At 39.7% G+C, this 72089-nt stretch overlaps 2 protein-coding genes across 7 annotated transcripts; one reads left to right on the top strand and one right to left on the bottom strand.

The window, feature by feature from the left end:
* Positions 1–19278: 19278 nt before the first annotated feature.
* On the top strand, positions 19279–26373 carry LOC127126040 (U-box domain-containing protein 3). 3 transcript variants are annotated; one of them, XR_007804884.1, is made up of 6 exons: positions 19279–19575; positions 19764–20044; positions 20189–20305; positions 20659–23607; positions 24767–24895; positions 25912–26373. XR_007804884.1 is itself a non-coding variant. In XM_051054899.1 (5 exons), exons 1-5 carry the CDS (start codon positions 19482–19484, stop codon positions 24830–24832), a joined length of 3507 nt encoding a protein of 1168 aa, XP_050910856.1. In that variant the 5' UTR covers positions 19280–19481; the 3' UTR covers positions 24833–25208. The 3 variants fall into 3 exon arrangements, 1 of the variants encoding a protein (XP_050910856.1); XR_007804883.1 differs by having other exon boundaries at positions 25908–26373; XM_051054899.1 differs by lacking the exon at positions 25912–26373 and having other exon boundaries at positions 19280–19575; positions 24767–25208.
* Positions 26374–30056: 3683 nt separating this feature from the next.
* LOC127126039 (uncharacterized) lies at positions 30057–66062 on the bottom strand. 4 transcript variants are annotated; one of them, XR_007804881.1, is made up of 5 exons: positions 64489–66060; positions 45177–45244; positions 31850–31986; positions 31539–31641; positions 30057–30266 (listed from the first exon to the last, which is right to left on the bottom strand). XR_007804881.1 is itself a non-coding variant. In XM_051054898.1 (3 exons), exon 3 carries the CDS (start codon positions 59519–59521, stop codon positions 56222–56224), a length of 3300 nt encoding a protein of 1099 aa, XP_050910855.1. In that variant the 5' UTR covers positions 59522–59580; positions 62599–62666; positions 64489–66062; the 3' UTR covers positions 56114–56221. The 4 variants fall into 4 exon arrangements, 1 of the variants encoding a protein (XP_050910855.1); XR_007804882.1 differs by lacking the exons at positions 45177–45244; positions 64489–66060 and adding exons at positions 33384–37294; positions 42865–43311; XR_007804880.1 differs by lacking the exons at positions 45177–45244; positions 64489–66060 and adding an exon at positions 33384–43311.
* Between the last annotated feature and the right edge of the window lie 6027 nt (positions 66063–72089).

Genomic DNA, 72089 nt, shown 5'->3' with positions numbered 1-72089 from the left:
AAGTTGATATCCAAGTGTCAGACAACTTTTATTCCTCAAAGGCAAATGTTGGATGGCGTGGCGGTGATCAATAAAATTTTGGAATATGGAAAGAGAAAGAAAATGGATTGTATGTTGGTCAAGGTTGAATTTGAAAAAAACTTATGATTGTGCGTCTTAGGAGTATATAAGGTACTCCATCCGTTCCATAATGAGTGACCAAGTTGACCGTTTCACACAGATTAAGAAAAAAGAATAAATGAAAGAGAGAGAATAATATTTTTACTAAAGTACCATTTATTATGTATTGAGAATGATGAAAGTAATATTAATTAGAAGGTAGAATTGAAAAATGTACATTGGAAAATGAAATGGGTCATTTATTTTGGGACACTTAATTAGTCCAAATGGGTCACTCATTGTGGAACGAATGAAGTATTTGTTGAAAGAATGGGCTTTTTACCTAATTGGATGAAGGAAACAATGTTCACTTGCTCAATGTTAGTTTTGATAAACAATAGACATACCCTAAACTTTGAAATTGGTAGAGGATTGCATCAAGGTTATCTAGTGTCACCATTGTTATACCTTTTAGTTGTTAAGGGGTTGGCCAACTTAATTCCAAATGCAGTCACTACGGATGAATTCTAGAGGTTCTATCTCAATGAAGTTATCTAGTTTGAACTACTTTAATTATTGGATGATAACATCCTAGTGTGCGATGGCTCATGGAAAAACTTATGGATCATTGTTGCGCCGTGAAAAATACCTGAGCGCATCGCACGATCAAAGATACAACAGAGTTGCCGCTGAACTTTATTTATTCTAAAAGGAAAGGAAAAATATCGATAAAACCCAAGGGGAAGAGAAAACGGGCAAGGAAGTCGGTTATGCAAGGGAAACATATTAGCACCCCTCACATCTATTGTACTCAACGATAACCATTTTGATTGTTCTTTGCGTGAATGAGTGTTATTATATAAAGGTTACTTGCAAATGATAAAAGGGGGAAAATAAGTTTATTAATTAGTGTGCTCGCCAAGGATTTGAATCCTCATGACTACATATTCTCATAGTGCAATGAGAAAATCAGAGTTCCGTAGTTCATGGTAGAAAATACAGGTGTGTTGGTTGATTTTAGGGAATAACTATAATCATATCCTAGAAGTGTGTAGACGTTAGTGAAATGAGTAAAATGTTGTTTGGATGTTATGGAAGTTTATTTGGATCAAGAATGTGTTGTTTGAACCCAAGAATGTGTCTAAACTAAGAATAAGGTATTTTAACCGATAAACGGTGATCAACCAATGCCGAAGGGTATGTTAACCAAGAAATGGTGATTAACCCATGAATGAGAATATGGCATTTTAATCAATAGACGGTGATTAACCAATGCATAAGGGATATGTTAACCAGTAAGTGGTGGTTAACCCATGAATGAGAATTTGGTATTTTAACCGATAGACGGTGATTAACCAATGCGGAAGGGGTATGTTAACCAAGAAGTGGTGATTAACCTAAAGGAATGTGTTTGGTTCAAGATGAGTACTTTAACCATAATAAGGTGATTAACCCAAAGAGAGGTATTTTAAACAAGAAAAGGTGATAAAGTGTATATGTGTCAAAATGTGCAGTGTTTGGTCCAAAGAGAATTTTATTTTTGATGCTGATTGTTGAAGTGTTGTCTGTGGGGAAGACAACTTGAAATCCATTTTATTTGAATTGCACTAAAGTCTATGAATGAAGGTGAATACTTTGAACAACAAAGTCAGGCATCCCGTATCCAAAGATATTCAAAATAAGGGTAGGCATATTCCCTCTTATTATTTCTCCACTACTTAAGGCTTGTGGTGTACAATTCACATCGTAACTAACAATGGTCTACAGGACTAGAATAGTCTTTTGGGTGTGCTTGAATGATGAAGCTCATCAATGATCAAAGTCTTGATGTCTAAAGTTTGCATGTAGAGTCTTGAACTTGAGCTTGACTTGAGAGATCCTAGTGTAGTGCAAGAACATATGTCGGTTATAAACTGTTATTCTTTACTTTCTCTTTGAAAAAAGGTTACAAGTGTTACATAATAGCAAATAACATATCATATCCTAATTAGGATTTGCATTCTGCAATAATGAGAGACTAGTATGCTATTTATAAGAAAACTAACACACTAAACTAACGGAGTTTTACACACATGCCCATTACACAAGCTAACTTAGAGAACGAGCTAACTTAAACAATTAGGCATAACAAACATGCCCAATTTGACATGCTAACAACCCTAGCATACTTTTACTACAACATGTGAACAAACTTTGATGGCATGCCAATGATCCTGTCAGATTATCGAACCAAGACGTTACCCTTCTACCATACTAGAGTTCGATCCAATATCTCACACATAAAATTTGGAAGTTGCGTTAGCATAACATACAAATTTGTAAATATCATATATTAGGAGAATAATTAGATGTAATGTATATGAATTTATTAATGTAGGCAATTTTTATTTTAGGCCTGAGAGTTTTCTAATGTTAAGGGTGGGTTGGAAACTGTCAAGTATATGAGGTTGAGTTGAAGTAGTTTCAGGTGAATGAGTGTTGATAGAAATTATTTCCATTTCTAGGGGGAAGTCAAATAGAAAGATGTTTTATGGTTGCCATTGTCTATAGAGTTATTTTATATATGAGCAAGAGAATTAGTGATAGTAGGTGTATAGGGAAATTGTGTTCATAAAATATGCAATTCCTAGAGATAAAAATGGATCCAGTATGAAGGCTATAAAAAGAAGCCTTTAGTTCCATGACGGTATTCTGAAGTCTTGGTCGAATCCTCATAAGAATAAGGTCGATGATAGAGCTTATGAATCCTTGAAAAAAGGATAAAGAAATTCCTATCAGAAAGACAAAGAAGAGAAAAAAGGTGTGCAGTGCTATAATTGTGAAAAATGGGGTCACTTGGCCAAGAATTATTGGTACAAGAAAGACAAGGGATCGTCAGAAGGCAAGGATAAAGAAGCTAATGTTGCACGTCAAGATTCAGATGGTTATGATGCTATGTTGGTTATGGCTGCAGTTGCAGATGATCATGTCGAATCCAAGATCTAGCTCCTCGACTCAGGCTGCTCGAATCACATGACCGGTCGAAAAGTATGGTTAGTATATTTCAACGAGTCAAAGAAGTGTAAGGTCAAACTTGCTGATAATAGGTCGTTACAAGCTGAAGGTACTGGCAACATAGTTATTCAAAGGAGTAATGGAGTGAAAGCCTTGATGAAATATGTACTATATGTCCCTGGAATGAAGTGAAGTCTGCTAAGTATTGGACAATTGGTCGAAAAGGGGTTCTCAGTGGTTATGAAAGACGGTGCTTTAGAACTTTTTGACATCCAAAATAACTTGGTCTTGAAATCTCCTCTATCAAAGAATAGAACATTTAAACCCATGATCAGTTCGACTGAGGTACAATGTCTAAAAACTGTTGTCGACCATAAAAGTAGTTGGTTGTGGAATCTGAGGTTTGGCCATCTGAATTTTAGGTCACTCAATCAACTGATAACTCAAGATATGGTAACTGGTATACCAAGTCTTGAGATGCCTGACAAACTCTATGAAGGTTGTCTAGTAGGAAAGCAGTCCAGGAAGTCTTTCGTTTCGACTATGCCAATGATATATTCTTGTATATTCAAAGTTGTACATTCATACGTATGTTCTCCTTTTGAGGAGCATACCATTAGTGGAAACATGTATTTTATTTTGTTTATTGATGAGTTTAGTCGAAAGCTGTGGATCTATGTGATCAAGAGAAAGGACAAAGTATTCAAAATCTTTAAGAGATTCAAGATGCTTATAAAAAACCAAAATGAAAAGAAGATTAAGGTGTTGCGAATAGATGGAGGTGGTGAATACACATCCAACATATTTGAAGCATTATGTGCAGAACATGGTGTTGATTATGATGTAACAGCTCCTTATACTCCTCAACATAATGTAATAGCATAAAGAAGAAACATGACCATATTGGACATGGCGAGATGCATGCTGAAGTAGAAGAATTTGCCAAAATCCTTATGGGGTTAAGTTATTTCAAATACTGTTTATATACTGAACATATGCCCTACCAAGAAGTTGAAGAAAAAGGTTCCTAAAGAAGTGTGGAGTGGAAAACGACCACCAGTGAGTCGTCTGAAAGTGTTTGGCTCTATGTGTTACAAACATGTTCTGATGCAATAAGAAGAAAGCCTGATGACAAGAGTGAACCTATGATTCTTGTAGATATCATAAGTCTGAAGCATAAAGGTTGTTCAATCAACCTAATCAGAAGCTTATGATTATTCGAGATATTGTGAGTGAATACAAATTCTACCTGGGATTGGAATTCTAGTAATGAAATTGACAAGCCATTGATGAGCTATGATTTCGATGAAGCAAGTAGTGATGTTGAAGTCAAAGATATTATCGATAATCCAGTTGAAGTCGAAGTTGTTGCTGACATACCCGACATTGTTGAAGTCAGAGAGGTTATGGCTAGCACAAGTCAGAGACCTAAAAGAACTAGATCTCGTCCAGAAAGACTTCAAGACTATGAAGTGGTTGGTGATGATGAAGTCACAACAGATGGAGAACTGTTTCATTTTTCTTTACCAGTAGGTGCTGATCCAATCAACTATAGCGAGGCTTTAAAGAATATGAAGTGGAAGTCTACTATGGTCGAAGAGTTACAAGCAATCGAAAGAAATAACACATGGGAGTTGGTCAAATTGCCAGCACATACAAAAGCTATCAAAGTGAAATGGGTGTTCAAGTTGAAGCCCAATGTTGATGGTGAAGGTGAGAAAAACAAGAAAGGGGGGTTTGAATTGTTTGAAAAATAAGCTCTTTTGCAAAATGAAATCACACAATGATTTTATACTGGTTCGCTTATAACACAAAGCTACTCCAGTCCACCCGGCCAAGGTGATTTCGCCTTCAACAAGGACTTAATCCACTAATCTTGAAAGATTACAAACAACCCCTAAGAGAGAAGAAAATCTCTTAGTCCTCTCAAGTCTACAGACTACAAAGAGTCACTTGAGGAAATCAAATAAAAATTAGATACAAGATGTGTAATCTAGAGTGCTTCTAAGAAAGCAAATATTACAAACTTAAGAACAAATTTTTCACTTGATAAGCAAAAGCTTAGTGAAATTCTTTGAAGAACAAAGATGTTTTTCTTGAGCGTGATATAATTTCAGTATAGTTGGCTAGTGATTTTTCTTTTTTACTGAATGAGATTTCTTCTCTATTTATAGGAGTTGAAGTAGAGTTGAAGTAGCGTTGAATCTGTTGGATATTGAGATGTAGTTACGCCATTCCATTAATAGCTTCTGCAGTAAACTTTTTCTCTTAGAAGTGACTACTTACCACAAGTAGTATCTTCTCTCTTGGAAGTGGAGATTAACGTCTCTTTCTAATTGAGGAAATCCATTTGCAGAACTTTAACTTGGCTTAAACGTTACTTCATCATGATTAACAATTCTGATTAGAGTCTTCGTGTATCTGGAGAATCTTGCTTCTGATGTTATTTCTTGAGAGTTCAGATAGCGCTGATAAATTCCAGAGTTTACAGAAGGCATTTGTTCAGAGTCAGAGCTTCTAGACTTTACTTCATATTCAGATGTTTCTGATACTTTGCAGTTTTGTCCAGAGTCAGAGCTTCTTGAAACGAGATTCCACTTTAGATGCTTCTGATACTTGATAATTTGTATCTGATCTTATATTGCATCTGATGACATCATCAGATTTGTTTCTTCTTTCTTTAGAACCCTGCACACTTAGAAACTTTTCGTTAGGGTGCCATTTTTGGTTTCATCCTTTGTTATCATCAAAATCATGGAGTCTGTTGTAGAACACTTTTTGTTCTTACAATCTCCCCCTTTTTGATGATGACAAAACAAATAAAATTATCAGATGAAACATGAAAAATATTAGATCAGATAGACAAAAGCTCCCCCTGAGTTAGTACTAGGGAGTTCAGAAGTTCTTACCAGAGCTTTCCAGGCAATGAGATTTCTGAAAACTTTCTGCAATTTCTTAATTTTAATGTTAGAGTTATTTAATCAGAGCTATTATTTAATCAGAGCTATTTATATCAGAACTATTTTTACAATTGTTGCAGAATGCTTAAGGTTTTAGACATAATTTTCATCAGAGCTATTTAATAATTTCTCCCCCTTTTTGGCATAATCAAAAAGGCATAAAAAATAAAAAGAATAATAAGGAGAAAAACACTTCATTAAAAAACACAAAGGCAAACAGCAGTCAAAACATCAGATTCAACAGAATATCAGAGCTAAAAAAAGACAGAAGCAAAAAAGACTAGGCAAGCAAACAAAATAAATCCTAAGTGCCTAAGGGTTTGGAGGTTGAGGAAGTCTCTGAAGCAACATGGCAAACATGTTCTGGATGTTTTCATTCAAAGCATCTTGCTTGTCCATCCTGGCACGTAGCTCATTCTGATCTTTCTTGATCTCTTGCTGATCTTGCTTTATCTCTTTCAGAGTGTTAAGAATCAGAGGGATCGCAGAGGAAGACTCCCCCTGAATCAGAGCCTGCTGAGCTTCAGCTTCAGCAGCAGCTTGGGCTTCTGCATCTGCCTGAGCCTTGGCTTCAGCTTCCTTAATCCTTAGAAGTTCTGCTTCCTTTGCCAGTCGTTCTTCTTCCAACCTCTTTGCTTCTTCTTCAGCTTCCCTAGCCAATCTTTCCTCCTCTAATCTTTTGGCCTCAGCTTCTCTAGCCAGTCTCTCTTGAAGTCTTTCCTCAGAGTCTCTGATGTAGCCATTTCTGACTTGTTCAGAGATACTCTTCAGCCTATAAGACTCAGAGGTCATCCAACTAATGACTCTGTTCCAGTGTGTCCTAACAGATTTAGGATCATCACTAACTTCAGAGTTTCTAGCCAGAGACTTGATCTTCTGGACTGAAGCTTCTGCAACCTGTATAATGGCCTCCTCAAGGGTAGGTATGGTAAGTTCAGGTTCAGGTTCAGGTGAATGAGGTGGAGAGTTTTGAGGGCTGAGATTTAGAGGTTGAGGTTCAGTTTGTGATTCTGGTTGAGGTTCAGATTCTGCTTGAAATTCAGAATCTGGTTCTGGTTGAAGACTGGGGGATGAAGCATAGAGTGGGTTTAGGTCTAATGGGTCAGAGTCTGGTCCAGGTACAGCGGGAATTAATGGTGGAGTGATATTAGAGGTGATGGGATCAGATGGTTGAGTTTCAGAGGGTAAGGTTGTTGTTTGTTGTGGTGGAAGTGAAGTTTGGAGGGGTGAGGTTACTTCAGATTGTCGTGTGGGTTGTGGAGCGAAATTTTTAGCATAAATTTCAGCTATTGTTGGGGAGTTAGGGTCAGAGTGTTCTTGGTCAGAGGACTCTTGATCAGAGAACTCTTGGTCAGAAGAAGGAGAAAGGTAAGGGGGTGATTCATATTCAGAGGATGAAGAAGAAGAAGTTTGTTTGTGAGTTTGTATAGGTTGAGAGGGAGGAATGAAGGTTCTAGCTATGTTTAGAACTGGTGTTGGTTGGGAGGTTCTGGTGATTGAGGGTGGTATTTCAGAGGTGGTATATATTGGTTGAGAGGAGAGAGGGTTAGAGGAAGCCAATATAGATTCAGAAGAGACAGGAGGAATAGACTTACCAGAAGAGACATTCAGAGGTGCTGAAGCTTTGGTGCCAGAGGTTTCTCCAAGTCTGGCTTTCTTTGCTCTCCTTGCCTCAGCAGCTATCTGTTTCTCAGAGACACCTCTCTTGTATCTGACAAGATCTTCTACAGAGTCCAGACAGTCTTCAAGGCGGAAATCAGAAATATCAACGCCTTCATCCAGACAATCCTGAAGGTAGATAGCAATGGCATTCTTGGGTTCATTCTTGAAGAACCTGGCAAGGCCATGAGGCATCTTCCTCTGATCTTTTAGAGATTCCCAGGACACATCCATAGTGGGCTTGACTCTAATGTCTTTGATGATTCCCATACTCTTCAGGTTTCTGGCATTCAGAGGCTTTCCCACATCAATTGCCAGATCATCCATACATCTGGTCTTCTCCAGATCATCTACTAAGCCATGCTCAATGAAGACATCAGAGAGCAATCTTCCCAGAGGAATGTAGGATCTGGGCTTCATATTATTCCTCGTTTCTCTGACTGAATCCCTCAGATACCTGAACAGGAGAGTAGGGAGGTTGATCTTGATACCCTTCTGAATGCAATATAGGATGCATTTCTGATCAGCATTGATATAATCTGAAGAGTTGGAGGCTGGACGATGATGGATTGTTCCCAGAATAATCTTCAGCCAAACTCGGAGGTTCTGATGAAGCTCCTTGTTCTTAGAGGGGTTTCCTTCAACATTAGGTTTGAAGATTGTAGGGTTGATGACTTCAGTGATGCGCTTTGACCTTGGAGGAATGTTGTAAATCCTTTTACCTCCAGCTTTCTCCATGTTTAGCAAGGAAGTAATTGATGCTTCAGTGATGACAATCTTCACACCCAGAACAAACGAGACAATGAACTGGTCATCAGCATCTGCACATCTCCAGAACTCCTTCACCAGAAGAGGATAGATTGGACCATACAATCTTTGGAAATAATTCTCCCATCCTTGTTGACGCAGTTCTCCAGTTAAATCAACGCCATTTCTTCTCAAGTTCTCAAAATCTACCAGCGATTCACACAGTACATCTAAACCTTCAAAGGGAGTTGAAAGGTTTATGTGTTGTTCACGGTCAAGAATGTGAGGTTCTTTGTAAACTGGGGTTGTGGTGACGCTTATAACCGTGGGTGTTTGAGTGTTTGAGGTTTGAGGATTAGAACTGGCTTCCATTTGTTGGGAGAAGTTAAAAACTTCTTGCTCTTGAGGATTCATGAAGAAAATTGATGAAGAAGATGAAGAACTTGCAGAGAACTTTCAGAGAAGGGTTTAGGGTTTTAGAGTGAGTGAGAGTGATAAGTGTGAAAAGTGAGAGAAAGTGTTTATATACTAAGGGTAAAAACACATGCAAAACGACACACATACCAGCGTTAGCACAAAAACCAAAATAGCACGTTTGGGGGAAAAATGATTACAGCTCATTAATGAATGTCTAATCCCAACAGTAAGCACACTGCTCGAGGAGATTTCAAGCGTTCTGACCTTTGATTTCTTTTGACAGCTGTCTAGAAGTTCTAGGGTTAAACGCATGTTCCCCACGTGTTGATGTATCTGATCTTCAGGAATACCAAAGGATTTCTGAAGATTTCTAACTCAGATATCTTCTTAACTTGGTAGAAGTATCAGAGTCAGAGGCAGAAGTGTATTTGTTTTTATCAGAGTCTCATTTTACATGTTCAGAGCCAAATTTTACTCAGGGCAATTTTTAATGTTCAGATTTTCTAAGATAAAAAGAAATCTATCTTCAGCTAGAGGCTTAGTAAAGATATCTGCCTATTGATGTTCTGTATCAATGAACTTCAGCGTTACTATCCCTTTCTGAACATAGTCTCTAATAAAATGATGTTTAATTTCTATGTGTTTGGCTCTGGAATGTAGAATGGGATTCTTACTTAAACAAATAGCAGCAGTATTATCACAAAAGATAGGAATGTTACTCTCAAAAATCTGTAGATCTTCTAGCTGATGTTTCATCCAGAGCATCTGAGTTGTGCACAGTGATGCTGAGATGTATTCTGCTTCTGCAGTTGATAGAGCGATAGTTGACTGTCTTTTGCTAGCCCAGGAGATTAGATTGTTTCCCAGAAGCTGGCAATTTCCAGAAGTACTTTTTCGTTCTATTCTATCTCCTGCATAATCTGCATCACAATAACCAGAAAGCCTATACTCTGATGTTTTCTCATACATCAGGCCCAGGTTAGGAGTTCCTTTCAGATACTTAAGAATTCTCTTAACAGCTGTTAAATGAGATTCTCTAGGATCTGATTGGAATCTGGCACAAAGACAGACACTAAAGAGAATATCAGGACGAGTAGCAGTCAGATAGAGAAGAGAGCCTATCATACCTCGATAGAGCTTCTGACAAACCTTGTTGCTTACCTCTTCCTTTTCCAGAATGCAAGTTGGATGCATGGGAGTCTTTGCAGAGTTGCATTCAGTCATGTCAAACTTCTTCAGAACGTCTTTAATGTACTTGCTTTGATGAATGTACGTGACTTCTGGAGTTTGATTGATTTGAATTCCCAGAAAGAACTTTAGTTCTTGCATTAGACTCATTTCAAATTCTGCCTGCATTAGCTTAGAAAATTCTTGGCAAACAGAGATATTAGCAGAACCAAAAATAATATCATCAACATAAATTTGGCATATCATGAGATCATTATTAAGGTTTTTACAGAAGAGTGTAGAATCAACTTTCCCTCTGATAAAATTTTGTTCCAGAAGAAAATTGCTCAGACGTTCATACCAAGCTCTGGGAGCTTGTTTAAGTCCATATAAAGATTTCTTAAGTTTGAAAACATGTTCTGGAAAATTTGAATTTTCAAAGCCTGGAGGTTGGTTGACATACACTTCTTCTGAAATATAACCATTAAGAAATGCACTCTTGACATCCATTTGGTATAATTTGATAGAATGATTAATAGCAAAAGATACAAGAAGACGAATAGATTCTAACCTCGCGACTGGAGCAAAAGTTTCATTATAATCAATACCTTCTTGTTGACTATAACCTTGAGCTACCAGTCGTGCTTTGTTTCTGACAACTTCTCCTTTCTCGTTCAGTTTGTTTCTGAAAACCCATCTGGTTCCAATGACATGAGTGCCTCTGGGTTTGGAACGAGATCCCAGACATCATTCTTGGAGAATTGATCTAACTCTTCTTGCATAGCTGCCACCCAATCATTATCTTGAAGAGCTTCATCACAGGACGTAGGCTCAATCAGAGACACTAGTCCCAGAGGAATATCTTCAGAAGTTCTGAAGGTAGATCTGGTTCTAACAGGTTCATCTTTGTTTCCCAAAATCAAATCTTCAGATACGTTGCTACGACTCTTGACTTTCCTTGGAATTTCTGGAGATTTAATTTCTTCAGAGTCTGGAGTGACAGTTGCTTCTGGAGTTTTCTCAGATTCTACCAGAGTGATCTCTAAATCTGCAAACTTTTCAACTAGCTTTGACTTTTCAGGGTCAAGCTTATCATCAAATCTAACATGAATTGATTCCTCCACAATTTTGGTTTCTGTGTTGTATACTCTATAGCCTTTAGAGCGTTCTGAGTATCCTAACATAATACCTTTTTGTGCTTTGGAATCAAACTTGTTCAGATGTTCTTTAGTATTTAATATAAACAAATGCATCCAAAAGGATGAAAATAAGAAATGTTGGGTTTTCTTCCCTTACACAGTTCATAGGGAGTCTTTTCCAGAATAGGTCTAATAGAGATTCTATTCTGAATGTAACACGCTGTATTTACAGCTTCTGCCCAAAAGTGCTTTGCAACATTTGTTTCATTGATCATGGTTCTGGCCATTTCTTGGAGTGTCCTATTCTTCCTCTCTACAACTCCATTTTGTTGTGGAGTTCTAGGGCAGGAGAAATCATGGGATATTCCATTAGAATCAAATAGTTCTTCAAAATCTTTATTTTCAAATTCTCCACCATGATCACTTCTGACTCTAACAATTTTAGAGTCAAATTCTTTTTGCACTTTAGAACAGAAACTGGTGAATACAGAGTGAGACTCACTCTTGTGCTTTAGGAATTTTACCCATGTCCAGCGGCTGTAATCATCAACGATTACTAGTCCATACTTCTTTCCATTGACTGATGCTGTTTTCACAGGACCAAATAAGTCAATGTGAAGAAGCTCCAGAGGCTTGAAGGTAGAAACAACATTTTTCTTTTTAAAAGATGTTTTTGAAAACTTTCCTTTCTGACAAGCTTCACACAGAGCATCTGAAGAAAACTTCAGTTTAGGTAAGCCTCTGACTAACTCAAGTTTAGTTAGCTGAGAAAGTTTTCTCATGCTAATGTGACCTAAGCGTCTATGCCATACCCATTGCTCTTCGTGAACTGACATAAAACATTTAACATTTTGATCTTTTAAATCAGAAAGATTTATTTTATAAATGTTGTTTTTCCTCTTGCCTGTGAAAAGGACAGAGCCATCGTTCTGACTAATTGCTTTACACGTTTTTTGATTAAAGATTACATCATAACCGTTATCACTTAATTGACTTATGGATAACAAGTTATGCATTAATCCTTCTACATAAAGAACATCAGATATAGAGGGAAGAGTACCGTTACCAATAGTTCCGGAGCCTCTGATCCTTCCTTTCTGATCTCCTCCGAAGCCTACAAATCCAGCGTCTTTAAGTTCCAGGCTTTGGAACATAGACTTTCTTCCCGTCATATGTCGCGAGCATCCAGAGTCCAGGTACCATGACTGGTGTCTGAACTTTGCTGCATAGGATATCTGCAACATAGATGATCTTATCTTTCGGTACCCAGAATCTCTTGGGTCCTTTCAGATTAGTTTTCCCAGAGTTTCTTACAACTTTGGGTCTTCTAGCATTTTTAAATTTGTGTTCTTGTGTGTGTGTAGTGGTATGAAAAAGGAGATTTAATTTGGTTCACTTGTAGAGGGTTTATCTTTCTCAGAATCATAACCAATTCCCCTTTTATTATTCTGACTTACTCCATAAATCATGGATGCCATAATACTCCTATCTATCCCATTCTTCAGAAATTGTTGAAAGGCTTCTTCATATTTATAAATAATTTCATTTGAAGTTTGTGGTGCTTGAGACAACGCTTTTCTAATTCTAAGCTTTTGGTTTTAGCTCCATCTTTTTCTAACGTTAAAGATCTGATAGTATCATCTTGTGCTAGAATTGTTGTCTCAAGTCTACTACATACTTCAGATTTTGCTTTAAGAAGGCCTTTAATGTCTTTAACTTTTTGTTTTAGTTTCTGAAGAGAGGTAAGAGTTTCTGATAAACATGATTCTAAGTCAGATCTAGAAAGTTCAGAAAATACCTCTTCAGATTCTTCATCTGAGCTGCTGGATGTGGTAGCCATAAGAGCTACGTTGGCCTGTTCATCAGAGTCAGATTCTGATGATTCGGATTCACTATCGTCCCAGGTGGCCATTAATCCCTTCTTTGTTCTGAAGGCATTTTTCTTGAAGCTTTCTTTCTTAGAGTTATCTTTCTTCAGCTTGGGGCATTCATTTCTATAATGACCTGTTTCTTTACATTCAAAACAGGTAATATCTTTATTAGGTTTACCTTTTGAAGTTGACTCTGATCTATCCCCTCTGGGTCTTGATCTTCTGAAGTTGTTGTTGTTCCTTCTTTTCCAGAGTTGCTTAACTCTTCTGGTTAGTAAGGACAGTTCTTCTTCATCATCAGAGTCTTCAGGTTCAGAGTCGTCAGTATCTGCAGTTTCTGCCTGGAGAGCTTTGGTTCTGTCTGACTTCCGTCTTTCAGATCTGGACTTCAGCGCCACTGACTTGTTCCTTTTCTGAGGCTCATCCTCCTCTAGTTCTATCTCATGGCTTCTGAGAGAACTAACAAGTTCTTCAAGGCTGATATTGTTCAGATCCTTTGATAACTTCAGAGCAGTAACCATTGGTCTCCATTTCTTTGGCAGACTTCTGACTATCTTCTTAACATGATCTGCAGTCGTGTATCCTTTGTCCAGCACTTTAAGACCTGCAATAAGAGTTTGGAATCTGGAAAACATAGCTTCTATAGCTTCGTCATCTTCCATCTTGAAGGCTTCATATTTCTGGATCAACGCCAGAGCCTTCGTCTCCTTGACTTGGGAGTTTCCTTCATGGGTCATCTTCAGAGAGTCAAGTATATCTTTAGCCGTCTCTCTGTTGGTGATCTTTTCGTATTCGTTGTATGATATAGCATTTAGAAGTATTGTTCTGGCCTTGTGATGATTTTTGAACTCACGTTTCTGATCTTCTGACATTTTGCTTCTGGGAACTTCAGCTCCATTTAAGGTTGGAGGTTTGTATCCATCTGTGACAATGTCCCAGAGGTCAGCATCATAACCCAGAAAGAAACTTTCGATTCTATCTTTCCAGTAATCAAACTTTTCTCCATCAAAAACAGGAGGCTTGGCATTGTAAGAATCTTTCTCATTTGAGTGGGCCATTTGTTTTTCTCGCACTGGATCTCTCTACACGGTTAAGTGTTTGATTTGAAAATCAATAACAGAGCCGGAGCTCTGATACCAATTGAAGGTGAGAAAAACAAGAAAGGGGGGTTTGAATTGTTTGAAAAATAAGCTCTTTTGCAAAATGAAATCACACAATGATTTTATACTGGTTCGCTTATAACACAAAGCTACTCCAGTCCACCCGGCCAAGGTGATTTCGCCTTCAACAAGGACTTAATCCACTAATCTTGAAAGATTACAAACAACCCCTAAGAGAGAAGAAAATCTCTTAGTCCTCTCAAGTCTACAGACTACAAAGAGTCACTTGAGGAAATCAAATAAAAATTAGATACAAGATGTGTAATCTAGAGTGCTTCTAAGAAAGCAAATATTACAAACTTAAGAACAAATTTTTCACTTGATAAGCAAAAGCTTAGTGAAATTCTTTGAAGAACAAAGATGTTTTTCTTGAGCGTGATATAATTTCAGTATAGTTGGCTAGTGATTTTTCTTTTTTACTGAATGAGATTTCTTCTCTATTTATAGGAGTTGAAGTAGAGTTGAAGTAGCGTTGAATCTGTTGGATATTGAGATGTAGTTACGCCATTCCATTAATAGCTTCTGCAGTAAACTTTTTCTCTTAGAAGTGACTACTTACCACAAGTAGTATCTTCTCTCTTGGAAGTGGAGATTAACGTCTCTTTCTAATTGAGGAAATCCATTTGCAGAACTTTAACTTGGCTTAAACGTTACTTCATCATGATTAACAATTCTGATTAGAGTCTTCGTGTATCTGGAGAATCTTGCTTCTGATGTTATTTCTTGAGAGTTCAGATAGCGCTGATAAATTCCAGAGTTTACAGAAGGCATTTGTTCAGAGTCAGAGCTTCTAGACTTTACTTCATATTCAGATGTTTCTGATACTTTGCAGTTTTGTCCAGAGTCAGAGCTTCTTGAAACGAGATTCCACTTTAGATGCTTCTGATACTTGATAATTTGTATCTGATCTTGTATTGCATCTGATGACATCATCAGATTTGTTTCTTCTTTCTTTAGAACCCTGCACACTTAGAAACTTTTCGTTAGGGTGCCATTTTTGGTTTCATCCTTTGTTATCATCAAAATCATGGAGTCTGTTGTAGAACACTTTTTGTTCTTACAGATGGGTCGATAGCAAGACATAAGTCGAGATTGGTAGCTTGAGTATTTCTTTAGCGAGCAATACTCGATTACTCTAAAGTCTTTGCACCTGTCAGAAGATTGAAAATTGTTCGACTAGTGGTAGCCTTGGCATGTGAGCAAGATTGGTCGACATTTCACTTAGATGTGAAATCGATATTTTTGAATGGACCTTTAGATGAAGAGGTGTATGTCACACAACCTCCTGGGTTTTTGATTCAAGAGGAAGCAAGGAAAGTATACAAGTTGCACAAAGCGCTATATGATCTCAAGCAGGCACCTAGGGCATGGAACAAGAAGATCGACTCATAATTGGTCGAATTAGGATTCGTCAAATGCAAATCTGAGTATGGTATCTATGTTCAGGTTATGGCACAAGATATAAAAATCATGCGTTTATATGTCGACGACTTGCTAGTAACTGGAAATAGGTTGAAGAACTTGTCAAAGTTCAAAAAGCTGATGAAGAAGGAATTTGAAATGTCGGATTTGGGAAAGTTGTCATACTTTATAGGCATAGAATTTAAAATGTCGAAGCAAGGTATGGTGCTACATCAAAGAAAGTATGTCAAGAAGATAATCAAGAGATTTAGGATGAATGATTTGAATCCTGCATCTTTGCCTATCAAACCAAAGGGTTTCCACTTGAGGGGGGAGCATTGTAGACTCACACTTGATGGGGAGTGTTAAGAATAATAATCATGTGTGAGTTGGAGTCCTACATTGGTTATAAATATGGAAAGTTGAACATTTATAAGTAGGAGAACCCACACACCTATCACTTTAAGGTTTTGGGTGATATGCGATGTGTCTATCACAAAGGTGTTGCTCTAAAAGAAGAAGTCTCACAATATTCAATACTCCCTAGTAAAAAAAACTCCCATAACACATGGTATCATGAGCCTTTGGTTCGAGAAAAAGACCGACTTACTTGTATCAAAAGTCAACGGCGTCACAAGGGTGGTGAGTAAGAAACGTTCCGTTGAAGAGTTTCAATGGTACCACAAAGGATGGTGAGTAAGAAATGTTACATGTGGTACAAGAGTTTGTGGAAGTAAGAAGAGCTTCCAATTGAAGGGTATCATTGTGGATTCACGCTTAAGGGGGAGTATTGAGAATGTAGCAAGTGTGAGTAGTGTGGGTAATAGTCCCACATTGGTTGGAAATATGGAGACTTGAGCATTCATAAGTGAGAGAATCCACCCACCCATCACCTTAAGGTTTTGGGTGAATATATGGTGTGTCTCTCACAAAGGTGTTACTCTAGAAAAAAAGTCCCATAATATTCAATGCTCCCTAGTGAAAAACTCCCCTAACAATTCATATTATGGAAACCCTTATCCATTTCTTTCTTCCTTACTTTGATATCTCTATTGTTAATATTTGATTTATTTTGCATGAGAAAAGTCCAAGTATATCTAGTAAAGTCATCCATTATAGTTATAAAGGACTGAAACCATATAATGAAGGGTTCCCTATGGGACCCCAAATATCCATATGGACTAATTCAAAACCATTAGATGGAGGAGAGAAACTAGTAGGAAAATGAAATTTAGATTGTTTAGCAAGATGGAAAGCATGGCAAATGAAATTATTATTATATTTGATATAAGGAAAATAAGGAGACATGTGTTGTAAAACATCATTGGATGGATGGACCAATCTATGGTTCCAAACATCTAAGGTATTATTAACAACAAGAGCATTATTAACATTCTCAGAAATAGGGGTAGGATGACAATCTTCTATGATAATGCAAATAAAGTGTGTGATTAGGAGTGTCTTGTGAAGGATGTAGATAATCTTATGCAGGCTCACTCGACCAATCATCCAAATTATAGACATCTTGGATTTGACCAGAATTATATGAGAAACTTATATGTCATTCAAAATCTAAGCATAATTTTGATATAAAGATAAGAGTGAATTGAAATTCGAGAATTTATAGAACATTATGTAATTTTAGATTATCATCAAAATAGATTGAGCCAGAAAAATTAACATCAATGGTGTTTCCATTAGAAAAGTGTATGTGAATAGAGTAAATGTGCTTAATGTTAGAGAAACACTTGATATAGGGGAAAACATGATCTAATGTCCCAAAATCAAGGATTCAAATAAAAAATTTCTTTAAACCAATACCTGCATTGGTGATACTTGAGATTATATGAGAGTTATCAACATATGTGTTCTTATATATATTGTGATTACGAGCATCTTGCCTGGATTGTTGGATAAGAGTAAGTAAGTGTTGATAATCTTATTTGGAAATGGATCCATGTTTTTCTGAGATAGGAGCATGATTGGTAGTAGCTTTGGAATCTGAATTGTGATTATGAAATTTAGCTTGAGTTCTTGTTCCATAGCCTAGGGAAAACCCTTGCTTGATATAACAATTATCAATGATGTGGTTGATCTTGTTTTAGTGTGTACATAACGTATGGGTTTCTAAAGAGCCTATTCACTTGCCGCAACCCATAGAGGTATGATTGTTGGCATTAAGAATGTTGGAGTCAGAGATGGAAGAAGGAGATATGGATACCTCTTGTTGGACAATGAGAGAGTAATACATAATTGATGTTTGCGAGAGGATCCATGATCAAGTTTTGAGTGCATATGTTGTCGTAAGAATCATTTAAGCCTTTGAGAAAACAAGAGAGGTATTTTATATGCTTGTACTTGCAAAGCCTTTGACAAGATCACAAGTGCAGGGAATTTGAAAAGAACATGAATATGTTGGACAAAGATCTTCAAGTCTGTTCTAGAGGATCTTCATTTTAGTGAGATACTAGGAGAAGGATTTATCACCTTGCTTGAATAAGTGAAGGTCTAAAAGAAGATCGAAGAAGAAGAAATGGTTGTCTTTAGTGAATCTTTCGTGCAGGTGTTCATAGAGCTCCAAGGTGAAATCAAAGCATATCGTACTCTAAGCAATGTGCGGTGAAACTTTTATTTTGATCCAAGAGAGAACCATATAATTCTCTCAACCCAAAGCTCAAAATGAGCTTGGTGAAAATGGTTTCTTAAGAGTTACATTGATAAAAGAAAGTTTATTCTAGGATGTTAACTCCCTTCGCATTGATTTGCTCTAATTAAAGTAGTTGAGATCATCAATCGACAATACTACAAAGGTTGAGTCGAGATTTTCATTGGGATGGAGATAGAAAGGACTTCGGGGACCGGAGGGCCATATCTTTTGGAATGACAGTTGTAGTGGAAAAATCGTCGTCATTATCAAATTAATTTTTATAATTAGAAGTCATGCGAGCTTGATTGATGAGTCTCAGAAAAATATTGAAATGGGAAAATAAATATTATGGAAGAACCCTATTTTAAAAAAAGAAAAACGTAATTATATAAAGGTGAAATGATAAAGAAAGAAAGTCAGGGTATATTACTATATGATACCATATTACATATTACATTTGGGTATTACATTTGTAAAATGCAGACCATCAATAAATGACAAAATGATTTTTTTTATAAAAGAAAGTTCAGTCAATACATAAAGGAGATCAATTTACTTTATATACTTGATCTAATGAACTAACAAACAAAAAAAAGAAGAAAAAAAAACAACCTAAAGCAACTAATTAATAACTAATTAATTATCTTTCTAAAAGCATCCAAGGGCATATAACACATGCATGTAATAAACTTCGTAGTTTGTTATGCAAATTAACCTTTTTTTTTTTTTTTTTTACGTTTTCCCTCTTTATTTGTTTAGTATGGTAGTAATTTCTTGAAGAGTTTGTGTGCATCATTTTTTAGTAAATAAGATAAAAAAAATTATAATTCATTTCATTCAGTTTATTTTTTAAACAAATTTAAAAATAATAATTTTGCTCATTTCCATCCTAAAATATTTAAATAATAAAACACATTTATTTAAAATTGAAAGATGGTAGTAATTTTTAAACACATTTATTTATTTATTGAAAGATGATATCATATTCTTGTAAATATAGATTTATAATTTATTTCCCCAAAATACCCAATGATTTCTGCAACTACAACCGTATTAAAATTATTAAGGACCCACAGCTTTAACCCAAATTTTCCTCTGTTTTTGCAGCTTATGATTTTTCTGAATTTGATCAAAAAAATTCTCTTTGTTTACCCGAACGGGGACCCTTTTCCTCAGCCTTTCCAGGTAACTTTGTTGAGAATGGAAAAACACAGCCATGAATGAACGGAAAACCCTTCACTACTTACCTCCTTTCAATTTCACACAAAAATCAATTTCAATTGATCTCGATCTGTTTCAGAATCATGCATTTAGGTATGCAAATGCATTTTTCAATTATCTATCTTTCATTTTTTTCATGGATTTCTCATGTGTATTTTTGCAGTTTTTGATTCATTTGATTGGTTTCTAGGTTTTCTTTTGTGTGATTTCCAATTCTGTTGGTGGATTTCTAGGTGATGTTTTTGTAATGTGATCTTTGTTATGTGGTGTTACCAAAACAGATCAAATGGATCTAGCTTCAGCAAAATGTGTAATCAACAGCATTTCTCGATTCATTCATCTAGTTTCTTGCCAAACAGTGAAGCCTGCCCCTCTTCAGAAGAACTGTACTAATATGGTTTCCGTTTTGAGGTGTTTGAAACCGGTGCTCGACGATGTTTTCGATTACAAAATCCCTTTGGATGAAAATCTGTATAGAGAATGTGAAGAGTTGGACCGGCAGGTTAACCAAGCTCGGGAGTTTATTGAAAATTGGAGCCCGAAGACAAGCAGGGTCCATAATGTAAGCAGTTAGTTATCGTTCATACTCAAACTAATAATGCCATTGTTATTTCGAACTTTTTAGGATCCTCTGCCGCTTTGTTTTGAACAAGGCTGAAATTGAATTGCAACGTCTTTAACTGTTGCTGGGATTGTTGTATTTCAGGTTCTTCAAAGTGGAGAACTGTTGATAATGCTACAAGACACTTCACTTAGGATTTGTCACATAATTGATAGATTCCATAAGTTAACTTCATCTACCTCAGTTTTGAATAATCTTCAGGTATGTCCGGAATTTGAAACTATTTGTTTCCGGTCTTAGAATTTGTGTTGGTCCTAACTCAATCCTACATAACCGGTTTGTAAAAGGAGGAGTGTAATTCTTTATAGACTTATTTCTGGCATTTTCTACGTTCAATGTAGGATTTGAGTATATCCCAATACACCATCTCACACCAAGTACTATTAGGCTTGGTGCGTGAATATAAATGGTGGGTGTCTTGATGGATAGGCTCTGATACAATCTTAGAATTTAGGTTGGACCTAACTGTATTTGGAAGGAGTATTTGTGTTAAGTTATTTGTTGTGATGTCAATCAACAAAGTTGTGAAACTAATTGCTAGCGATTTTTTTCAGCACCATATGCAGGAACTTAAGTGTCTTAAGAAGGAATCAACATCGGTCTATATTGAAGAAGTGTTGAGAAATCAAAAGAATAATACTAAGCCTAGCTATGAATGTCAAAGGAAAATTATAGAGTTACTTAACTTGATGTCAAACCAGGAGCTACTGAAAGAAAGTATTGCTGTGGAAAAGGAAAGGTTGAATGCGGAAGTTAACAAAACAAAAGGGGAGTTGGATGAAATTAACCAAATTGCGAATCTTGTTTGCAGTTTACGTGATTATGCAATGAAAACGAAATGCCCTGAAGTCAAAAGTGATGTGTCAGTCCCGTCATACTTCCGATGCCCTTTATCGCTTGAACTCATGTTGGATCCGGTTATTGTTGCTTCAGGTCAAACATACCAGAGACAGTCCATCCAAACCTGGCTTGATAGCGGGCTGAATGTTTGTCCCAAGACTCATCAGAGACTTAACCATGCAATTCTAATTCCCAATTATACGGTTAAAGCTATGATAGCAAGTTGGTGTGAAGAAAATAATGTCGAACTTCCCCATAACTCAAAGCAGAGTAATTCTACCCAAAGTTCACCCCCCACGGATTATTTATTGCATCAAGATTTAAATCGTGCCTGTAGTTTCGGGTCTTCGCATAGTAGCAATTTCAATTCTAAATCATCTCTTCAAACTGGAAATGCATTTGAACAGCCAAAGGGTGATGACTCCTCCAGATTAAGCGGTGAAGGTGAGACCGAAATGTTTGAGCGACAATCTCATGCTCCTTCGTGTAGTCATAGCAGAAGTGAGTCATTTTCAAGTTCTATTTCTAGTACTGATTATGTACCGTCTGTTTCAAAAAAGGTGGTCGAGATATCAAATAAGCATCCAAATGTGATGTTATCTGGAGAAATTAATAATAATGTGTATCCTGCTTCTCCTGCAAACGAAAAAGTTGCGAATTTTCCAACAGTATCACAAGAGCAATTTCAAAGCCCTGGATCAAAAAAAGCAACAACGCCTGGGATATCAAATAAACATCAAAATGTGCAGGAGAAGCATCAAAATGTTCCAACGGTGTCAGGGATACCAAATAAGCATCACAATGTGCTGTTGTCCGGAGAGATTAATCATAATGTTCCTGCTTCTCCTGCATATAAAGAATTTGGGAATTTTCCAACGGTATCACAGGAGCAATTTCAAAGCCCTGTATCAAAAAATGCAAAGACGCCGGGGATATCCGATAAACATCAAAATGTGCAGGAGAAGCATCAAAATGTTCCAGGGGTGTCAGGGATGTCAAATAAGCAACAAAATGTGCAGGAGAAGCAGGAAAATGTGCAGAAGCATCAAAATGTTCCAACAGTGTCAGGGATATCAAATATGCATCAAAATGTGCAGGAGAAGCATCAAAATATTTCAACGGTGTCAGGGATATCAAATAAACATCAAAATATGCAGGAGAAGCTTGAAAATGTTCCAAGAATGTCAGGGATATCAAATAAGCATCAAAATGTGCAGGAGAAGCAGGAAAATGTGCAGGAGAAGCAGGAAAATGTTCCAACGGTGTCAGGGATGTCAAATAAGCATCAAAATATGCTTTTGTCTGGAGAAATTAATAATAATGTGTTTCTTGCTTCTCACGCAAATAAAGAAGTTGAGAATTTTCCAACAGTATCACGAGAGCAATTTCAAAGCCCTGGATCAGAAAATGCAGCGATACCAGGGGTATCAAATAAACATCAAAATATGCTGGAGAAGCATCAAAATGTTCCAACGGTGTCAGGGATATCAAATAAGCAACAAAATGTGCAGGAGAAGCATCAAAACGTTCCAACGGTGTCAGGGATATCAAATAAGCATCAAAATGTGCAGGAGAAACATCAAAATGTTCCAACGGTCTCGGGGATATCAAATAAGCATCAAAATGTGCTTCTGTCTGGTGATATTAATAATAATGTGTTTCCTGCTTCTCCTGAATATAAAGAATTTGGGAATTTTCCAACGGCATCGCGAGAGCAGTTTCAAAGCCCTGGATCAAAATATCGAACGACAGAGAATGAAAATAAGTACAATAACAATAATGATTTTGTTTTTACTAGCCATTCAAGTTCAGAAGATGATGCCCGTCCTGTTTCCACCTCAGAATCTGATAAATTGACCACCGCACATGTCGGTCAGTTGATTGAATATCTACAAAGTCAATCAAAAGAAACACAAGCTTCCGCCGCCGAAGAATTGCGGCTTCTTACAAAGCATAATATGGAAAACCGTATCATTGTTGGGAAATGTGGTGCCATTATGCATTTACTTCCACTGCTATATTCAGACATGAAGATAATACAAGAGCATGCTGTGACAGCTATATTGAATTTGTCGATAAATGAAGACAACAAGACCTTGATTATGGAAGCAGGAGCCATAGAACCACTTATCCATGTTTTGAAGAATGGAAATAATGGTGCCAAGGAAAACTCGGCTGCAACTCTATTCAGTCTCTCAGTACCAGAAAACAGTAAGATGAAGATTGGTCGCTCCGGTGCGGTTAAAGCTTTGGTGGAGCTTCTAGCTTCTGGAACTCTTAGGGGGAAGAAAGATGCTGCAACTGCTTTATTTAACCTGTCAATATTTCACGAGAATAAAGCTCGGATAGTTCAAGCTGGAGCTGTGAAGTTTCTAGTTAAGCTATTGGACCCAGCTGATGGAATGGTTGACAAGGCTGTTGCTCTTTTGGCAAACTTATCGACAATCCCAGAGGGTCGAATAGAAATTGTACGCGAAAGGGCAATCCCCTTACTGGTTGAACTTGTGGAATCGGGTTCTCATAGAGGAAAGGAAAATGCTGCATCGATTGTCTTGCAACTAAGCCTTCATAGCCCTAAGTTTTGTACTTTCATTCTTCAAGAAGGAGCTGTACCTCCCATAGTTGCATTGTCCCAGTTTGGCACACCAAGAGCAAAGGAAAAGGTATGGAGCCAGCTAACCTCTTTCAGTTTGTAATCTATTTTGATTGTTAGATTTTTGTTAGTGTACATATACCGTCGTATTGCTGAATTTGGATGAGTTGATGTCCACCTATAGATACAATAGAGTTTTCAGGAACACCGGATAAAGAACTAGATTTTAACAACCTTATGAGCTCCTCAACTTGATCATTGTTCAGCTTGGTTTTTTCCACCTTACTGTAGGGATAGATCTGGGTGCTCTAGGACCGGGTTTTCCGTTATTCACATGTGCTGGTTTCCCATGGAGTTTCCACCAAGTTTCTTGGGTGTACATCTGGACAGTTTGTGACCATTGTAACTAGTTTGACCCGTTGAGTCGAAAAGAGGTAATTTGGATTTAATGAGAATCCCCATAAACACCCTTCTGCCCCTGCTTTAGAGGCCGTGTGTTTTTAAGAATATTATTCTCCTCTTCATTCAGCTCTGGTACCAAGTTGAAAGAAACCAGAGAAGAATAATTCTCAATTGTATTAATTTGTGCGGATTTCTCTCTCTTAAATAAAGGTAGAGATAAGAATAACTAAACAAGGAAATAATATATATACAACATAGGAACATTCACAGAATATCCTTAATAATATTATGCAACAGTTTTCAAGCTTTGTGATTTAATCATGATAATTAACACATTCAGTTTGTTGAAACTAATTTCTGAAATTATACTTCCTAAGATATTCTGTGCAGTATATTATTCTCTCTCCCTGCCCGTTTCCCCTAAGAAAATGAAGGAAATTATGAGTTCTGACTATCTAGTTTGGGGTTTCCTTGATAAATTTTCCCTTTGATTTGATACCCACTAAGTAATATGGGGAGTTCTATCAGTAGGTCTCCTATTAGGCACACTTGTTTAAGGCGTAGCCCATTACAAATGGCCCAACCCTAGCCTAGTTTGGAATTATGTGTAATGGACACATAGAAGAAGAGGGGGTCGGTTATTTTTTTAGGCAGAAATTTAGTTCGGAGTGAGGACTATGAAGTCCGGGTACAGCAAAATGGAAAAAGTATCGCCATCAGACATAAAGAGTGCTGAAACATTGGTGGTCATGACATACAGTATCTCTGGTACTAAACACAATCTGAAATGTAGAACAAATACTAACTTGTTGTTCGCCTACATGCAGGCACAACAACTTCTCAGTCATTTTCGTAGTCAGCGTGAAGCAGCTAACGGTAGGGGAAAATCATGAAGATAAAGAAGTTCGACTATTTTGTTGTACTGTACTTTCTCTTTCAGTTATTGAGATCTACAGGTTTACTTTCATTACTAATTTTTTTATTCTTTTTAAATTTACCGTAGTGTCGAGGGTTTTATCTTACAGTTTTCCCTTTTATTCTGTTGGCTTTAATGGCTTTGTTTCATTCTCGTTGAAGAGGTGTGTTATTAGGTGAGTTATTTCTGAAGCTTTAGCTTGGCAACAAAAGTTGAACTCTATTTTGCTAGAGTCAAGAGTCATAACTGATGTGGTCCATGGTTATTTTTGTATATATATTTGTAAATATGGTATAAAATCTTGTGGTCTACCACCATTGTATTTTCAATCATGTGATCAATTCATGCTTTCACTCTGAATTGTATAGCATATACTATATACTATACCAGTTGGTTATTCTGGGAGCTTCAACGCTATTCAAATTGTTGGAAGGCTTCAGGACTTGCTAGGCTTGTTTGTTAAACAAGTAAAGCTTGAGTAATGAATTAATCTTTGCTTGAAACGAACCGAAATTGAATAAGATAATACTAATATTCTTTTATAAAAGATCTAAAGAATCAATGAATATGTTTTAAAATTGCTGAATGCAATTGAAATGTATTATTTTCGAATAGAGATATTTATGACGTGCAACCAGAGCAAGAGGATTTAACCTGCCATCCCATTTTATTTGATAAAAAGTGCTCCTGCTTTAAATTAGATTTAAATGGATGTACAAAATTTTTGGTAGCTAATTTAAAATTACTTGTAGTGTATTCCTAATTTTTGGTATGAATTAATATCGGAATTTTCAAATATTTTTGGTATGTTTAAAATTTTATCGGTATTTTTAAAAAATACTATGTTATACCAAATTTTTTAACCAATGTGAAATTTTTGATAGTTCAATTTTATAAAAAATTTAATGGATAGGATTTTGTTGACAATTTTGTATGACAATGATTGCACTGACCGTTTTATTTGGGCCATAATGAATTCAAAGTTGTATAAATATAGGTCATTTGTTGAGAAAAATATCTCAAAATGTCTTTTTTTCGGTTTTTTTAATAAGGTAGAAGTGTACTTCAACGGAGCTGCACCTCATGTAGAGTTCTGGCTTTCGGATGACACCACATCTCTCACCGCCTTGACATTCAAGTTGAATGAATTGTTGCTTGACACCGATAATAGAAAGTTGAGAAAGATCGAGTTTCATGAATATTAGGTTGACACTTATGGAAGGGTGAAATATAACCTTATTGAGTTGAAGACCGATGAAGATTTGACAGTTATGTGGAGATCATTTCGCTGTAGACTAACTGAGGGGCCGATCGAGTTAGATGGAAAGATTTCGAGATCTGTCGACGACATGATTAAGATGCTGAAACGTCCAAAATCATCTGACAGTGTCTAGGTTTTCATTGGTTTTCATGTTTCCTTATTGTTTATTTATGTTAATTGTAATGTCTTAAATTAGGTTCATCTTTGAAATATGTAATCGACAAAATATTATATAATAAAAGGTACAATGCTAAGTAGTCCGAGTCACAAAATATACAAATAATAAAACTGCAAAATCAAATAACTAAATAGGTGCCCCACGAACTATGTGTGTTGCACGCGATAATCCGTTAAAAACCTCACCATCTGGATTTACCAAACCCATGAGATTATCAATAATAACAACGATCATCTGCAGGCTTTGCTGACCATCGACATCAGGTGGATGTGGCGGCGACGACACATCATTGACAGGCACCCCAACATCGGAAGGCACAACACTATCTATATGGTGTCCAAATGACATCATCTATTGTCAGCGCATCAAGCCTCATCCTATACTTCGCAACACCACCTAGATATGCTTGTCTGACCTTCCATCTCCTCGCTATGGGGTGCCTGCAGGATTATGCCGCACCCTCCTATCATAAATGGTGGAAAATGCTCGTATATTCAATACTGATAAAAGAACACAAACACAACAAATAGTAATTAAGAAATGTTATTCGTAACAATTAAATAAGAACTAAACTATAAATAATACTTTCTAGTATACTTGGAATATACTTAAATAATCAGCAAGTTGCCTGGTCTCGAAGACAGTCACAACTCCAACTATTGCATATATGATGATCAATGCAGCGCACCCTCATGCTCAATTGGTATCGTCAAGGGTACAAATATATTCGCTGTAGCATGTACACCCTAGCGACATCCTCATATATTTGTGCCTCCACAAGCTCGTGGTACCTGTCCGGTAGCCTCTTAGGGAAGTTCTTCATCTTTGACCTGTGGGATGTCACCTTCAGCGTGAGACGGTCCTGTAACAAAGTTAATTTTTTTTATAAATTAGCTTTCAACATATCATGGAACAATAATAAATAAATTAAAGTTAAACATAAAATATATATACCTCTCCTTACCATAATCGATATGCCACATGGTCAGCATACTCGATAAGCACCGGTCAGTCATAGGGTCCTCCCGTAAACTCTCCATCAATGTGCACAGATGGCTCCATCGAAGCAGGATCTGTAACCTCTATATCAACAATAGCAGCAGCCTCATTAGCAATAAAGACCAAATCTATGACAACCACCTCATCAACAACATGGACATTTATCTCAGACACCTCATAAAAAATAGAGGCACCTGTCTCGACCACCTGATCAGTAACATGTATCACATCTGTCTCAACCACCTCAACTGGGTCAATAACAGCCTGACCCCGCACCTCTTGAGCATGCACAACCTCAACATCATCTCTGGGCTGCTTGTCTAATCTCACCGCTGGACGTCGGGTGCTATAGGGTGCACGGAACTCCACCTGCTCAACCAACCATTTCCAATGTGAACCGATTGAAACTACTCGTCTAGTTCGTAGCTGGGAAGACTCTGCCTCAGTAGCCCTAGTCCAGACATCCGCTTTATCTATGGCCCTATCTGCAATGGTGTCTTCCTTCCCCTGGTCTTCACTACAAAATGAAAATGTAAAAACTCAGTGAACTATTGGAAAATTTTGAAATTTCTTACATATCACCATAAATTATGAAATTTTCGGTAAAAATCTAAGTATCGTACCAGACTTTTTGAAATTTCTGGTAAAAAAACCTTCATTTTCATAAGATTTCTGGTAGAATTGTGAAATTTCCAGTGTCTCTCTGGAGTTTCTGAAATTTGCACAAATATTGAGTGGATTTTGATGTTTGAAAAATTTGCAAGGTTAATATAGTCAATTCATTGTTTTTGTGGAGGTTGTAGCGGTGTATTCGTTACCATTGGAGATATTGACTAAATCCAAGGTAAATCATACAAAGTCGAGTTGCCACCGCACTTCTATTTATCCAAAGGAATGGTTAGAAAGCGAACAAAAACCTAAAAGTTTTACAAACAAAACTAGTAAAAGAAACAGAGATCTGGGTAAGGGGGTTGGTTATGCAATGGGAAGGTGTTAGGCACCCAAAACATCCTAGGTACTCCTAGGGAGCCCTTTTCACGCTTGTTGCAAAGGTTATTTGTTTGTGAAAATTTATTTGTGCAAACATGATTGAAGAGATGAGAAAAGAATATACAAGTTTATTTACATTTTGTTTGGATGGATAAACCCATTGCCTACGTACCCTCTTATGAAAAGATTAGGATCAAAACCTCGTAGTTCGGGTAAAAAATTTCAAAACAAATGAGTGGATTGATTGGTCAAAAAGCCTTAAGGTCTTTTGTTATCAAAGGGAGAAAACTCAACCTGAAAAACCACAAGTCCACCATGTGAGGATAGCTTCAACATGCTAGTGAGGGGTTAACCCTATAATAAGCATGGAAGACTCATTGTCCATCACTAAGGACAAAGGTGAGTATTACATCTACCACAAAGATAACTCAAACCTAATAGCTCAAGGTTATGAAAAATTTGATTAAGAAGTGGACATGGAACCACAAAAGAACATTTGAATGGGTTATATTTACCAATTAGAAGTATATACAAAAATGGTCAAAGTTGACTTAAAGATTCAATTGAAAATGAGTATTATGAAAAGAAAGTTTGAAAATCAAAAGCATACGACTTAGGTTTCTAATGTTGAAAACAAAGTCAAATGTTTGCACAAAAGGTTTTTGGTTTGGGTTAGGGTGGAGAAATGAAGAAAACAAAAGGTGAGAGGTAAGAAATAAAACCACACTAGGAGTTCCTCTCTTGAGATCATATAGATGATCCAAGTAAGTTCCCATCCTTTGGAATAAGCAAACACAAAGCATAAGCAATCAAACAAGTCTCATAAGAGATCCTCAATAAAAGGAAACAGGATGCCAATACATGGACTTACACCCGACTCCTAACAACAAAACGAAAACAGAATGCCAATACATGGACTTATATCCGACTCCTAACAACAAAACAGAAACAAAATGCCAATACATGGACTTATATCCGACTCCTAACAACAAAACGGAAACAGAATGCCAATACATGGACTTATATTCGACTCCCAACCATAAAAACAAACATCAAAAGCAAACACATCAAAAGCAAACATCACAATCTATATACATACAAGAGGCTCAAATAAATGGGTGGGCTTTAGTCAAGAGGGGTCATATCAACCTCGCCAAACAAGCCAAACTGTACAAGGATAATCTGTAGCTCTTAACCACTAACATTGAGAGTTAGGGTGAAGCTGATCAAAGATGGAAATGAGGATGAGACCTCATGCTCTTAACCCTGGCCTGGGTGAGCTCATGACAAAGAAAGCCTGGGGATCCAGAAAGTGAGATCCTATTCCACTTGACAGACACTGGACAAAGATCTTGGGTACATGTTCAAAAGCATCAGCACATAGTGCGATCATAATGAATGACTCACTGAATAACGGGGGATTGGCTACTAATCCCTTTTATCCGTCAATTGCCTCTACTCTTGGAGGTCTTATCAGATAGCACATGCCTCATCTTGGAGGTCTTTGGCACAATTGTAAACAAACACAAACAGAGCCTCTTAAGGAGGACTTGCCAGCAAAATGCCTGCCAAAAAGGTGACAGGACATCCAGACTACATGAAGTAAGAGATAACTACCTAAGTGGTGTATCAACCACAATCTGTAACACCCTTCTAAAATACCCCAATAATTAATTAAAACAACATAATATAAATCAGAGTAGATATGCAATTTCAGGGTGTCACACTTGACACTTCACACCATTCACCAAAATAACTTGTCATGCTCATTTATTAATCAAAATAAAACATTGCACAATTCGCAGCGGATAGAAATCCAACAACATGCAAACCATGTAACACATTACATGTAAAGTTGTTCAACAACCACAAATGAAAACAAAGTAAACATCCCGTCCCGATGTTACATATACCAGAGCATGACCCACTAAGGAACTACACTAGACTCCAAGCACTAGCTTCTACTCAATCACTGCTCGTTACCTGAAACATAGTTGTAAGGGTGAGTTCCTCAATCGATATAATAAGCATTATAAAATATCATGTAATGCTAAGTAAATTAGCACATTTCATCACCCTAATCATATCACACATTCAGCAACGGCAACATCAACTCATAATCATACTCAACACAAACACAAAACACACGTATAATATTGGAATACATCCATTCATATTATACGCCATACATACATTATGCAATGAGACTCCATGCATGCGGTACCGACTATTCGTGAACACATAGTTCAACCTCACCGATCAAACCCAGATACGGCTACCAAGCTCACTAGTCCCACTCATTTGAGACCTAGTGACTCACTCACTAATTCCTCACCATGGGAATTAGCTACCACCATAAAGGCTATGCTATGCACGCTAAATCACCTAGCATGCAAACATCAACAACAATCCACAATAACTCACTCACTAATTCCTCACCATGGGAATTAGCTACCACCATAAAGGCTACGCTATGCACGCTAAATCACCTAGCATGCAACCATCAACAACAATCCACAATGGACATATGCTCACACTCTAAGCCATAAACAGTCCATCATACATCATACATACATCACACTCCAATCCACAATAGATATATTCACAGCATTATGCATACCATCATACATCATCAGCATATTTATCACCGAATCATATCATGTCATGTCAAATAATAAATCACCGTATTAGCACACTCTACTAATACCTATACTGTTCAAAACAACGGAAAAAGGTCCCTACTATATCATACACCAATATAGGCCAATCATCAATTTTTCACTTTTCAAACAGTGTTAACCGGTTAACGCCCTGGGTTAATCGGTTAACGCAAAACAGAATGCGCTTCTTGGCAATTTTTAACAGTGTTAACCGGTTAACACCCTGGGTTAACCGGTTAACGCAAGACAGAATTTAATTATTTTAATATCATAACAGTGTTAACCGGTTAACACCCTGGGTTAACCGGTTAACGCAAGACAGAAAGCTGTTCCTGCGCTAACACGAACAGAATGCAGAATTACCCGCATTTTCGCCGTTGGAGGACTTCCGGACCTCCGATTTCGATTCCGTAAAAGGCTACACGTCCAGAAATTTACAACTCACCCAAATATAGATTCAATTACAGTTTTAACATAATTTGTTCATCACAATTTGCAGCATTCATCATCCCAATTAGGGTCAATTCAATGGCTTATTACTACCCATTACATGTTAACCCATAATACCCATTAAACGACGATAAACCCCCCTTACCTGAGTTAATCCGGCGAATCCTTTAACTTCAAGCTTTTCCCTTCTTCAACCCTTGTTCTCTTGCTCTTCCTCTTTGCCCTTTTTCCACTTTTGAGTCGCTTCTCTGCTTTCACGTGAAAAACCTTTTTACCAAATGGGACTCTTTTCTGATTCCAACTTTATATTCCAATAATAATAATCCAATAATATTCCAATTATCTAATTAAATTAATAAATATACTATTAACTTAAATTAAATAATTATCATATTTTATCGGGGTGTTACACAATCCAAAGCTCAAGCAAGAGCTAAAAGCAAGAAACTAAGGTACCTGTACAAAAGCTAACCAGTTAATATTTCAGTCAGAAAACCAACAGACAGACAGTGAATCCTTCACAGTTACACAACTCAATGAACAATGCCCAAGCATTCAAATGAACTCATGAGCTCAAGCACATCAATTAGAACCTACAAAACAAACACAAGTTAGAACTCAAATCATTTACATCTCACAAAGTGAGAACAAATCAACCATCAATGCTAAATGTCCAAACCTGAAACACAAAGCACAATTAGTTTATGCACAAAACACTAGTACAAAGACTAAGTTCAAAACCAAACCAAATGATCAAAACAGAACTCAATCTTCCACATAATGCACATTCAAACAATCAACAAAATGTCCTCAAAAGGACCAACACCAATTCAACAAGCAAATATCTCAAATGACCTATGCTATGCAATGATCACAAAATGTGCACAAAGTGAACTCCCAATTTAGAAAATTCAAATCAAAACAGATAAGCATGCAAAGGCTTTGAAATTTTTTATGCAAGCTCCTTATGTCATGAACAATCATTATGCAAAAGATCAAATCCAGAAAAGTTCAAATGATAGATGAACAAAAATGCACAAATGCAATGCCAAAAATGTGACACAAATTGTCATATTCATCTTCATGTGTCAAAAACAATGATAGCGTATGAGAAAAAAATCCAAACCAGTGCTCAAAAATTCACATCATGTATGATCATTAAGCATGCAAAACATAGGATCAATTGGCTCAAAGATGAAGATTTCACAAGGCAATGAACACAACATATCAAATTAACACAATGTCCAATCAAAAATATCCAAATAAAAATCCAGACATCAAAAAATCATGAAAATAATACCAAAAAAAACTAGACATCAAAACAAAATTATGAAAAAAAATTGGGATTAAATTGGATCATTTTTCTATTTTTAATGAATTTTCTAAGGTGAACAAAATAAATGGAATAAACAAATAAAATGGAGGGAAAAGAAATTATTTGAATCAATTCAGAAAATACATGAGCCGTAGATCTTGGCGCGCCTGGCAATCCAATGGACCACATTCAAACTAGCAAAACGCCGCATTTCATTAAACGCGTCAGCATGCACAATCAGATTCAACGCACACACATGGCAAGGTCAAACAATTCATGGCCAATCAAACACACACGCCAGCGCCACATGGAACGCACGAGGCAAACACGTAGGACCAAACCCTAAAATAACCAGACGCCGGAGCTACAGTCTCCGGTCGTTTTCTCCGGCACGATTCCGGCGAGTCTCAACCAAAAATTTCCAGAAATGCACAAATCATATACCATTCGAACCACCATTCAACATACATTCCAAATATCAAATCAAAACATCCTAATTCCTCATGTATTTTCCAGATCGAACGAAAACATTTCCTAGATCTAAACTTGAAGTTCATCATACAGGCTCAATACTTGATTATTTTCAAATCTAAACATATATACATACTCCACAAAGCAAGATCTACACATCTATGACATGAAATTGGCAAAAAGAGAGATCGAATTTCAACTCACCTGGAAATGAAGGTTGCTGTACATGTGTTATCAACAGCTCAAAAGCTCCAGATCTACTCCTTTGACCTTGCCTTGAAGCTTTGTGCACAAAGAAACAATTGAAACCACCTGGATCTAGCTCAATTTCTAACTTCCATTGCTATGAGTTTGCACTTGAACTGCTCGAATCTGGACTGAATTGCTCAAACCAATGGTTGATTCTTGCTCAATGAAGCATGATGATCAAGAATCTACAAAAATATTTGGTGTTTGTGTGGAGAAATTGGAAATTCGAAGAGAGAGAAAAATGAGAGAATTCTTGAATTTTTGATCTGAAATTTTCTGTTATGGTGGTTATGGTTAGGGTTTGGCTTTTGTACTCCATACTAATCACAATGATAATCACATTAGCCTTTGTTTAGTCATGATTAGTGAGATTTCAAGCAAAGTGCAAAAATGCAAATGAAGCTAGCATGTCCAAAACACACGTGTACAGTCCCATGTTAAGCTTGGATTTCACTTAAAATCAACCAAGGATCATGATGGAAGTGGTATTTTGCTTGTATCATAAGCAAAATTTGAATTATGGAAATTCCCTCCAAAATGATCACATGAGAAATGATGAGCATACACACTCTTCCCATGCATGGCAAAGGTTCATTTGAAATGTCTTGATCAAGAGGAGCATTTTGCAAAAAGAATGGACCAAATTGGAGCTTTGTATAAAAAGTTATGCCATTTTGAATTTCCATGCACACCTTGTGATGAAATGACCATAACTTCTCTACCATTCATCACATGGACATGAATTAGGACTTTTTGGAAAGGGGAGACAAAGATCTACAACTTTCATGTTCACCAAAAAAATCCATTTGAAACTTCTTTGACATTGACAAGTCAAGTTGAATGTTGACTAAAAACTTGCCAAATTTGGAAACTTTGAATTATAGGTCATTTTCCATTTTTAGTAACTTTTGCCATGACCTTTGAATCTTCAAGATGGATGATTAAAATGATGAATAAGCCTCATTTGAACATGATTGAGGTGTCTCAACTCATTTCCCCCACCTCATAGCCCTCAGTTGACTGCACAGTTGACTTTTTGGTCCTTAGATGACCTTGAAATGCCTTGATGAACTTGAGCCTTTATCTCTTGATGAAATGGCTTCAAAATGGAACCCTAGCTCATGTAAGCTCTTTATAATGATCATGTGATCCTCATCTCAAGAAAAATACCTCATCTCTTGCACAAAGGGTCTTCTTGAAGCTCTTGACCTGGTGCTTGCTTGAGCTACAAACAAAAATGTAAATGACATATTTTTGTGCTTTTGGTTAGTAAACAAAACAAGAAAAGAAATGATATACAATTCAAGCATTCCTGGTGATCTTAAACCACTCACAAGAGATCCCTACCCAAAGGGAAAGGGAGCCAAGATGCTCAATGATCCTTGAGGCTATGCAATGCAATGCTATGATGCCATGAGGGATCTTAGGGACAAAATTGGGGTCTTACAAATGCCCCTATTTAAGGTCATTCTAGCCGGAGAAGTGAAGGTTAAAATCTTCGTCTCGACGAGGTAGAATGGGCTTAAATAATAACAAAGAGACAAATTTTGGTCCCTAAGAGACCTCATGATGCAAAACAAACAAAACTCTGTGGGGATAAGTGTCCACAAAGAAGAAAATACCAGAAGAAATTGACAATCCATAGGAGTAACACACCCATTAGGGATAAAGACTCTATCGTGGACTCTCATGGGGATAGAAAAGGAAATGCGTGAGCAGGTCACGACTCAAAGCTAGGGGAGTAAAGGACTGAAACCGCGTGAGCAAGTCACGACTTGACACTGGGGAAAAGAGTTTCCAAAGGGAATAAATCCATTGGAAAGACTCAAGCTGACTCAAAGATGCATGTGTTGGGGAATATGCCAACATAGCAAAACTATCCGCAATGGATACTTCGGATAAAAATCCGGACTCAAGCTGGGGAAAGATATGAACAAAACATCCCTGCCGGGGAAAATGCATGTATTGGGGAATATGCCAACACAACAAAACTATCCGCAATGGATACCTCAGATAAAAATCCGGACAAAAACAATCCACTAAGGGACTTCGCTGGGGATGTCTTAAAAAATGACTCTCCTGGGGGGAGCAGCGGGATGAGGTGTTACCAATTACTGGGTAACAAGCTCAATGAGACATGTGATCTGATCACCGGTATAAGGGTGAGAGAACAACAAGCTCGGGAAGAATGAATATCTAAGACCGGTATAAGGGTGAGAGATATCAATCAACCAAATCATCTGAGGAGGACCTAAAAAGGTATATCTCAACTCAGGAAAATCTGACTCCACAGGGGACCAAAGTCATAATAGGGAGCAGAAGGAAGGAACACCAGGGATACCAGTTACTGGGCATATAATAGGTGACCAACCAAAGCGTGAATTGTGGAATATTCCCAAGACACTCATCATCCGAAAGGAGAGCTGAAAAAGCAAACTCGACTTACAGGATGAACATTCGATCCCGCTAAGGGAATACAAATCTTATTCGAATGGGGAAGGACAGAAGGCTTCGACCAAAGAGTGCATGAGATATATTATCTATTGCCGTCAAAACGTAGATAATATACTCGCATGGAATATTATCCACAACCGGTTACTGGGTTAATAAAGGATAAATCAACCGAGGCGTGAATTGGGGAATATTCCCAAGACACTCATCATCCGAAAAGAGGGCTGAAAAAGAAAACTCGACTTATAGGATGGACATTCGATTCCGCCAAGGGAATACGAATCTTACTCGAATGGGGAAGGACAGAAGACTTCAACCAAAGAGTGCATAAGATATATTATCTATTACCATCAGAACGTAGATAATATACTCGCATGGAAGATTATCCACAACCGGTTACTGGGTTAATAAAGGATAAATCAACCGAGAGAGAAAAGGCATTGGGATACCAAAACGAGGTATATAATGATGACCAATCAAAGGGAGAAACAATCATTACCAACAAAGGATAAATGAGAGCTGACTCACCGGGGATACATTGACAAAGGCAACGATCCAGGAGACATATCACCGATTATTGGGAGATATGCTCAAAAAAAAGGGGAGTAACAAACATCACCGGCAAACGGTAAATGAAAGAGGACCCACTGGGGATAAAATTGCTTAATCAGAGCAATTATCCGAAAGAGGGAGGGAATATCAATACCGAATATCGGATAATGATAACCGTCAAAGAGGGGATTACATCTACCGGATACTGGGTAGAAAACCACGGAAAAGTAACCGTCATTGAAATTCTGGTGTAGTCAGATTTCAGATGTTCTACTCCAAGTCATGACATCTGATCCAACATTGTAACTAATACTGCAAGACAGTTATTAAACCCTGTACTAATATGCACACGTTCACAGATGTCACGACATCTGCTTCTATATCACCCTAGAATGGAGGAACACCTAGTTCTGTCCATCTAGTGCAAACACACAGTAGAGATCAAACATAGCCCTTATGTTTATTTATCCTGCCCAGTTATCAGCATGATGTCTCAACATTGGTTTGAACATCACCTGTCCTAACATTACAGATGAGTGAACTGTAACAGACCAACCAGTCCATCAATATCAGCAGTCAATGGTGAATGTCATAACATTATGTTTTACATTCAGACTGCAGGCTATGTGTCATATCTGTTATTCCCTTCATAAACAGACTAAAACCAGACTGAGTTATAACAGACAAAATATAGTGTGCAGAAGGTAAAAACACAAGCAATTGTTAACCCAGTTCGGTGCAACTCACCTACGTTTGGGGGCATACCAAGCCAGGAAGAAGATCCACTATCAGCAGTATTAATTCAGAGTTAAACTCCCCCGTTTACAACTCTTCACTTAATCCCTACCCAATGCAATCTATACCTAGGAACTCCTAGATAGAAACCTCCAGTTTCCATTCCTATCACTACAAATACAATGTAATGTTAAAACAACTTGAACTTGCTTCACAGCTTCGTTCAAGCACATAATCACTCTTGCCTACAGGCTTTGAGTTACAAACACTCTCAGCTTTGAACACTGAGAAACACATGGTAACCTTCCCACAGATTGGGAGGTTTACCTCACACACACCCCTAAAAATTCATTCTAAAAGGCTTACAAAAACTAGGTTACAATAAGCTATTTATAACCTAATCACCCAACTGGATTTGGGCCTTCAGAAATCGCAGCAAACTTGTTCTTTGCTGTTACAAAACCAGCAGAAAATTTCTGCTACAATCAAGGTCTTCAATCTCTTAGTTCCTAAAATATCTCCATATTTAGTTCCTAAAATATCTCAAGACCTCCACAAATAATGCCACATAGGATTCTAACTAATTTCCACATATTAGTGTGCTAACAAATAGGCTATTTGTTAGGTTCCTTAATTGTAGCTTGGTTGTTGGTTTCCTGGATTTTAGCCTGAGAAAAATGCTGAAACAGAAAAATTAAACAACCTACAATATAGCATATGCTGTCAGGAATGAATGTCACAACATTCATCTTGACATCAAGGTCCATATGCTAAGTCTGTTTTTCCTGAAAACAGACTGTACAAATTTGCTGAACTGTACAGGACCAATCTGTCCATTCTACAGTAACAGCTTACATTAATAAATGTCAAAGCATCCAATTTGACATTTACATATTTATCCTTAAGTCAGTTCTGTTATCCTCTTGAAGAACAGACTGATAAACATACTGAAGTGTAGCAGAACACCACTATGTCTATTGTTCAGTATATGCTGTCAATGATGAATGTCATAACATCCAGTTTGACATTCAGACAGTAGGCCTTATGCCAGATCTGGTATTTCCTTGATCACCAGACTGAAAATAAATACTGAGTTCTAACAGAACACCAACTGTTCTATTCCTCAGTATCTGCTGACAGGGATGAATGTCATAACATCCAGTTTGACATTCAATGAATCCTGTATTAGCTAATCCTGCAGTAAACTACTCAAGTGTGTCATGACATCAGTCAAGACATCAGAGTACAGCTAGATATTCTAACCTACAATGCAGTCACACAAACACCTTCACAGCATGTCATGACATCAGTCAAGGCATTAGAATCCAGCTAGTGTTTTACCATACAATGCAGCCAATCAAACATCTACAAACTCCCCCTTTGGCAAATTTTTGGCTAAAACACTTTGGCTTCACAACAGAGTCCATAGCAGCGGAAAACACACATCTAGCAGGAAATTAACCTAGCTAATACACTCAGAGTAACAACACACTCACACAGATGGAAGTTAAATAAAAACTTCACATAACAGCACACATACAGAAGTTAAATAAAAACTTCTAATTGCCGCACACATAACTCACACTCATAGAAGTGGAACCTCAGCTACAGCACTACCTCTGGCTTGGAGGATCTTCAATATCTGTTTAGCAAAACACTCTGTTGTCATGGGGCATCACAGGTGTTACTCCCCCTTTTTGTCAAAAATGTTGCCAAAGCAACACTTTAAATTACAGACCAACATAAACAGAATTACACACAAGTGACAGATACATAATCTTGATTTTACTTCACAGTTTCAATCAAGAATACCCCCTCTTGATCTCGCTTTACAACTTTGATCAAGACACTACCCACTTGATCTTGCTTCACAACTTTGATCAAGTAGTCACACACTGTCTTCACAGCAGGTATATCAGGTGTCATACCTTGTTATCTGAGAACACATAGACCACAAGCTTGATGATTACTTGCAGCACAAAGACAGAACTCCCCCTGTCATGAACAACCAACTCTCCTCTTGAAACTTGGAGATCACACATGAACATATCCAACACCCCAAAGTTGGACCTTCACATACTTCCTGATTCAAAGAGAACCCAAACCACTTGATGAATGGAAAACATAAGACTCATCTTCATGTCTTCAAGAGCACACCCTCTGTTCAACCCTCTTGGCTGAACACATCCACACTCTGTGTCAATCTCTCTTCTAACCAGAACAGGAAACCACTTCACAAAATGTTCTAACATTAGTTAGGACATCCTTCACAACATGACAAAGAACACCATCTGATAATCTTCAGATATCACTGAGTCACCAGCTTGATCCAAAAGAACCCAAACATAAATTGGGACATATACATTCTCATCCCATTACGAGAGATAATCTTCCATAGATAGCTCAGAGCTCCTACCACAAGCTCCAAGAGATGAATAGAAAACACCTCCTTTTGTCTTCAACTTACTACTTTTCTGCTCAAAAGTAATTTGTCTCAGACTTTCCTCAAGAATAATCAGCTGCCATATGTGGATTATCTTGATTCTTCGAACTCACTTCTGAGATAGACCAAATGCCACTGGTTGATTACCTCCTTCATGAATCCTCATATGAAAAAGTCAAATGCCATTATTTGACATCTCCACGTCTATCAGACCTCTCCCAAAGATATTCTGACCTTCCAAGTGAGACTTGAACTTCAAGCTACATGTTGAACAAAACTTAGATTTTCTAAGACATGAACATGTAACATCCTTTCTATCCAGCAACTCCAAAGAACTGCAACGAGGACGACCTTTTTGAAGTATCCAATCTACAACCCTGTAGACCCTTCTATCTCAAGTTGATGTGCCACTTCACCAACTAAGAATCTGATGTTGAACCAAATGTCATAACATTGTGTTTTGACATCTAACTGTTGAATTCAGCTCCTTCTTCTGCCACTTGAAAGAATTTCCTCCCTTCACAGAACAAGAGTTCAATGTTCTCATAGACTTGATTGTGGAACCAAGTTTGAGTAAACAACCTCCATCCTGCAGGTTTGCAGTTAAGTCATCCAAGCTCACACCTTGATGAATTCCTGCTTCTTTTCCAAAGACATCAGACACTGATGCATGAGTCTTCAGAAGGACCAGTTAGAAACTAACCCTTCAGCTATACCAATGATTCCACTTCCTAAAGCAAGGCTGTTTCCATGATGTTAAGAGTGCTGCCACTTGTTCTTAACTTCACAGTGTGCATTAGCCAATGCACTTCCTTACTTAGATCAGAGATAAACTGATCCAAGTAACCACCATCAAGACTATGATGTCTTCTTCTTCTTGTACACACCAAGGCTGAACATGTTTCTTGCCAGGAAACCTTTTCAGAGATCATATGCTTTTGCTGCCCACCAAAGAGATAGATCATAAACCAATGTACTATCCTTCCTGTGATTCTGCACAGGGTCTTGAAGAAGAGATGTTCCAACATCTTTAAGAACATCAGTTATCTTGAGCTCCAAGGATAATCAATTAAATACTTGTACTTGGCACAAGTTGACATTGATCTTAAATCCTTTCCCAATATTCCTTTCAGATACTTCCACCATAAGACTACTTTGAAACTACTCTTCTAGTGTCACATCTTCTGCTTGCAAGCACTTCAACAGTTTTGAAAATCTTCTCAAATTAAATTCACCCTTAGGAATGAGAGAGATGAATTCTTCCTTGCAAATGTGTCACACAACAGCCAAAACCCATGTGACACAGGTCAACAGCCAACCAAACCCTAGGCTGACCAAACGTGAGGAGGTTAGCCAAACTCCCCCTCAAATTAACAATCATGGACACTCCACACCAATATCCATGCATTGTACAGACATGTCTCAACATGACATACACCATCCCTACCAGTGGCACCTAACTCTATGAGTTATACCTATACATACTCCAATCACTCCAATCAGACTTCAGCTGACCATACGTACTAGTGAACGAAAACAACACCAGTCAATAGTAGATATGCATTGCCAGAGCATACTACCTCAACCAACTTCTGAATCTTCATATTCTCACTCCTTGAAAGAACTGCCACTTCTGATCGTGGTGTTTGAATAACAAGATTCATGGTCCCAATCCTCTTAAATGGAATAACAGTCAGGTTACCCCATTATTGACTTCTATCATCCAGGGGACTTGTCTTCCAGGACACCATAGTACTTCAGGGAACAACTATCCAACCCTGATCAGTCTACAGGAATAAGGCACACAACAGGGATTGCACAATGTCACATCTCAACCAGCTTCACTTCTAGAGATCAGACTTCTAAAAGTGACCTTCTTGAGCATACACACAGTTGACCCTACCCTTGTCAACTTAGCTCACACAAATGTCTCCTCTTCCAGGTCAGGAGTAGGTTCCAAACAAAAGTATCCCTTTGTTTGACACCTAAACAACATCTGCTCTTCAACTAGTAGCTGCATACTTGTTGAACAACATGTTCTAACATCCCATAGAACATTAGTTCCACCTCCTTGGAACAAACCCTCCTTGAAGGACTTCAAGGTCTTCATATACACTACCCAAGAGAGTAAAAGAATCAGTGATTAGGTGATTCTTATCATCCTGAAGTGAGAACGTCATGATGAGTGGACTTGAGGATACTCAAGTATCTTTGACATCTTCAGTAGATTATGATGAAATCTTGAATGCAACAACCTTTCATCCGTATGAGGGGAAACTACATCAGAGTTTGCGTTTTGCCAAGTATTATGCAGCGGAAATCATAATACCACTCAACCTATGAACACACACTTCACCAGATCAGCCTCCAAGACCATACCAAGTTTGAATGTGATTCAATACTGGCACAGCTGTCCCACACAAAGGCCAATTGCGAACCTCCAGAGACAGGTACATACCATTCCAGTCATGAACAGTCCATCCACCTACTTCAAGGGACCATTCAGATGAATCACAGAACCTTCCAACGGTTCCACCATCAGTACTAACATAACTCCTTGCAAGATAACAGAAAGTATCACCCATGGATCTCAGCCAGAAACAGAACAAGATGCCTGCTCTGATACCATTTGAAATTCTGGTGTAGTCAGATTTCAGATGTTCTACTCCAAGTCATGACATCTGATCCAACATTGTAACTAATACTGCAAGACAGTTATTAAACCTTGTACTAATATGCACACGTTCACAGATGTCACGACATCTACTTCTATATCACCCTAGAATGGAGGAACACCTAGTTCTGTCCATCTAGTGCAAACACACAGTAGAGATCAAACATAGCCCTTATGTTTATTTATCCTGCCCAATTATCAGCATGATGTCTCAACATTGGTTTGAACATCACCTGTCCTAACATTACAGATGAGTGAACTGTAACAGACCAACCAGTCCATCAATATCAGCAGTCAATGGTGAATGTCATAACATTCTGTTTTACATTCAGACTGCAGGCTATGTGTCATATCTGTTATTCCCTTCATAAACAGACTAAAACCAGACTGAGTTATAACAGACAAAATATAGTGTGCAGAAGGTAAAAACACAAGCAATTGTTAACCCAGTTTGGTGCAACTCACCTACGTCTGGGGGCATACCAAGCCAGGAAGAAGATCCACTATCAGCAGTATTAATTCAGAGTTAAACTCCCCCGTTTACAACTCTTCACTTAATCTCTACCCAATGCAATTTATACCTAGGAACTCCTAGATATAAACCTCCAGTTTCCATTCCTATCACTACAAATACAATGTAATGTTAAAACAACTTGAACTTGCTTCACAGCTTCGTTCAAGCACATAATCACTCTTGCCTACAGGCTTTGAGTTACAAACACTCTCAGCTTTGAACACTGAGAAACATATGGTAACCTTCCCATAGATTGGGAGGTTTACCTCACACACACCCCTAAAAATTCATTCTAAGAGGCTTACAAAAACTAGGTTACAATAAGCTATTTATAACCTAATCACCCAACTGGATTTGGGACTTCAGAAATCGCAGCAAACTTGTTCTTTGCTGTTACAAAACCAGCAGAAAGTTTCTGCTACAATCAAGGTCTTCAATCTCTTAGTTCCTAAAATATCTCCATATTTAGTTCCTAAAATATCTCAAGACCTCCACAAACAATGCCACATAGGATTCTAACTAATTTCCACAGATTAGTGTGCTAACAAATAGGCTATTTGTTAGGTTCCTTAACTGTAGCTTGGTTGTTGGTTTCCTGGATTTTAGCCTGAGAAAAATGCTGAAACAGAAAAACTAAATGTCGCATTACGCGAAAAACCGGCGGGAAACGAAAACAACAGAGCCGCCACCGTGCGTTATTTATCCCAAAAGAGGGAAAGGAAACGCTCAGAGTAAACCTGGAAAAGACATGGTCTCGCGACCAAAGAGAATGGGATCGGGAGTCGGTTATGCGAAGGGAAGGTATTAGCACCCCTACGCATCCGTCGTACTCGACGGGATCCACGCACAATAGGAAGGAAAATGGTTGCTAAAACACTGCTCAAATAAACATCTATACAGGCTGAAAGAGACACAGGAAAACAGACTGAAACTGACTCGGCAGGATATCGCATCCTGGGCCTACTTAGTCTATCAAGCATAGACATCAGAGTCGAAGTAGTTCGGACTGGGGAAACGACACATGCTCGCTAGGATATCGCATCCTATGCATACGTATCTCCTTTGGACGAAGGAGAATCAGAGCATTCGTAGCTCGGCTAACACGCACACAAACAAACAGAGGCAAGGGCAAACATGGAGCCTGAACGCCAATCACTGGGCTTACATCAGCATCCGAACCAAAAACGCACTCAAAAGGGCAAACATGGAGCCCGACAACCAATTGATGGAATTATGTCAGCATCCGAACCCAAAACGCACTCAAAAGGGCAAACATGGAGCCCGACAACCAATTGATGGGATTATGTCGGCATCCGAACCCAAAACGCACTCAAAAGGGCAAACATGGAGCCCGACAACCAATTGATGGGATTATGTCGGCATCCGAACCCAAAACACACAACAGCATGTAACAAGACACAGGAAGAAGAAGGGTCTCGATTGCAACTAGGGCAAGAGAAAGGGGAGGTCTCAATCGCAACGAGGGCGAGAGAAAAGCATTAGTGTTAGTTGTTAGTCAAACTCGACAAGACATCGCGTCTCGTGCCTACGTATCTCATCTGGACATGAGAATCAGAGTTGCCGTAGTTCGGCTAAACTATTCCTGTTGGTTTGTGTTTTTTAAGTGGACGACGTCACTACACAATCTACCTGATGCTCGACCTTTGGAGACTTACTCACCTGTAGTAGAAGGAGTTGACGTATCCTTAAGAGGGGATAATGTTTGTTTGTGTTTTAGGAAAGCTCAAGCAAGAAAGGAAGTCCTATACGAAGGAACCGTGCTACCTTAATTGTCATGCAAACGAGACTACGCGGAGTCTAGCAAACCTAGGGGATACAATCACACCACACAAACATATACAGCATGAAATAAACACACCAACAAGGGGCTCAAACATCAAGGCTAGGCTTTAGTCGAGGGGTCATATCAACCTCAACAAACAAGCCTCTGTATCGGGGTCAGGTTGGCTCTTAACCTTGCCATTGAGGGGCTAAGGTGAAGCCAGATGAAAGGTGATGAGGGGTGTGCCTCATTGCTTCTATCTCAAGTCAGAGAGAGCATCAGACAAGGGAGCGTGGGTCCAGAATGGGGGGACCCTTCTACGCTCAGGACATAGACTCGACTGTACAATGTACAAGATCTTGGGCTTGGATCTCAATGCTACAACCATGTAATGGGAGCAAGGAGAAGACTCACTGAATAGTGGGGGATAGATTGCTTATCCCTACCTTCCACCAATTGCCTCAAATGAGGACTTTCCCTGCTTAGGACAAATATAAACATACACAAGCATTGCCTCTTAAGGAGGACTTCAGACAGTTTTGCCCGGCCCGGTAACAGCCGGGTCTCCAGACTACATGAAGAAGAAAGTTCTATACCTCAATGCCAATTGCTTTTTAAGCAAAGCAAAGCAAGTTCTTAAGAGAACTGAGCGACTAAAGGGTACCTGGAAACAATCCAACATAATCAGCATCCCATTCATAATCAGATAACAGCATAAGAATCAATTAACAAAGTACAATTATACGAATAATGATGTGCATAGCACAAGGCTCACATGAACCAAACATCCTACAAAACAAATACATTAGTCATATGTGTCAAGTAACACAATCCAAAATGTGGAGCAAATTCCTTAATCATTAACTCCTTAACCTGAAAAGGCACAATCAACTTCAAATGTAAGTAACATGACCACTAGGACTAGCCTAGGGTCAAAAAGATGGAAAAATGTTAAAACAGCAACCAATTCATGATCAAAGTCAAGCTATTTCAATAACAAAGGGATCCCAATTGGTCCCATATCCAAACTATGTACACATTTCAATCTATGCCACATGGAAGGCAAAAGGTGCAATATTAAACCACATACAAGCAACCAGCAAGATCACATCCAAATAAATGCCAAAATGGCACCAAAAAATCCACAAAAATTACATTCTAACCAGAAGGCATTCAGCAAGCCACATGTTAATTTTCAAGTCATTTGGACTAGTAGATCAATAGGAATTAATTACACATAACAAGGCATGCAAAAACAACATCAAATGAAGCCTACAATTATGCACCCACTTCAATCTAATGGTAAACAGTAATGGTGCATTATAAATCAGTAGGACCAAAGCCAAATGCTACATTAATGTGTTGGGAACTATGTCATCAATTTTCATGGTCATTGGACAAGGCATGAGAATATGGCAACATGAATAAGAATGTGTCACTAGCTAGGTTCAAAAATGATAAGCCGCAAGGAAAATATGAATCAAATCGAAAATGGATTGTAAAAATCCACAAAAATTCACAGGGGATGTTAACATGTTAAACAAGCTTCATGCAAAAATTCAAGGCCATTGGCCAGAGGGAAGCATGGTAAACAATTAGGGGAATATAGCCTATCAAACTATGTCACATATTTACACATCCAAATTCAATAATTCATATATAATAAACCATAGGCCTAAAAATTACCAAACCTATGTCAAAAAATCCAGGAGGATGTCAAGAATCAATATCTCAAATTTCACTTAGTTTGGATTAAGCATGTGGTCTCTATAATTAAAATGGCAAAGCATATGAAAATGGTATACATTAAAGATATCTCTAGGTCAATTTATATTTTTCCAAGCAACATTTTTAATTTTGTATCTATAAAATAGTAGAGAAAAAATGATGATTAACAAAAAATCTTTGATTTTTTTGGATTAAAGTTGGCCATTTTGTGATTTTTAGAAGTTTTTAAATAATTATTTAATATTTATTTAAGATTTATTTGGATTTATTCTAATTAATTGTGACAACAATGACACAGATGTAATTATTAATACTGTAGCCAAAACGTTGCCGTTTAGTTTTAATGTGGTGGCAGGCTTTGATTGGTTCTGGCAATCCAAAAACACTAAAAAGAATTGAAAACGGATGGAAGCAGATCGAAATGCATGAAATTTCCAGCCAGCTTCTTCTTCTTCGCGCGTGGCCGGTGTGTTCTTCAACGGCAAGAACGGTTTCGAGCGATTCTTAATGAAAATGCATGAACCACATACCGACCGAACCGGCACGATCTCAGGAAGTCAAATATGTAATCGATTTCGTCCATAAATTACTACACAGAGCGAATCGAACAAAGGAAATCAACGCATCTAAACTTAAATTGACAATAACTCATGCAATCTTCCATGAAATTACAATCTATAAATTGATACGCAATCTACAATAAGTGTTCTACAATATCCCTATCACAATTTGACAAATGATGATGAGCGAAACTTGACCTTCTTGAGTGCAGTACCGGCGCCGTTGCGATTTCGAGCTCGAGATGCAGAAACAGACGTTGAATACGGTTGTAGAAAGCGAATGATGATGCGATTCCAGCTCGAGCACCTTCGAATCACTCGATTTCTCAAGCTGCCATGGAAATGCCTTCTTGCAACAGCTGCGATTTCTTGCTCGAATTTCGCTCAAAACCTGCAAACAGCAATTCAACAATACATGTATATGACGGATTGCAAAGAATTAACACCAAATCAGTGAGGGTTGATGAATTGGTGCAAAAATTCTTGGTGAAGAGTTGGAGGGAAAATGAGAGAAAATGGAGTTTTGGCTTTGAGATTTTCTATTAGATCCTCAATTGTGATGGTGAATTATGATTAGTTGTGATTTCTGTTATGGATTAAATATATATACCAAGCACTTAAACCATTCCTTAATGATGATTAAGCAAAAAATGGTGATTAGTGCAAATGAGCTTATGTCATGCATTTGGAATTTTGGCTCTTGATCATTAGAAGCTTCTTAACAGCAAATTAACACTTTGAGCAAACCACAAATATCATTTGGGAGCTGTTGGTATAGGCCTTATTTTCAAATTCCCAATATTTTCCAATTTCACCATGTGATGGCTTATGTGTCCATTTTTTCCAATTCATTTTCAAACCCAATTCTCAAACCACAAGGCCTAGGCATGTTGTGAATATTCCAACAAATTTCAAATGCCATTTGTGAGGTGTTGCAAAAATCCCCACTCAAAAATTCCAATTATTTCACAAGTTGGACGATTTTGCCCCTGGTTCAATTAACAGTCCAGTTGAAAAGTGACTTTTTGCATTGGCCATTTTTGGAAAAGTCCAATGATGCACCCTTGAAGTACATGTCAAATGGAGTTTGTGCATATAAAGAACTTGCAATTTGGACAAAGTATGTGGTAGTTATGGCCTCCTGATTACGGGTCTTTTCTGAAATTCACTGAGCCATATCTTGCAAACCGTACATTGGATTTTCAAGTTCTTGGACTTTTTGGAAAGGTGAGAGCAAGATCTACAACTGTCATGTTGAACAATTTTTCATTTGAAGCTTCCTTGGACTTCTGTTTTTGAGGTAAAAAACTTTCCATTTTTGGAAACTTCAGTTACAGGTCACCTGCTATTTTTGGCAGTTTTTGTCCTGACTTCAATTCCTTCAACCTTGGTCTTTGATATGCCAAATGAGACTTATATGGACATGAATGAGGCCTTTCAAACCATTTCCCACCTTCCAATCCATAAAATCGGGCACAGTTGACCGCGGTTGACCACAGTTGACTTTCTAGGATTTCTGGTTGACTGAACAACGACTGGTGACTTCTGAGCATCCAATCTTTGGCCAAACCACTTCAAAATGATCCTTGGACCATATGAGCTTGAAAAAATCAACCCTAGGGCTTTGTCCCAATGAAGATGGCACATGCTTGCTTGATTGCCTGATTCTCCTGATCAGTTGACCTAGTTCATCAACTGAGCTTGCACTTGGGCAAATGGACAATGCAATGTTATGCAGTGGACATTGTTAATGCTATGACCTAATATGAAATGAATGTATTCAATGGTAGGGTGCAAATTTGAGGTGCTACAGCTGCCCCTATTCAATCAACTGGGAACCCGAATGGATGAGAGTAACGGCTGTCAGACTTTCAGGGTAAACAGGGATTGAATACCGAGTACCGTAGAAATTTGCACACTGCTGGGAATTGTCTCTTTTTTTTTTTGTTTTTGAGGTACAACCACATCCAAACCCCGACACACGATGCATGGGAACAGAAATCATCTCAACTAGATGCCAACGGACAACTAGGAAAAACTCAACGTTTACCAAGACCAACGGAGAGGTAAATCAACTCTACTGGGGATAACCAGGAAAGGATACAACCATACGTCAGCGGACGCAATGGGAAAAACTCAACGTTTACCAAAACCAACGGAGAGGTAACCAGACATCATAGGATGAATGGAAAGAGAGATACAACCATACGTCAGCGGACGTAATGGGGAAAAACTCAACGTTTACCAAGACCAACGGAGAGGTAACCAGACATCATAGGATGAATGGAAGGATAGTGATACAACCATACGTCAGCGGACGTAATGGGGAAAAACTCAACGTTTACCAAGACCAACGGAGAGGTAACCAGACATCATAGGATGAATGGGAAGACTCGACCAGACGTCATAGGACGAAAGGGAGAAGCTCGACGTTTATCGACACCAACGGAGAAGGAGAAAACTCAGCCAAGACGTCATAGGACGAAAGGGAGACTCAACGTTTATCGACACCAACGGAGAAGGAGGAAACTCAGCCAAGACGTCATAGGACGAAAGGGAGACTCAACGTTTATCGACACCAACGGAGAAGGAGAAAACTCAGCCAAGACGTCATAGGACGAAAGGGAGACTCAACGTTTATCGACACCAACGGAGAAGGAGGAAACTCAGCCAAGACGTCATAGGACGAAAGGGAGACTCAACGTTTATCGACACCAACGGAGAAGGAGGAAACTCAGCCAGACGTCATAGGACGAAAGGGAGAAGGATAAAACTCAGCCAGACGTCATAGGACGAAAGGGAGACTCAACCAGACGTCATCGGACGAAAGGGAGAAGGAGAAAACTCAGCCAGACGTCATAGGACGAAAGGGAGAAGGAGAAAGCCACTTCACGAGGGAAAGGCACCACAACCGGAAACCGAATAGGACGTCTACTGGGAATTCTGGTTGGGAAGTCAACCAGACATTAATGAATGACTGGGAATGGGGTATACAATCAGACGTTCATGGACGAATGAGAAAAACACAACGTTTATCGAAACCAACGGGGAGGTAAATCCACTTGGGGAAAGGTACAACTAGACGTCATAGGACGACTAGGAAAAACTCGACGTTTATCGACACCAACGGAGAGGAGGAATATTCTGAGGGGAATCATCTGGTATTACCAAATGATCTGCGGGGAACAATCAACTATACGTCATAGGACGCACAGGAAAAACTCGACGTTTATCGACACCAACGGAGAGGAGGAACTTCTGGGGACGACCCTGTGGGGAAAGATATCAACTATACGCCAACGGACGCGTAGGAAAAACTCGACGTTTATCGACACCAACGGAGAGGAGGAATCTTCACTAGGGGAGGGACGACGTTACGAACATCGAAAGATGATGTTTACTGACATCAAAGAAGACCAGACACTACGCATGACTGGGAAAGCACCGAAAGATGGTGTTTACCGACACCAAAGAAGACCAGACACTACGCATGACTGGAAATCACCGAAAGATGGTGTTTACCGACACCAAAGAAGACCAGACACTACGCATGACTGGAAATCACCGAAAGATGGTGTTTACCGACACCAAAGAAGACCAGACACTACGCATGACTGGAAATCACCGAAAGATGGTGTTTACCGACACCAAAGAAACAACACACACGGGTGCTGACAGGATACTGGCATCTACAAGATGACAGGGCAAGGCCGAACACTTGCAGGGGATCTCACCGGGGAGAACCATGCTTTCCTTTCACCAACGGAGAAGGAAATAAACCTCTGTGGGGATTATCCTGAATGCCATCAGGAGCAACTGTAGCAAACATGCTGTACAAGTTAAACGAACCTCCGCCTCTGCCGGGGATACGGTCTGACAGGTTTCGGAACACATGAATGCATATGTTTGAATTTTTCTATGGCGTAATGCTCCATATTGAATGGAAATGCTACGCGTTTTGAGGATGCAATGATTACTATATGCAAAATGCAAATGCATCCTGGCTACGGAGCCAAAGGATCAGGTACTCCAACTCTGCGGGGATATTCTGGCTGAGGAATACTCTGCGGGGAGAGCCTTCATTTGGGGATGCTTTGCGGAGAAAGCACCGACTCCTCACTCATGCTGGAGAAACAAAACTGTTGCCGGGAACGGGATAGACCTCGCTGGGGACATCCTTCACAGGACTCCACTCCGCTAGGGGACTCCACTTGGGAAGCAAACACTACTCAGCTGGGGAAGCTGACACTAAGCAGCTCTTCAGGGATGCTACTCATTGAGGAGTAACAAGATCACTTTACCAGAGATTGATAAAGCGACTTCACTGGGGAAGATTCCACCAAACCTTAGGTAGAACAGCTCTGCTTCGGGGAATAACCACTACTCCCCTGGGGACGATCCACCCAATCCACAGGTAGACTAAGCTCAGTTGGGGATGCCAATACTGATCTGCCGCGGGAACCCATCCAATCCACAAGTAGGATGAACTCTGCTGGAGAAATATTTCTTTGAAACCCGCTCCGCTCGGGGAACTTGCTGAAGAACGAACCCACACCACTCTGCTGAGGAGAACAACTCTGGTGGGGATGATAGCACATCATATCATACTGGAGACAGACCTTCACAACCCTGCTGGGGAGAAGCACTCACGGCCGTGCTGGGGATAACGTATCACAAACCCAACTGCTGGGGAACAACATTCTCATGACAAACTCCGCCGGGGGAATTCCTGGGGAAACGTCCGCCAGGCACTCAGCGGGGATCTTAGCTGGGGAACCTGCCAACACAAGCCTGCTAGAGGTAGGCAATCCTTAGATCTGCTGGGGAAAGAAGATACCATCCACAGACACCTCTGCAGGGGAATACGACTTTGACAGATATCAAACTTGCTCCGAGAAGAACGGGCTGGGGAAAAGCTTACAGATGTCGACCTGCAATACAGCACAACACAATGCCCCAAGGGCACATGGACAAGATAGGCTCAAGTGTCCTCAACATTCAAAATGATTTTCAAATGTTTTATCCTTCTGCAGGTTATTGTTAAGCCTTCATGTTTTATTATATGCAATGTTTATCAAAAATTCGGACGTTTTCGCAAACAAAACAGTAAAATAAAAACAAGAGAGCTATTTATCTGAATAACGACTTTTATTGATTGAAAATGTGCCTGAAAAGGCGAATACATCGGGAAGCAATTCCTAGAAAGAGGTAATTGCGCACAAAAGGAAAATAAACTATCCTAATGGCAATGTGAATACGGCATCCACTATTTCCCAATTCTGTTATAACTCACAGATCATCAGTTTTCCTCCCAACTCCTTGCTTTCTGAGAAGAATGACTGGACCGATCACATCTTTCGAGATGGCAGCTGACAAAGCGAGATGATGTACAGATAACTCAGCCTGTAGCCTTCGCTTTAATCCCTCTTTTGGCTGGATCGCCCTTTCAGGTTTTCAATCCACCAGGATACCCATTTTTGCCTAAGTCGCCCTTGCGGGTTTTCGACTTACCGGGTGTACCAATTCTTTTCATTTATATCCCTAATTTTTGCCCGAACCTTTTCTTTCTGTTTTTTGGTTCGCCGGGATGCCCTTTTTTGCCTGGACTTCTTTTGTTCTTTTTGTCCAGCGGGTCAATTTACGCGAAGTATTTTTTGACTACATCTGAGTTAACAGGGGACGGAAAATCTTCACCATCCATTGTTGTAAGCATCAAGGCTCCACCGGAGAAGACCTTTTTCACAACATATGGACCTTCATAATTAGGAGTCCACTTGCCCCTGTTATCTGTACCGGGAGGAAGGATCCTCTTCAAAACTAGATCACCAGTTTGAAATGTCCGAGGACGCACTTTCTGATCAAAGGCTCGCTTCATCCTTCTCTGATATAACTGCCCATGGCACACAGCTGCTAGCCGTCTCTCTTCGATAAGGCTTAACTCATTAAACCTTGTATGAATCCACTCGGCTTCGTCCAGCTTGACATCCAATAATACCCTCAGAGAAGGGATCTCCACTTCAACTGGTAGGACTGCTTCCATACCATACACGAGGGAGTAAGGGGTTGCCCCGGTCGACGTACGCACTGAGGTACGGTACCCATGCAAAGCGAAAGGTAGCATCTCATGCCAATCCTTGTACGTCACGACCATCTTTTGCACAATCTTCTTGATATTCTTGTTAGCTGCCTCTACAGCACCATTCATCTTTGGTCTGTAAGGAGAAGAATTGTGATGTTCGATCTTGAAATCTCTGCAAAGCTCTTTCATCATCTTGTTATTGAGATTCGAACCATTGTCAGTAATGATTCTCTCGGGAACTCCGTAACGACAGATGATCTCCTTCTTGATGAACCGGGCAACCACTTGTTTGGTAACATTGGCATAGGAAGCTGCCTCCACCCATTTGGTGAAGTAATCAATCGCAACCAAGATGAAGCGATGTCCATTCGAAGCAGTAGGCTCAATTTTCCCAATCATGTCAATGCCCCACATAGCAAACGGCCAAGGCGAGTTCATGACATTCAACGGGCTTGGTGGTACATGCACCTTATCAGCATATATTTGACACTTATGGCACTTCCGAGCGTATTTGAAACAATCGGATTCCATAGTCATCCAGTAATAACCGGCTCTCAACAATTTCTTTGACATTGCATGACCACCAGCATGGGTACCAAACGAACCCTCGTGCACTTCTTGCATCAACATGTCTGCTTCGTGTCTATCCACGCATCTGAGCAAGACCATGTCAAAGTTCCTCTTGTACAACACGTCATCCTGATTCAGATAAAAGCTTCCAGCTAGCCTTCTCAGGGTTTTCTTGTCGTTCTTCGATGCACCCTCAGGATACTCCTGCGTTTTGAGGAAGTTCTTGATGTCATAATACCACGGTTTCTCATCAATCACAACAACAGACTCGGCTGCAAACACATACGCAGGCCTCTCGAGTCGATTCACTGCAACATGTGGTACATGATTCCACCAATGAACTTTTATCATAGAGGATAAAGTAGCCAAAGCATCAGCCATCTGATTTTCATCCCGAGGGACATGATACAACTTCACCTTCTTGAAGAACGTCAGTATTCTTCTGGTGTAATCTCTATACGGAATCAAATGAGGCTGATTCGTATTCCAGTCTCCATTGACCTGATTGATCACTAGAGCGGAATCTCCAAATATGTCAAGAGTTTTGATTCTCAAATCAATGGCTTCCTCTATTCCCATGATACAAGCCTCGTACTCAGCTTCGTTGTTGGTGACATCAAAAGTCAATCTGGCAGAAAAAGGTATATGAGCACCTTTAGGATTGATCAGCACTGCACCAACACCATTACCGTTCACATTCACAGCCCCATCAAACATCAGTGTCCACTTGTCATCAGGATCCGGTCCTTCCTCGACAAGAGGCTCGTCACAATCTTTCATCTTTAGATACATGATGTCTTCATCAGGGAATTCAAACATCATAGGTTGATAGTCCTCAATCGGTTGTTCGGCGAGATAGTCTGACAAAACACTACCTTTGATAGCTTTCTGCGACGTGTACTGGATATCATATTCTGTTAAGATCATCTGCCAACGGGCAACACGTCCAGTGAGAGCCGGCTTCTCAAAGATGTATTTGACTGGATCCATCTTAGAAATCAACAAGGTAGTATGATTCAGCATATACTGCCTCAGTCGGCGAGCAGCCCAGGCCAAAGCACAGCAAGTTTTCTCAAGCTGTGAATATTTGATTTCACAGTCGGTAAACTTTTTGCTAAGGTAGTATATGGCATGCTCTTTTCGACCAGACTCGTCATGCTGCCCCAATACACACCCCATCGAAGTCTCTGTGACTGATAGGTACATTATCAGTGGCCTCCCTGGAACTGGAGGGATCAGGATTGGAGGTTTCTGTAAATACTCTTTTATCTTGTCAAAAGCTTTCTGACAATCATCATTCCATTTGATGGCCTGATTCTTTCTAAGCAATTTGAAAATCGGTTCACACGTGGCAGTTAGGTGAGATACGAACCTTGCGATATAATTCAATCTCCCTAAAAACCCACGAACCTGCTTTTCGGTTTTCGGTTCAGGCATCTCCTGAATGGCTTTGACTTTCGCTGGATCAACCTCAATCCCTTTCTCACTGACAATGAAGCCTAGCAGCTTCCCTGATCTCACACCAAACGTACACTTGTTTGGGTTCAGCCTCAGTTTGAACTTGACCAACCTGTCAAACAACTTCTGCAGATTTACCAGGTGCTCCTCTTCTGTCTGCGACTTCGCAATCATATCATCCACATACACTTCAATCTCTTTGTGCATCATGTCATGAAAGAGAGTCGTCATGGCCCTCTGATAGGTAGCACCGGCATTCTTCAGCCCAAATGGCATCACCTTATAGCAGAACGTGCCCCAGGGTGTAATGAATGTCGTCTTTTCCATGTCTTCTGGCGCCATCTTGATCTGATTATAGCCCGAGAAACCGTCCATGAAAGAGAATACCGAGGATTGAGCCGTGTTATCCACCAATACATCGATGTGAGGTAATGGGAAATCATCTTTCGGACTCGCCCTATTCAAATCCCGGTAATCGACACACATCCTGACTTTGCCATCCTTCTTCGGCACAGGAACGATGTTGGCAACCCACGGCGGGTAAGTTGTTACTGACAAGAATCCAGCATCGAACTGCTTCTGAACCTCTTCCTTGATTTTCACTGCCATATCAGGACTCGTTCTACGAAGCTTCTGTTTGACCGAAGGACAATCATCTCTGAGAGGTAGTCTGTGAACCACAATATCAGTATTCAGCCCAGGCATATCTTGATAAGACCAGGCAAATATCTCCATGTACTCTCTCAGCATCTCAATCAACCTGCTCTTGACCTCAGGTTTCAAAGCAGCCCCAATTTTGATCTCTCTTCTGGCGTCCTCAGTACCAAGATTCACAATCTCCAATTCCTCCTGATGAGGTTGGATGACCCTTTCCTCCTGCTTCAACAATCTAGCCAATTCTTTCGGGAGTTCACGGTCTTCATCACTCTCCTCTTCGGCTTGGTAGATGGGATTGTCGAAATCATACTGAGCCATAACAGATTTGTTCATAGTGGATGCCATAAGATCATTTCTGCATGTTGATGCTTTATTTTAGAAAAAGAGTTCAAGAAAATCATAAAACAAAAACATTGCCATTTTTATTTTTTTTGAAAAATGAAAAACAAAATAGAAAGACAGGGATCACAAAATTGTTTGCAAAACGTCCTTTATTAATGATAAACAATGAAAACATGTGGCCCTACAATGAACCACTACGTCTTGGGCAGAACGTAGGGTTTTGTGCAGAATGAAAAACAAAAGAAAATTACTCTGTCTGAAGAGTAACTTGGACTATATCCTCTGCAGTCCAGTTGTTGATCACTTCCCCTGGCGCACTCGGGCGGACCCAGCAGTCGAGATCACAATCGCTGTCGACATCTTCACCCTCAGTAGCAAAGACATCACCATGATTCATCAGCCCAGCGCTGGTGAAGGTACTTGGACCTGCTGCCCCCTGCTCTGCTCGGAGAGGCTCATAACCGATGCCAAACTTATCTTCTTTGACAGGCAAGTCCACCATCTTGCCCCAGCCCTCGGCCTTACCCGAGTCCACAACCTCCTTAGCTTGCTTGTAGGAAGTGATAGAGGCACCTGGCTTCTTCTGCTCAGCGTAGGCCACCTTCTCAATAGCCACCGTCTCGAACGCCTGGCACAATGTTTCGTGGATCTCGCCATCCACCTCAACATATTTGAATGAGGACAGATGACTCACCAGAATGTCCTCTTCGCCACACACGGTCACAATCTGACCGTTCCAGACGTATTTGAGCTTCTGGTGGAGAGTCGACGAGACCGCTCCTGCTGCATGTATCCATGGACGTCCCAGAAGACAACTGTAAGCAGGCTGGATGTCCATGACATAGAAGACAATGTCAAACTCCTCCGGACCTATCCTTATAGGCAAAGTGATTTCACCAAAGACAGAACGCTTGGATCCATCAAATGCACGAACCACTAGGTCACTTGGCGTCAGTACAACCCCTTCAACCGGTATCTTCTTCAGGATTTGCTTCGGCAGCACGTTCAACGAAGATCCGGTGTCTACCAAGACATGTGACAGCACAACCCCCTTGCACTCCATGGTGATGTGCAAGGCCTTGTTGTGATTCCGCCCCTCAGGTGTCAAATCAAGATCTGTGAACCCTACACCGTGTCGGGTAGTCACGTTAGCAATTACACCTTCAAGCTGATTGACAGAAATCTCCTGAGGTACATACGCCATATTTAACATCTTCAGCAAGGCGTCTCTATGTGCCTCAGAACACAACAGCAGAGAAAGAATGGAGATTTTGGAGGGAGTTTGATTGAGCTGATCTACAATCTTGTAGTCACTCTTCTTTATTATCCTCATGAATTCCTCCACGTCCTTTTCAAACGAGCCACCAGGCACATTCGCTTGAGCAGGAACTTCATCAACAACGGCCTGTTTGCCCTTAGCTTTAGCAGATGCCTCAGCATTGGCATCCCTCAACTGTTGAGGCGCAAACAGCCGACCACTACGGGTAAAGCCTCCGGGTCCACCCACATTGTCCACAGCAGGACTCACAACGACCGGAGCTTTACTAGCAGGTGCAAAAATCGTCACGGGCGCTTGATTTGAAGGCTTGACCCTGTTCTCAGCCCTCCTGTTGCTTCGGTAGGCATTGTCATACCTCCAAGGCACAGCATTATTATTCTCGGCCCTTCTAACCGGAGCGACGATTGTTGCCGGAGTATTGGTAGCAACTGGTGCAGATATGGTAACTGGAGTACCACTTGTTGTAGGTGCACGCCCTTCAGATGGTTTGAAGAAGATTGTGACAGTAGACACTGCCCCACGATCTTTGTTATCGGCCCTACCAAACTGAACACGGCCCTGATCCATCAAACCCTGGATACCAGCCCTTAACAGATCACACCCATTAGCTGACTCTGCACAGCCCAAACAATTTTCATCGCAACCTGGATGAACATCCCCTTTCAGTAAACGGTCTTTAACTACCAACAGAGAAGTCTGAATCTCTTCAACATTGGCAACCAGATCTTCGGATTCAACCCCTTCAATACAGTTTACCCTATGAGTACCATGCGCAGGCATAGGGTTATTCACAACATTCGGCACAGGGGAGAAATTGATCGTCTTAGAATCGATCAGGTCTTGGACTTTATGCTGGAAAGCCCGACACTTCTCTATATTATGCCCGGGTGCCCCTGAATGGAAATCGCACCGGACATTTGCATCGTACCCAGGTGGCAAGACAGTTGGTGGAGCCATAGTTCTCAACTCCACGAAACCCAATCTGAGCAACTCAGGTAGAAGCTCAGCATATGACATGGGCAACGGGTCAAACCTTCTGTCAGGCTGCAGCCTCTGCCTTGGCTGATAGGGACGTTGTTGCTGTTGTTGTTGTTGTCTTGGTTGTTGCGGAGGTTGGCGTTGTTGTGGTGCAGGAATGGTCACTGCAGCAACCTGCCTGTATTGATGCTGATTTCTGTTCGGCCCTCGGCGGTGCTGAACAGCGCTAGTTTCACCTTCTCTACGGCGAGGTGCCCCAGAAAAAGGTTTCTTTGATGAAGAGGAACCCACATCGTTGATCTTCCCAGCCTTGATCAAACTCTCGGTTCTTTCACCACAGATTACAACATCAGAGAAGCTTCCAAATGGGCAACTCCCCATTCGGTCCATAAAGACACCCTGCAGTGTGCCAATGAACATATCAGTCAACTCCCTTTCCAGCATAGGGGGTTGGACCCTGGCAGCAAGTTCACGCCACCTCTGGGCGTATTCTTTGAAGCTTTCATTATTCTTCTGGCACAGACTCTGCAGCTGAGTCCTGCTCGGTGCCATATCCATATTGTGTTTATATTGTCTGAGAAAAGCTTCTCCCAGATCCCTCCAACATCGGATAGAATCTCGCTTGAGTTCCATGTACCAATCCAGAGATGCCCCAGATAGGCTATCTTGAAAGAAGTACATCCACATTTTCTCGTCATCTGTATATGCCGAGATCTTCCGATAGTAGGCCTGCACATGAGTGCGAGGGCAAGAAGTACCGTTGTACTTGTCAAAGGTGGGCGCTTTGAATTTGTGGGGAATCCTCAGACCTTCGACCAACCCCATATTCGCGACATCGAACCCAAGAGAGTTCTGGCATTCCATCGCCCGAATCTTTTCAGCCAGGGCATCGACCTTACGATCCCTATCTTCATTTCTAGCAACATCACCTTCATCCTCTCCCATCATTGTGAACATGTCCTCTTGTCTATCAACAAAAGGAGCTGGATGACGCGCCGGAGCCCTGGTAGCTCTGGCATTAACCTCTGCAGCAAGAGGCTGACCATCAACCCTTATACCCCTGAGTTCTTCTCCAGTGGCGTAACCATAAACAGGAGCAGCAGCAACGTTGGCATTTTCGAAACCGGGTGGAGCAATAGGTGAACCGTGGTTAGACGCCTGAATAACCGTTTCCTGTCTCTGAACCAAAGCACGGAGCTCCTCCTGACCCTGAGCAACCCCTTGCATCATCGTCAAAAATTGGGCCATGTTCGCCCTCATCTCAGCCATCTCAGCCTGAACCTGATCCATGCTTCTTCGCTGATTGAGTCTTGTAGAATACCGGTGCGGTCTCTGATCAGCTATCCTGCCTGACACAGGAACCAGAATGAGAAGTCCGAACCAGAACACCTGTTATGCGAATGTTATGTGTATGATGCTAATGCATATGATGCACATGATAATGATCATCTCTCAGGCATTCGAAGAGTCTGATTCATCTTCGAAAAAAAAGCAATCTGCAGCAACGGCACAGTATACAAGAGCAATGAGTACCGAGTGAAACCAACAATTTCATCTGTAAATGATCACCCGGATCTATCAGTGCACAGACTCTGGAATGTACCTGAGAAATGATATGCATGCAGAGATCATTTTCTCTTCTCTTTTTTTTTTCAATTTTTTTTTATTGATTCTTTTTTTTTGTTGATTGCGTTTCTTTTGAAAAATAAACATGCTATGATGCACATGATGCGGACACGACTGGCAAGCTGTGCATATCTGGACACAGGATCGAAGCTTCGGCTCGAACTCTGATCACAACCATCTGAAACCCCAAAGTCAATTGGTCAACTGTCATCTGAACCCAATCTGAGGAACCGAGTCGCCAACGGAGCAACCTTAAATTCAGCCCAGGGTTCCGAAATAAACGGAACCCTCTGATCAATACCGGGGTCAAACCTCCGGCGTCCCGAAATAACGATCCATAAATCCGACTTATAAATATGACTCTGATCAACGGAACCAAAAGTCACCATCAAAGTCACCATCAGAACATGCATCTGTAAGAATCACCCTCCCCTCACAGGTAAATTCTAATCAGGTCATCCTAAGGCGGATAATAGTCTCGACAATCGGGCAGAGATACTCAATGGGTTTGCCCTTTCGGGTGTGCCATTGTAGCTCTCCTGAGATCGTCTAGACCAAAGATCCGGGAAATGATCGGTCACCAGAGTCAACAGCCCAAAAGAGATAACCCAACCAAAGTGGAAGATCCCACTGGAAGAGCATTTCTCAGATGAACCTCGTCCGGCTTGTGGTATGTCACGTCGCAACATCATGCCCAACCGACATGTGAGCGACGCGAGACCACGCTAATCCTAGGTGTATACTCGGGCCTGGGTTTTAGCCCCACTCAGAACACCCACCCCAAACAGAGGAACCACCTGCACAGAGAACAGCTCAATGATAGTATGATGCATGCAAACATAAATGCAAACAATAAATGCAAACAATAAATGAAATGAATGCAATAAATAACAGCAAAAAGCAACCGAGGCCCTAACCTAGAGAGCGCTAGGAGAGACTCGCTTAGGGAAGAAGGACCAGCACAGGTCAACTTCTCTAGTGTCCCCAGCAGAGTCGCCAGCTGTCGCATTACGCGAAAAACCGGCGGGAAACGAAAACAACAGAGCCGCCACCGTGCGTTATTTATCCCAAAAGAGGGAAAGGAAACGCTCAGAGTAAACCTGGAAAAGACATGGTCTCGCGACCAAAGAGAATGGGATCGGGAGTCGGTTATGCGAAGGGAAGGTATTAGCACCCCTACGCATCCGTCGTACTCGACGGGATCCACGCACAATAGGAAGGAAAATGGTTGCTAAAACACTGCTCAAATAAACATCTATACAGGCTGAAAGAGACACAGGAAAACAGACTGAAACTGACTCGGCAGGATATCGCATCCTGGGCCTACTTAGTCTATCAAGCATAGACATCAGAGTCGAAGTAGTTCGGACTGGGGAAACGACACATGCTCGCTAGGATATCGCATCCTATGCATACGTATCTCCTTTGGACGAAGGAGAATCAGAGCATTCGTAGCTCGGCTAACACGCACACAAACAAACAGAGGCAAGGGCAAACATGGAGCCTGAACGCCAATCACTGGGCTTACATCAGCATCCGAACCAAAAACGCACTCAAAAGGGCAAACATGGAGCCCGACAACCAATTGATGGAATTATGTCAGCATCCGAACCCAAAACGCACTCAAAAGGGCAAACATGGAGCCCGACAACCAATTGATGGGATTATGTCGGCATCCGAACCCAAAACGCACTCAAAAGGGCAAACATGGAGCCCGACAACCAATTGATGGGATTATGTCGGCATCCGAACCCAAACACACAACAGCATGTAACAAGACACAGGAAGAAGAAGGGTCTCGATTGCAACTAGGGCAAGAGAAAGGGGAGGTCTCAATCGCAACGAGGGCGAGAGAAAAGCATTAGTGTTAGTTGTTAGTCAAACTCGACAAGACATCGCGTCTCGTGCCTACGTATCTCATCTGGACATGAGAATCAGAGTTGCCGTAGTTCGGCTAAACTATTCCTGTTGGTTTGTGTTTTTTAAGTGGACGACGTCACTACACAATCTACCTGATGCTCGACCTTTGGAGACTTACTCACCTGTAGTAGAAGGAGTTGACGTATCCTTAAGAGGGGATAATGTTTGTTTGTGTTTTAGGAAAGCTCAAGCAAGAAAGGAAGTCCTATACGAAGGAACCGTGCTACCTTAATTGTCATGCAAACGAGACTACGCGGAGTCTAGCAAACCTAGGGGATACAATCACACCACACAAACATATACAGCATGAAATAAACACACCAACAAGGGGCTCAAACATCAAGGCTAGGCTTTAGTCGAGGGGTCATATCAACCTCAACAAACAAGCCTCTGTATCGGGGTCAGGTTGGCTCTTAACCTTGCCATTGAGGGGCTAAGGTGAAGCCAGATGAAAGGTGATGAGGGGTGTGCCTCATTGCTTCTATCTCAAGTCAGAGAGAGCATCAGACAAGGGAGCGTGGGTCCAGAATGGGGGGACCCTTCTACGCTCAGGACATAGACTCGACTGTACAATGTACAAGATCTTGGGCTTGGATCTCAATGCTACAACCATGTAATGGGAGCAAGGAGAAGACTCACTGAATAGTGGGGGATAGATTGCTTATCCCTACCTTCCACCAATTGCCTCAAATGAGGACTTTCCCTGCTTAGGACAAATATAAACATACACAAGCATTGCCTCTTAAGGAGGACTTCAGACAGTTTTGCCCGGCCCGGTAACAGCCGGGTCTCCAGACTACATGAAGAAGAAAGTTCTATACCTCAATGCCAATTGCTTTTTAAGCAAAGCAAAGCAAGTTCTTAAGAGAACTGAGCGACTAAAGGGTACCTGGAAACAATCCAACATAATCAGCATCCCATTCATAATCAGATAACAGCATAAGAATCAATTAACAAAGTACAATTATACGAATAATGATGTGCATAGCACAAGGCTCACATGAACCAAACATCCTACAAAACAAATACATTAGTCATATGTGTCAAGTAACACAATCCAAAATGTGGAGCAAATTCCTTAATCATTAACTCCTTAACCTGAAAAGGCACAATCAACTTCAAATGTAAGTAACATGACCACTAGGACTAGCCTAGGGTCAAAAAGATGGAAAAATGTTAAAACAGCAACCAATTCATGATCAAAGTCAAGCTATTTCAATAACAAAGGGATCCCAATTGGTCCCATATCCAAACTATGTACACATTTCAATCTATGCCACATGGAAGGCAAAAGGTGCAATATTAAACCACATACAAGCAACCAGCAAGATCACATCCAAATAAATGCCAAAATGGCACCAAAAAATCCACAAAATTACATTCTAACCAGAAGGCATTCAGCAAGCCACATGTTAATTTTCAAGTCATTTGGACTAGTAGATCAATAGGAATTAATTACACATAACAAGGCATGCAAAAACAACATCAAATGAAGCCTACAATTATGCACCCACTTCAATCTAATGGTAAACAGTAATGGTGCATTATAAATCAGTAGGACCAAAGCCAAATGCTACATTAATGTGTTGGGAACTATGTCATCAATTTTCATGGTCATTGGACAAGGCATGAGAATATGGCAACATGAATAAGAATGTGTCACTAGCTAGGTTCAAAAATGATAAGCCGCAAGGAAAAATATGAATCAAATCGAAAATGGATTGTAAAAATCCACAAAATTCACAGGGGATGTTAACATGTTAAACAAGCTTCATGCAAAAATTCAAGGCCATTGGCCAGAGGGAAGCATGGTAAACAATTAGGGGAATATAGCCTATCAAACTATGTCACATATTTACACATCCAAATTCAATAATTCATATATAATAAACCATAGGCCTAAAAATTACCAAACCTATGTCAAAAAATCCAGGAGGATGTCAAGAATCAATATCTCAAATTTCACTTAGTTTGGATTAAGCATGTGGTCTCTATAATTAAAATGGCAAAGCATATGAAAATGGTATACATTAAAGATATCTCTAGGTCAATTTATATTTTTCCAAGCAACATTTTTAATTTTGTATCTATAAAATAGTAGAGAAAAAATGATGATTAACAAAAAATCTTTGAATTTTTTTGGATTAAAGTTGGCCATTTTGTGATTTTTAGAAGTTTTTAAATAATTATTTAATATTTATTTAAGATTTATTTGGATTTATTCTAATTAATTGTGACAACAATGACACAGATGTAATTATTAATACTGTAGCCAAAACGTTGTCGTTTAGTTTTAATGTGGTGGCAGGCTTTGATTGGTTCTGGCAATCCAAAAACACTAAAAAGAATTGAAAACGGATGGAAGCAGATCGAAATGCATGAAATTTCCAGCCAGCTTCTTCTTCTTCGCGCGTGGCCGGTGTGTTCTTCAACGGCAAGAACGGTTTCGAGCGATTCTTAATGAAAATGCATGAACCACATACCGACCGAACCGGCACGATCTCAGGAAGTCAAATATGTAATCGATTTCGTCCATAAATTACTACACAGAGCGAATCGAACAAAGGAAATCAACGCATCTAAACTTAAATTGACAATAACTCATGCAATCTTCCATGAAATTACAATCTATAAATTGATACGCAATCTACAATAAGTGTTCTACAATATCCCTATCACAATTTGACAAATGATGATGAGCGAAACTTGACCTTCTTGAGTGCAGTACCGGCGCCGTTGCGATTTCGAGCTCGAGATGCAGAAACAGACGTTGAATACGGTTGTAGAAAGCGAATGATGATGCGATTCCAGCTCGAGCACCTTCGAATCACTCGATTTCTCAAGCTGCCATGGAAATGCCTTCTTGCAACAGCTGCGATTTCTTGCTCGAATTTCGCTCAAAACCTGCAAACAGCAATTCAACAATACATGTATATGACGGATTGCAAAGAATTAACACCAAATCAGTGAGGGTTGATGAATTGGTGCAAAAATTCTTGGTGAAGAGTTGGAGGGAAAATGAGAGAAAATGGAGTTTTGGCTTTGAGATTTTCTGTTAGATCCTCAATTGTGATGGTGAATTATGATTAGTTGTGATTTCTGTTATGGATTAAATATATATACCAAGCACTTAAACCATTCCTTAATGATGATTAAGCAAAAAATGGTGATTAGTGCAAATGAGCTTATGTCATGCATTTGGAATTTTGGCTCTTGATCATTAGAAGCTTCTTAACAGCAAATTAACACTTTGAGCAAACCACAAATATCATTTGGGAGCTGTTGGTATAGGCCTTATTTTCAAATTCCCAATATTTTCCAATTTCACCATGTGATGGCTTATGTGTCCATTTTTTCCAATTCATTTTCAAACCCAATTCTCAAACCACAAGGCCTAGGCATGTTGTGAATATTCCAACAAATTTCAAATGCCATTTGTGAGGTGTTGCAAAAATCCCCACTCAAAAATTCCAATTATTTCACAAGTTGGACGATTTTGCCCCTGGTTCAATTAACAGTCCAGTTGAAAAGTGACTTTTTGCATTGGCCATTTTTGGAAAAGTCCAATGATGCACCCTTGAAGTACATGTCAAATGGAGTTTGTGCATATAAAGAACTTGCAATTTGGACAAAGTATGTGGTAGTTATGGCCTCCTGATTACGGGTCTTTTCTGAAATTCACTGAGCCATATCTTGCAAACCGTACATTGGATTTTCAAGTTCTTGGACTTTTTGGAAAGGTGAGAGCAAGATCTACAACTGTCATGTTGAACAATTTTTCATTTGAAGCTTCCTTGGACTTCTGTTTTTGAGGTCAAAAACTTTCCATTTTTGGAAACTTCAGTTACAGGTCACCTGCTATTTTTGGCAGTTTTTGTCCTGACTTCAATTCCTTCAACCTTGGTCTTTGATATGCCAAATGAGACTTATATGGACATGAATGAGGCCTTTCAAACCATTTCCCACCTTCCAATCCATAAAATCGGGCACAGTTGACCGCGGTTGACCACAGTTGACTTTCTAGGATTTCTGGTTGACTGAACAACGACTGGTGACTTCTGAGCATCCAATCTTTGGCCAAACCACTTCAAAATGATCCTTGGACCATATGAGCTTGAAAAAATCAACCCTAGGGCTTTGTCCCAATGAAGATGGCACATGCTTGCTTGATTGCCTGATTCTCCTGATCAGTTGACCTAGTTCATCAACTGAGCTTGCACTTGGGCAAATGGACAATGCAATGTTATGCAGTGGACATTGTTAATGCTATGACCTAATATGAAATGAATGTATTCAATGGTAGGGTGCAAATTTGAGGTGCTACACTAAACAACCTACAATATAGCATATGCTGTCAGGAATGAATGTCACAACATTCAGCTTGACATCAAGGTCCATATGCTAAGTCTGTTTTTCCTGAAAACAGACTGTACAAATTTGCTGAACTGTACAGGACCAATCTGTCCATTCTACAGTAACAGCTTACATTAATAAATGTCAAAGCATCCAATTTGACATTTACACATTTAGCCTTAAGTCAGTTCTGTTATCCTCTTGAAGAACAGACTGATAAACATACTGAAGTGTAGCAGAACACCACTCTGTCTATTGTTCAGTATATACTGTCAATGATGAATGTCATAACATCCAGTTTGACATTCAGACAGTAGGCCTTATGCCAGATCTGGTATTTCCTTGATCACCAGACTGAAAATAAATACTGAGTTCTAACAGAACACCAACTGTTCTATTCCTCAGTATCTGCTGACAGGGATGAATGTCATAACATCCAGTTTGACATTCAATGAATCCTGTATTAGCTAATCCTGCAGTAAACTACTCAAGTGTGTCATGACATCAGTCAAGACATCAGAGTACAGCTAGATATTCTAACCTACAATGCAGTCACACAAACACCTTCACAGCATGTCATGACATCAGTCAAGGCATTAGAATCCAGCTAGTGTTTTACCATACAATGCAGCCAATCAAACATCTACAGTCATCAACTAGGATGAACAACAAGGGTTAACTCTGCAAAAGGGAATGAATCTTACTCAACTGGGGAAGGACAAAAGGCTTCGACCAGAGAGTGCATGAGATATACTATCTATTACCGTCAGAACGTAGATAGTATACTCGCATGGAAGATTATCCACAACCAGTTACTGGGTTAATAAAGGATAAATCGACCGAAAGAGAAAAGGCATCGGTATACCAAAAATAGGTATATAATGATGACCAATTCAGGAGAGAAACAATCGTTACCAACAACAACAGGGTAGACGAAAGATGACTCGCCAGGGATAAATTGCGAGCACAAGGCAATTATCCAGGAAAAAGAGGGAATATCAACATCTAATACTGGATGAAGATAACCATCAAGGAGGGGATTACACCTACCGGTTACTGGGTAGGAAACCACGGAAGAGTAACCGTCATCAACTAGGATGAACAACAATGGTTAACTCTGCGAGGGGAGGATCATAGGGTTTACAACTACCGGTATAAGGGTAGAAAACCATAAACTCCATTGGGGAGGGAAAAATGGGATTTACAACTACCGGATACTGGGTAGAAAACCATAAACTCCGCTGAGGATAAGGTGAATAATTACTGATTACTGAACAATTATTCATTTACCACAGGGAAACACCAGAGACAGTCATAAAAGGCCAATTTAGGATCAAACCAAAAAGGCAAACTGAATCAAGACTCGTCCTAATGAGGATATAACTCAATAGGGAAACCCATCCCAATATATGTGTTGGGAGGAAGCGGAAACAGCCGTCGTCCACGAGGATATAACTCAGTGGGGAATATGAAAGAAAGGATAAACACTTTCTGCTTATGGGGCTGACTCTATATTGAGAGATCAGACACACATCTGCTTGGGGAAATATATATCACCAAATAGCATGAGACAATAAACAACGATATATGGCAAAGAATGCAACATGAATATCTGAATGTTATAATTATGCATGTATATGCGTGATTTATGTTTGATGAATGCTGACAAACAGACATATCTAACACAAACAGGTCCAGGAATCAACCACCCGGTACTACATCTCAAGAGAGAAAGCCAGGATCACCGGAGAATATCCAATCTTCCAGGGATCAGAGACAACAACACCTCTGCAGGGATGAATCATTAGTCTCAGCTGAGGAAAAAAGCTCATTGCACAGACAGAAACTGCCACAAATGCAACTCTACTGGGAAATCCAACTGAGGGATATAAGGGGAATCTGGTGATCCAACACCAAGTATCAAACTCACCAAGGAAAACACACCTGCTGAGGAGAAAAGATCGCACAAGTAGAATCTGCCACATGAGCAACTCTACTGGGGATTAGAGATACCAGGAAACAACCATATCTCTGCAGGGGATAACATCATCATAGATAAGATCCAACACACCAACAACTCCGCTGGGGATCTATCTGAGGAAAGTAACATCATCATAGATAAGATCCAGCACACCAACAACTCCGTTAGGGATCTATCTGAGGAAGTGAAGGAATTCTGGGGATCAACCACCAAATACCGAACCTTCCAAAGAGTACACTTCTGCTGAGGAGGGAAGACCACTGCTCTGCTGAAGAGAGGGGAGGTGAACAACCTCAACAAACACTCTGCTCGGGAGATAAATCACAACAAAATATTCTGGGAGAAGAGGATACAGTCATGCTAGAGATATGAACAAATGTCTTACCCTGTTGGAAATCATGCCACCCTTGGGAGAGCACTGAGGATCTCCTAAGTATCTTTTCATCATTGTGAATATTCACTTTGTTTAAAAACAATTTGTGAAAAATTCATTTATTTAAAACAATGACATTTTCTCAATTAAAACATGCAAAACATTTGTTCAATAAAAACAAATAAGAGTGCAAATAATTGGATAAAGGCTCAAATTTATTTGATGGAATGGTAGCCTGCAAATGGCAAGACCCCATAGATCTTTACAAGTTTGAAATTGGTGATATATATTGGAAAAGGGCTACATTGAACATAATGACCATTTCTCCACCAATTCCTAGTTCGATGTATTTGAAGCTTCAGTTGACGACGAATGAACAAGAATCTCTGACGGATGACAGTTGTAGAACACAGTCTTGTCAGGATGCAGTTACTTGCCAAATCCCTAATTTTTGCCTAGATTGCCCCAGGATGAGGTACTCAATCTAGCGGGATGCAAATATTCTTTTTTTTTCATGTCTCTAACTTTTTGCCTGGATCGCCCTTTCGGGTTTTCAATCCACCGAGACGCTCATTTTTGCCTAAGCCACCCTTTCGGGTTTTCAACTTAGCGAGCTATTCTGTTTTTATTTTTAGGCGAAGTATTTCTTGACTGCATCTGAATTCACAGGACGAGTGAAATCCTCCCCATCCATAGTTGTAAGCATCAAAGCACTGCCTGAAAAGGCTCTCTTAACAACATATGGACCCTCATAGTTTGGAGTCCACTTGCCCCTGGAATCGGGCGCGAAAGACAAGACTTTCTTGAGCACAAGGTCACCTTCTCGGAACACACGAGGCTTGGCCTTCTTATCAAAAGCTTTCTTCATTCTCTATTGATATAACTGACCATGACACATGACAGTCAATCTCTTCTCTTCAATTAAATTCAGTTGGTCATAGCGACTCTGAATCCATTCAGCATCAGTCAACTTGGCCTCCATCAAGACTCTCATTGATGGGATCTCCACCTCTACTGGGAGTACGGCCTCCATGCCATAAACAAGAGAGAAAGGGGTTGCCCCTGTTGAAGTGCGGACAAATGTACGATATCCATGCAAAGCAAATGGCAGAATCTCATGCCAATCTTTGTACGTAACAACCATCTTCTGGATAATCTTCTTGATATTCTTATTAGCAGCTTCAACACCCCCATTCATCTTGGGTCTGTAAGAAGAAGAATTATGGTGTGCAATCTTGAATTCACTACACAAATCTTTCATCATCTTGTTATTCAGATTGGATCCATTATCAGTAATGATCTTATCTGGCACACCATAACGGCATATGAGTTGATTCTTGATAAACTTCACGACCACCTGTCTGGTCACATTTGCATATGACACTGCTTCAACCCACTTAGTGACGTAATCAATTGCTACGAGAATAAACCTGTGTCCATTGGACGCTTTCGGCTCAATCATGCCAATCATGTCAATTCCCCACATGGAGAAAGGCCATGGTGATGAAATCACATTCAGAAGTGTCGGAGGAATATGAATCTTATCCGCATAAATTTGACACTTATGACATTTCTTCACATATTTGCAGCAGTCAGACTCCATTGTCAGCCAATAGTAGCCTGCTCTCAACATCTTTCTAGCCATGGCATGTCCATTGGAATGAGTACCAAATGAACCCTCATGTACCTCAGTCATCAACAGGCCTGCTTCGTGTCTATCCACACATCTGAGCAGAACCATGTCAGAATTTCTCTTATAAAGCACTTCGTCATTGAGGTAGAAACTGCCTGCCAATCTCCTCAAAGTCTTCCTATCTTTCACCGATGCCCCAGGAGGATAAACCTGGTTCTGGAGGAAACACTTGATGTCATAATACCATGGCTTGTCATCTTTTACTTCTTCAACTGCAAATACATGAGCTGGTCTATCCAAGTGCATCATAGTGATATTGGGAACTTCATTCCAATATTTAACCATAATCATGGAAGCAAGCGTAGCAAGAGCATCTGCCATCCGATTATCATCTCGAGAAATATGATGGAAGTCAACCTCAGTAAAGAACGTTGAAATCCTCCTCGCATAATCTTTGTATGGAATAAGACCAGGCTGATTCGTTTCCCATTCACCCTTGATCTGATTGACAACGAGGGCCGAATCACCATAAACATTAAGATGCTTGATCCTTAGATCAATGTATTCTTCCAATCCCATAATGCAGGCCTCGTACTCAACCATGTTATTCGTGCATTTGAAAGTTAGCCTTGCTGTAAAAGGAATATGTGTGCCCTGAGGAGTAATGATTACTGCCCCAATACCATTTCCGTACTGATTTACAGCGTCATCAAATACCATACTCCATCTGGAACCAGGCTCTGGCCCTTCATCGAGTGTAGGCTCATCACAATCTTTCATTTTCAAATACAGAATCTCCTCATCTGGGAAATCATACGGCACTGACTGATAATCCTCAATCGGCTTATGTGCCAAGTGGTCAGCCAAGATACTACCTTTAATAGCCTTCTGAGCTCGATACTCAATATCATACTCAAATAACAACATCTGCCAACGGGCAATCCTCCCGGTTAAAGCAGGCTTCTCAAATATGTACTTGATTGGATCCATTCTGGATATCAACCAAGTTGTATGATTTATCATATACTGGCGTAAACGCTTAGCAGCCCAAGCCAAAGCACAACATGTCTTTTCAAGCATTGAGTATCGAGACTCACAATCAGTGAACTTCTTACTCAGGTAGTAAATAACATACTCTTTCTTTCCCGATTCATCTTGCTAACCAAGGACACAACCCATCGAGTCTTCAAGAACAGTCAGATACATGATCAAAGGTCTTCCTTCTACAAGCGGAGACAGGATTAGAGGTTCGGACAAATACTCCTTGATACTATCGAAAGCTTTCTGAAATCCTCGATCCAATCATGGGACTGATCTTTCCGGAGGAGCTTGAATATCGGCGCACATGTGGGATATGAATATGGAAATATGATTCAAGCGGCCAAGAAAACCTCAGACTTGCTTCTCAGTTTTGGGCGCAGACATCTCTTGTATTGCTTTGACCTTTGCAGGATCAACTTCAATACCTCTTTCGCTGATAATAAAGCCCAATAACTTGCCAGAACGGACTCCAAATGTACACTTGTTGGGATTCAGACGAAGTTTGAACTTCCTCAAACGCTGAAAAAGCTTCACCAAGTGCTCTACATGTTCAACTTCCATTCTTGACTTAGCAATCATATCATCAACATATACCTAAATCTCCTTGTGCATCATATCATGAAACAAGGTGGTCATAGCACGTTGATACGTGGCTCCGGCGTTCTTCAAACCGAAGGGCATCACTCGATAACAGAATGTTCCCCAAGGTGTGATGAATGTTGTCTTCTCCATATCCTCGGGTGCCATCTTAATTTGATTATATCCGGAAAATCCGTCCATAAATGAGAAGACATTGAATTTAGCTGTATTGTCTACCAACATATCAATATGTGGTAGAGGGAAATCATCTTTCAGACTAGCTTTATTCAAATCTCTATAATCCACACACATCTGGACTTTTCCGTCTTTCTTAGGCACGGGCACAATATTG

This window comes from Lathyrus oleraceus, chromosome 3 (genome assembly GCF_024323335.1).
Source record: "Lathyrus oleraceus cultivar Zhongwan6 chromosome 3, CAAS_Psat_ZW6_1.0, whole genome shotgun sequence".
In the NCBI taxonomy this organism is placed as follows: domain Eukaryota; kingdom Viridiplantae; phylum Streptophyta; class Magnoliopsida; order Fabales; family Fabaceae; genus Lathyrus; species Lathyrus oleraceus.
This window is presented reverse-complemented; position numbering and strand designations above follow the sequence as displayed.

Bases quoted from the DNA above. Each gene is read 5' to 3' on its own strand.
- LOC127126040 (XM_051054899.1), top strand. From the start codon at position 19,482: ATGAACGGAAAACCCTTCACTACTTACCTCCTTTCAATTTCACACAAA. The intron at 19,576-19,763 runs GTATGCAAATGC...TTACCAAAACAG, and splicing joins TTTCAGAATCATGCATTTAG to ATCAAATGGATCTAGCTTCA. The intron at 20,045-20,188 runs GTAAGCAGTTAG...GTTGTATTTCAG, and splicing joins AGACAAGCAGGGTCCATAAT to GTTCTTCAAAGTGGAGAACT.
- LOC127126039 (XM_051054898.1), bottom strand. From the start codon at position 59,521: ATGGATCAGGTTCAGGCTGAGATGGCTGAGATGAGGGCGAACATGGCC.